This window comes from Embiotoca jacksoni, unplaced genomic scaffold (genome assembly GCF_022577435.1).
Source record: "Embiotoca jacksoni isolate LCO1_2020_lvr unplaced genomic scaffold, fEmbJac1.0.p SCAF_21, whole genome shotgun sequence".
Taxonomy (NCBI): Eukaryota; Metazoa; Chordata; class Actinopteri; family Embiotocidae; genus Embiotoca; species Embiotoca jacksoni.
Window position 1 is genome coordinate 8,157,973 of NW_027185352.1, and position 60,860 is coordinate 8,218,832.

The 60,860-nt window shown below is 41.1% G+C and overlaps 1 long non-coding RNA gene across 1 annotated transcript; it reads right to left on the reverse strand.

Moving 5' to 3' along the window:
• Window positions 1–9,429: 9,429 nt before the first annotated feature.
• Window positions 9,430–59,736, reverse strand: LOC138202586 (uncharacterized). The gene is made up of 4 exons (XR_011178655.1): window positions 59,609–59,736; window positions 50,651–50,724; window positions 13,927–14,015; window positions 9,430–12,227 (listed from the first exon to the last, which is right to left on the reverse strand). It is a non-coding gene; the product is annotated as an uncharacterized lncRNA (long non-coding RNA).
• Window positions 59,737–60,860: the final 1,124 nt, after the last annotated feature.

Sequence of the window (60,860 nt, forward strand, 5' to 3'; positions counted from 1 at the left end):
AGATTAGCAAGGATGGGAAAGGAATCTGTTCTGAATCACAGCTTTTTTAGCTCTTGTCCCTTCCCACAATGCACCAGATCACAGTTCAAGTTGCTGATTGCAGAATTAGCTGCTGCCCTTTTAAAGCAGATACCAATTTCACTACTTCAAATCTGCAGGTTACAAGTTCCACTGGAATAATGCTGATGTCATTTCTGATGTTATCTCTTCTTATCATTTTTTTTGATTTGGATGTGTAGATTAATGCAAAATTAAATCTATTTAGATTTTTACTTTGTTAATGAGCTCAAAGCTCTTATAATCCTGTTGCATGAAATTAGAGCTACACACCAACACCAGCGTCAGATGTGTGGAGTCATCAGTAAAACTTAGTCCTCACCTCTTGGTGCCTTACGGAGCTTTTTGTACTATTGGCCGCTCCTTTGTAGCCTGGTATTAACAGACCCAAACTTACTGTGTGAATATATGGGTCTGGCTGTGCTGCATTGAGGATTCTTTCCAGCCGTTACATCGGGTTAATTTTGAAAGAGGGCTGCGTGATTAATCATATTTCAATCGCAATCTCATTTCAAAATGACAATGATTGTTGCATTTTCATGAGGGATATCAGCTGCATCAAAACAAGCGCTCGTACTTTCTCCCTTAACAAATGACAACGATAATCCACATAATGCAGAGCAGCAGAAACAGACAGTGAGGAAAATAAACTAAAAGAGAGATCAGAGACACCGGTGAAAGGAAAATGTTTAGAAAAATACTTGTTCAAAGGTTAGGAAATGACATCAACTATATACTTGTAAAAATAAGGGATAGAATAAAATCTTTAGGGATGGGGGGAATTATTTATGTTCGCCTTGTGTCAGTTAAACCAGAAAGAATTATAATATGTTTTATAATGATATTTGTATTATTGCTGACAGTTGGCATGTATACATACATGTTGTGCATGTCTGTTTAAATTTGTACAACTTTAAACAAATGATGTGGCCACATGTACAAGGAGGGACATTTCACAGATATGACCATGGGCTGATGTACAATCATGACCCATTCTTCGTTTTATTCAAGGTTATAAAACAAAATAATCTATAGGGTAAAAGAACAAATATAAAGTGCAAATACAGCTACTTTAAAGAGGGTTAGAGAAATTCTCTTTTGTGAAAGAAACATATAAAAGACCTGAGTTCATGAAATCAGACGAGATGACTATGATTTCTAGGTTGCTTCTGGGAAGGATAAAATCCTGTAATTTGAAGAGAGCTGCAATGATTCTTTGGTTAATTGAGTAGTCATTTGCCTGAAAATTTATCTGCAGCAATTTTGATAAATAAAGTATTAATTTGTCTGCTAAACGGTCACTGGTTGCAGCCCCAGAACTATCAATAAAACACAATTTATTTGGTGTTAATTTCCTAGGGGGATAGTTTATGAATACATATCTGTTTAGTTTTAAAGTTTCTGGAGCATAATTATGATTTTAATGATGTGAATACCTTTGCTCTTGGGAAACCGGTCACTAACAAACTAACATGACAAAATATTACATGAATACAACATAAGCCTCTTCGTTACACTGTGAGGTTACATTAATGGAGCCACAATTAACAGTTCATTTTAATATTTTGGTCGATAAGATGTCAGAAAATACTACGAAAAATGCCCGTAGTGATGTTTTAAAGTTGCTGGTTTTGCTGTCCAACTGTCCAACTCTGAAAGCAATTCATTTTTACACTGACTTAAAACAGAAAAGCAGTAAATCTGCACATTTCCAAAATTGGAGCCAGAAAATATCTGGCATCAGTTGTCATAACCGTTGATTTCGGTTGAGTGAAAAGTAGCAGGGACAGAGTCTACTCTTGGCGTTCCTGTTAAATGAGTGCAACCCAGACTGTTTCCCGTTGACAGAAGCAGCTGGTGGACGGCGCCTTCCAGCAAAGCGGATGCACAGAAAGCTCAATGACACAAATGGACAAACATCTGGATCTGAGAAAGGAGCTGTGATAAAGTGATCTACACGGGGCACAGCTGACATCTTCTTCCCATTCAGCAGGAGGACAAAAGACCTCTCGTCAGTGATTTCTACCAAACACACCTGCTGGGAAGATGGCGCATAAAAACCATACAGAGGAGGGTGTCAGGTTTGACTCCATCTTCTACAATCACTACTTTAAATGTGGAGTTTTTCACCACTAGAGGGAGACACATACCCTCCTATATTACAGCTAAACGTGACACACCAGTGAAGGGACTTGTAAACTCACTTGCTGAAACATCCCTAATGGCATCCCTCACAGGAAACAGAACTCAATAATTCATAACAGGCATTCATAAATTTCAATGAGTTTCTAATTAGGAGCAGCCCAGGGTAATTGTCTCTCCGGCGGTTTTTAACAGGAGGAGGAGCATGCTGACAGATTGACAGAGTCCTTGTGGCAGATTGGTGCAAATCATCTAATTATAAGAAGTCAAACTTTTGCCATTTAATGATGATTATTTTGCCTGTACTGGATCATTTCACATTCAACAGAGAAAGGAAGGGTTGCAGAGAGCGTGAGAGATGAAGGTCACAGATCAAAACACATAATTTACTTTTTAATTTAGAAAGTTAAAATCGATGTTTATATTTCTGCCTTGGCGGTTTTGAAACTACATATTTTTGTGTTTAAAGTGAAAAGTTGATCAAATATTTGCAGGAAAACTAACAAATTAGGCCATATTTTTCATTGATGATGGCTTCAATTTTTTTTAACGATCCCAAACTAGTTGTGATGTCAGAAATCCTACACGCAGGTGCACGCTTTCAACTCTTTCCACTTTCAGCAGATGAATTTGGAAACAACCGTTGTAATGTCAAACTCTGAATATACATCACTCTGCACAGTGAAGCTAAAACAACCTATAAAAGTAACAAAACACAGTTGAGAGTGGAAGAGGACTTTAAATATACTCTATCACAGAGGCGGTTTGTGAAATATATGCAAGTCTTTATGTTCTTCTGTTCAGCACACTGTGTAAGTCCAAAATAAATTTCTAACAATGGAGAGACTCCGTTTCTAAATCCGACTGGAGTCTGTTGATGTTAAAATGTAAACAAGATCATATGCAGCTACCACATGTCCTCAGTATTTTTTCTGAGAATTTGGGAGATTTTAGCAAAGATTGGAAAAAAGGCTTTTTTCAAAGGTTGATTAAAGTCTTTAGAGCCTTTATTTTTTTAAACAAAAGAATCCAGTAAAAAAAAGAAAAAAATAAATAAAATATTTTATTTTACACGTCTACATTTTGTCTAATAACTCTTTAAAAAATAACTTATTGTAATTTTGCTGTAGTTGTAGGGAATAACTGCTTCTTCAAACTTTGACTCATGACTTGACTATTAAAATCTTAATTGCAGCCCTGATGGGAAACTGGACTGAAACACTTCAAAGTTGAAGAAGATAATGTTGAACTGCATGTTAAAAGGCAGAGTCAGTAGTGTTGGGAAAATATTTGCTTTATTTATTTTCACGTTACAAAAATATTGATGAAAGGCCGCTGAGTGCATTGCCTTGACTGAATGGCTACTAACACCGCGGGGAGATGTCGAAGTTTGAGGCACAGTGAAGCGGACGGTGCAATAACAGTAATCACTTAGTGGGGTTCAATTATAGCAGTAAAACAAAGGTCACTGACATCGCCGTTCGGGACGTCTCATGGATATTAGGCAGTATTTACTGACGGAAGATAATTTAGTGCGATAACCCTTAAGGACGGGAGCTGGCGGCTGTGGAGGGACTTCCAGGGGTATTTTGTATGTGTGTGAGCACATGAGCTTTGACTTGGCAGGAGACACCGGACAGGTGGACGCTCAGCCAGCCAAAGTCCCATTACTTGCTCAGGGGGCAGAAAGTGTGTACGTGTCCCTGAGAGTGTGTGTGTGCGTGCATGGATGTGGTAATTACTTTTTCTCTCCATGTGTGCATGTTTGTGTGTGTGTGTGTGTGTGTGTGCGTGTGTGTGTGTGTGTGTGTATGTGCAGACGGGGTGATTAGAGATGGGTGGCGGGTGGAGGGCTTGTCAGAAGTTATCTTCCCATCTCATCTCATCATACGCAGTCTGGCGGATTCCCTCGATGGCTCAACAGCCCGACGCCGCGGTGCTGCTGTCAATCGGGCCGTCAACGCCTGCAGAAATCGATGCCAATCTCCCTCGGTTTCTATTTTTAACTGAGGCTCAGCACCCAGGCCTTTGATAAGGATGCTGCCTTCTTTTGGCTCTCCTCTTCGCCTCGGATGAGCAGACCCCCCTCCTTCCAACCTCTTTCTCCTCCCCTGCTGATGAGAGGTGATAAGAGACAGACGAGATGGAGGTAAAAGCACAGACCTGTCTGACCCCCTGAAAGAGGCTTTCACGATGGAGGAAATGATGATTGTTAGCACTACTACAAGTATTAGTAGTCAAAAAGGTTACCATATTATAGTCAAAGACACGACTGCATCTTCGACGCCACTTATATCTGCTAGTACACTGGAACATCCGCTACAAAGACTAAAAATAGACCTTTACTTTAGTTATTCATTGACAAAAACACAGCAATAACACAAAGAAAAAAAAAAAAAAACGGAATAAAATGATAACTTGAACATACATTATTCAACAGACTGCAAGAATTAGTTTTTGTAACAGGAGTCAGATACATTTGGGTAAAAGAGGAAAAAACTCCAGCTGAAATGTCATTTAGATAACAAATGACAGATGACAAAATGCAGGAAAAACCTGATGGAAGTTGTCTCCTCCAGTGTGACAATGACCCCGTCCACCAAATCCAAGGATGGATGACCATTCAGCTAAAACAGGACTCTGAGCAATGGATTTCCAGTTGGCCCCAAAAGCCAGACCCACATATTCACATATTCAGGCAGGTAATTTTGGTCTGCCAGACCACCAGGCTAGCTGCTGTTGCCTCTGTCCAGCAAATCTGACATTTTATTGCTTTAGTGTTAAGATCAAATCAGATCTTCACAAACTAATCAAAATTAATATGAATTAAAAATACTATCGACCATAAATATTCACCTAATCTCCTATACCTATCTCTGGTGCAGCCAGTCGGCCTTTTGACTAGTCATAGCAGGAAAGACAGAGTCAAACAACGTTATAAAAACGATACCAGGGAACACTAAACAACTCTATGAACAGGCACGGTAATGAGACGCTGTGTGAATCACTGCCTTTGTAGTCACCAGATTTCAGACCTAAATGAAGACCTACGAGACATTTTGGATCCACAGCGTTCTCCATCAACACCATAAAACACCCAAGTGTGGGAATATCTTTTGAAAGAATCATGTTTTATTGGTCCAGCAAAGTTTGACAGACTTCTACATCCATACAATGCACCATGCTTAAATTTATATTCATTTTATCACCTACCAATATATACTGGAGGAGAAAATACCCAAGTGTCAGAAACTACAAGACATAATGCACCACCTGTCTGTTGTCTCTCCTCCTACACTGCTGGTGTTTGTGTGTTGTTTTGTCGATGGCGTTGGGATCTCCTCTCCTCTGTGGACTCGAAGGTGCTTTGTCACCGCTGCGTGTACGTTGCAAAAGGAACTCCTGGAAATTGAATCCCCCCCCTCATGAGTTAGACATCAGATGTTCTACATTAATTATCACTATTGCCCTGTGAGTTTCGACGCTGACAGCAATCACGAGTTGACGAGAGTGAAGCTGTGTTGGGAGCTGCTGGAAACGTACCACGGATTAATTGTATCTGACACAATGCAAATGCTGAGGAGTGAAAGGTGTCTCGTTATAAAAAAAACAAATCCAGAGGACTGGTTTCTAGAAATCAAAGGAGGATGTTGTTGCTTTGATATTTTCTTTCAAGTTTCCCTCCAAACTGTGTCTTGCTAATTTGGCTGTAACTTACAATTATTTTAAGAGCCTTCTAGTGGTTTTAACATTTAACACTTCCTTCGCACATGTCGCGCTAGTTGTTTTACCAGCCTCTCTCTCTCTCTCTCTCTGTGACTTTGATGCCGACCCAGCGGCAGCAGTGAGTAGGCAGGGCGGCTTGCTGGTTAGACAGAGCGTTATGTAACCGCGGGGCCGCAGGTTTGACCCGCGTCACACCAAGTGTCCGTGAACAGCTGTGTGTGTTGGTGTTGTGCCCTTGAGTAAAGTAACCCTAACTCTTCTAAAGTCCTTCTGGATTAGATCACCATCCCAACATCTAAAATAGTTTTCAGGGTAAGACATGAATAAGTTGATCTTAAAGCTTCAGTTATCGTCTCTATTTATTGTGTTTTTGTTAAAAAATATCTTTAGGCTTTCTTTTGGTGCGTATCTATTCTGCTCTGATGCTGTTGGAAGTACTTGATTCAAACATTTTCCCTCTAATTGGGTGTTTTTGTGGACGCAGGATTAATCAGCCGCAGGGTATTTAATGTTGTTTGGGCAGCTGAGAGGTAATACAGCCAAGCCATTAACATATCATTAAAGAGTCCTAAGCACTGTAATTGCAGCCAGAACGCTGACGCTACACTCTCATTAAGTGGACTCCGAGTAGAGACGTCTCGTTGTGATGGGTTTTAGTGAGATATTGAGAAAAATCTGTGCAACTCAGCACGCTGTTGTCACAATGGGACGGTCACACTGTGCAGAAATCGTTTCCAAAATGCCATGTGGGCTTGTGAAAGCCACCCAACTTTCATTGTTCAGAGGTTGCAAAACAAGGGCTCAAATTTCTTGGGAACTTCACAAGATTCCAGCCATGCTCGCGGTGCGGCTCCATGGATGTTGGTCAGCTGGTAAGTAGACAACTGGAAATATCTCAATGAACCAAACGGATGAGTTGCCATGACGTTTTTTTTTTTTTTTTACAGACATTTTTCCCCAAAGGACAAAACCTACTCATGGCAACCCATCGTGACATCACCCGTGGGTTTTTCAACTGCCATTTTGAAGCCTCGCGTCTACCATTTTGGCCGTTGCCGTGCCATTGGCATTTCGTCTTGTTTTATGTTTGGAGCCAGAAGTGACGATATTTGTTTGAGCTGGGGAAGAGTGAGGAGTGGATCTGACTGAGAATTGAGGACAATCTACCCGCCTACCTAAACCAGAAACCTGCCTGCACCTCAGAAATGTCAATCAAACCAAAAACACCTAAATCATAGGCCTCATACCCAACTAATTACTGACTTATTTTCAGAAAGACCACCAGAACACTGATCAGAAGGAGGGAATCTAGCGAACGACACCATGATGACTACTAGGAAAAAAATGTACGGACGAAGTGTTTTGTGAGAGGATTTGACGCTTTCTGAAAGGGAGTCTATTGGAGCCAGAAGATTTCGGAGCCCTGCCCTTGTGGTCCTTAGTGGTATTGTACTGTAGGGCACTGCCACATTGGCTTCACGCTTCAGACCCAAAGACGATGTCCATTTTTATATACGGTCTATGATCCTACTGACCTATAATCCACTAACCTACAGGGTAACGTGTGATGACAACTATTGGTCAGACTGCCATGAAACTTAGTACAATACTAACTGGACTTAGTAAAGACATCTATGGCACCCAGAAGATGTACCTGCCTCTGGTGCTTTCCTCCAGTGTCACCATTAGGCTGTTTTCTTGCAGATGCGAGCGAAATATCTAAAGTATCAGAGATTTCTGGAATTTGTGGCACTCATTTCTGCTCTCCTCAAGATTAATTGTAACACTGATCCCTGGTTGAAACAATGCTTAATTTGTTTAACACATTGGCTTATGCCTAAATGCCTTTAATGTTAATGACATCATCCTCAGATCCACTTTGGGTTTAGTGCTAATTAGCAAATCTTCGCATGCTAACATTGTTAAAGCGTGTTAAATTTAATATCGGTTAAACATCAGCTCATTAGCATCGTCAGTGCAGCCTCGTACCACCACGAGTCTGGCTGACAGTCCTGGTTCTTGGAAAATGACTTGTTACTACAGTGATTTGTGTTTTCTCGGAGCAGCTGTCACATTTCACCACTTTGGAAATTTGACTGTGTTTACCTGCAGATGTGTTACACGCTGCAACAGTTGATCTTTTCATGAAACAACTACAGCCGGCTGAAAGCTGCAATCAGCCTCCCTCATGAGCTCACCAGCTAAATCTACCGAGCTCATGACAGGATGTGTCAGAGAACATGACGAGACACGTTAGACGTGGATTTAAAGCTAATTAGACAAAGGGATTATGCATAGGTTTTTTTCATCTTTAAATTAGGATGGATTTGATTTTTCATCTGATTTATTTTAGCAGCAAAACTTTGACAAAATGTCATATTTTGCCCTTGTGCATAAAGCTGCCGAAGTCTAAAAACTTGCCCAATAATGTTGACTCATCTTCTGTATCTGTGCTTTGCAGGACTCATCTGTGTCAATATTTGACAGACTTTCTGGTTTAATTACAGATTCCCTTTTGTGCACTCTCCCAAATTTCAGGGATTATCCAATTACTGCTTGCGTGCCGACAAACAAGGGGGACTCTTTGCCTTTCACTAATTGGAATGAGGAGTGGAGCCAGAGCTCAGAGGAGAGGCCTATCACTGAGAATTATTGAATAGAGAAGGAGTAAAAAAAACAAAACAGGGATGTGTGGTCTGCCTTGGGCTGCTCATGGATTTCCTCTGATTTCATCAGAAAAGAGATGGCTGAGGCGATTCCCCCAGACAGCAGCCAGCTGGTGTGTGTAGGCGAGCTTTGCTGCCCAAAATCTCTGTGAAAGGAAAGTGAAAGAATCACGCTGTGTCTCTGCAATTCATCCTCTGCATCAGTTACCCCTAAACAATGTTTTAGCTCACCTGCTGTTAGATAACCTTGTGGGATAACACCGTGCAGCAAGAATGACATTCTTATTCTTTAATGAATCTCTGTGCAATTGTGGCGTTATGTATGACAATTTCAAGGCTTAAAGCAGCTTTAACATACACCGAGTAACATATGACAGTAATTAAATTGTACTTAGGTGATTTAGTTACATTTATTGGTTCTGTAATTGGTATTTCAGTACCTTGTGTCTATAAACATCTTCCTTATAAGCCAATTATTGAAGCATACACAGTTAAATGTGATGTTATCAATAATTTCATGTCTTTAATGCTGTATTCCTGCTGCTCATTATTTATCTATTTGTTGTGCACATACAGTAAAGCAGTCTGCCCCTTGTGTCAACTTTGCCCCGAGTTTTTTAATCAAATCCAGTTAGAGATCCGACTTCAACTGCATATCTTGAAAGAAAAGACCCCAAAACTGGACAGTGGTGATCTGATGTGCGTTTGTGTGTGGATTTGGAGTGTGCATGTGTGTGACGTTTGAAAAACAACAACCTAATCCCCCCCCCTCCAAAAAAAAAATAAAAAAAAAAGAGAGAAGAGTTTAACAGACAAATGAAACGAGGTATGCAGCAGGTTGAACTGTAAGGATTCATAATTTATTGAGCAGCACTGAAGTTAAAACAGGGAACAAATGAAGCACAGAACACAAAAGAGCATTATTTATTACAGGAAAATCAAAGTGTGGCCTGAGGGGGGGGGGGGGGGTGTACATAAAGTAGCACAGCGCTCATACATTAAACCTACTGTACACAAACACAGTACATTATTGCAGCTGTCAGATGAAAATCCCATTTTACCAATGGTGATGATTTTTGTGTTTTTACCCGAACTTGAGGATTGTGACCTTGTTCATAACTCGAGGACTCATGAAAGACATTGCATAATTAAAAAAAAAAAAAAAAATGCACAGCTGTCAAAATGAAAATGAGGCTGTTTTGTCTTATTTCACTGATCATTCTGACATTTTGGAAATGTGAGGTTTGCAGCGCAGTCAGATCATAACCGAGGAACGCAGCAATAGGCGTACACACCCTCGGGCGAAAGAGCGGATGGCAGCAATCTATTCAAACACAACTTCCCCTTCATATGCCAGGGCTGGTTTAAATAATGCAGGCTCTTTTCCATAGATGCCACGATGGTTGATTCCCACCTTTAGATTCCCATGGACCCCCGCCGGTCGAGGATTGAATCCTCTTTCAGCCTCCTCTAATGGGTCTCCCTTGCTCTACTATTCTTTCAGACCTCCTCATGTCTCGATAAAAAAAAAAAAAAAGGGGGTGAAAACGTACGTAGGAGTGGGAACCTAAAAAATACATTAATCTGATAATGCAAGCAAAAGAAACTTCCCAACCCACCCACTGAATATTAGATCACAACAACTTACAGCCTTAAATGAATCATTAAATCTCAGCAGCCCTCATCTATTACAATTTCATCTTGAATAATTATCCACCTCATATCGGTGCAGAAGTAATGTCACACAATTGCAAGCATGTGTCAAAATTCGTGTAATATCCAGGGATTAATAATGCAGTTTTTGGTTTTCAACAACAAACCATTTAGGCTTTTGTTCAGAGTCAGTTCGGGAGGGAGAAGGAGACACTTATTTTACAGGAAATACAAGCAGGAGAAGGTTGACATTTAAACCCCGAACCCCCACAGGACCCAACGGCAGCATAATTTGAATTTCTTGCTTTAATTGGTTGACACCAAGTTCAGCTCAGGCAGAAAGTTACCGCTGATAAATGTTAGCCATTTGGAACTGGCCAAAAATTTTGACCTAATTTGTGAGCAGACAAAACTTTCAGAGACGAGTTAAAGTTTCCAGGCGGGAGCTTAAGGATTTACGATGACGGAATAACAAGGTAAAAATCAGTTTAATCAGTCCAAAGAAAAAAAAAACCATCTTTACAGAAGAGCATCTGTGATATAAAATGGCCAAAAATGGAACTTATCTGAATGCATTGTGATTTTTTTTTTTCCACAGAAAATGCTGAATGAACAATAAAAACATAATTAATTGATTGTAAGACTTTACCTCCAGGGCAAAGTTAACTTTTATGGTTTTAAGTTAAATATCTCAACAACTAGTGGACAGATTACCTTGAAATTTGGTACCCACATATGTGTCCTCAAGTTGAACAGTAAATATTTTGTTGTTCCTCCAACTTTTCATTGAGCTTCATCGCTTGGTCAAAATTAAAATTTTTCCAGTAGTTTTTGGGAGTAATGACATTCTCATAGCACCTGGATTTACCTTGCTGATTACAGTGAAATGTTTCAGCAAACTAAGATAAACCCACTAAACTAAGACAATGGATTTATTTATTGGTTTGTCCTGTTGGCCACTCAAGTATTGCAACTAAAAATATATTATGTGGGCAAAATGGCATTTCCCCTCATAGAGTTCCATTATAAACTCATATGCAATAACTGTTAAACTTTTAGAAAAGTCATTTTTATATGCATGACGATATTAGCATTTGACTTTAAGCACTACTGTGACTGAGTACAGCTTTGATATTGATAGTTTCACATTTATTTTAAGTCCAAAATGTGACTTTAATGTGTTGCAGGATTTCTATAAAAGGTCTTTTACACACTGATAATTTTAAGTGTTACAGTAGCCTGTGACAGGTTTCTGTGCAAAGTATGTCCTCACCTTCAGCATCATATATATAATAATAATAATAATAATAATAATAATATACAAATGGATTGTGTCTATATTTTCAAACACCACTGATGACCTACCTCTGCAAGTTGTTTCATTTGAATTGTGGTAGCTATCCTTTACTCCTGATCTCTATTTTGAGAACTTTCCAGCTCCAGTTTTGTGCAATGACCCCGAGGCAGAGGAAGGGAGGAAGGAGTTTGAAATTCAGGCCACATGCAGGCAGCATGCAGGTGGGAAAAGTAGGTCTGTTCACAACCAAAGATTTGGTCAGATGGATTTTATCAGCCCAAACTCACTGTGCATTCTGCTCCATTGTCTTATAACCAATTCTTCAATGAAGACTTTTCCCATTACAACTCCGGTCTACAAAGATTATTCTGAACAAAAAAAACCAATCTGAACTATTTGTGTGCTTTCTTGATCAGGGGCCGGATCCTGACATGAACATGGCAGCTGTCACATCCACAGGACGCTCACTGCATGTGTTGGCCAGCGCGCCGAGCACTCACCGCGTGTTTAGTGGCTTCTACTCCTACATGAACCCATCTAACATCACGTAGGAATAAAAAGCCATAAGACACAACAGCAATCTCACAGGAGGAAGGAGAAAAAAGGAAGGAGGGAAGGAATATCAACAGCGGACTCCATGTTGGCAAAAAAAAAAAGAAAAAAGAAAGAGGGGTTTGATCTCTCAGCTGGGAGGTTGAGGAAACGAAGGAAAGTGTAGGAAATCATCCCCAAACGGGCAGCAAACAGGGAGTTTTGTTGTTGAGGAGAAAGTTGGTTTTGATAGAAGGAAAGGAGAGAGAGAGAAAAAAAAAATCAGTGAGAAGGCAGAGGGTAACCCACAGGTGATACAAGTATTCACAAGGCCATGCTCTGTCTTTGTCTTCCCCTCTGTTTGATTATGTGCTTCCTAGTGCAGCAGATGAATATGTATTGCAGGCATTACCAGATTCAGAAATTCCTCTGTGTGTACAAACTATATTCGATATGCTGGAAGCAAAACTGCTCTGATGAACCTAACCAAACTCCATCTGCTCTGTTTCCAAACAAACCCTTTTTTTTTTTTTTACAGGCGAGGCGCGCATGTTTTAATGTGCGGTTCAAATGAAAGCTTGTGTTTCTTCAGATGTTTCGCAAATAAATATCTGCTTCTTAAAGCAAGACATGCTACTGTTAATATCCACTTGCAAGCACCGTGGTCGCGGCTCTTCCTGCAGCAGGAAGCCAGTCAGGCTCATGTGCAACACAAGGGGGTTACAGTATGAGTGCACGCACATCCAGATAAATATGTATGATTCCGCCGTGGTAGGTTTCCTGCTTTGTATGCTGATGAGCTTATTCAAGTTTAATAATGCGATGTAGGTGCGGTGGGGCCGGGTGGGAGGCGGAGGAGGGCTGACGCACCGATGAGCGAGGTTTACCGGTGAGGTAAACCATTACATTTAATCTTACTAATAAGACTGCAGAAAGAGTTTGACTATCCATGGTGACTGATCATAAAGGCCGTAATGTGAGTAGACATGGTTTTAATGGCCATCAGTGGTGCTGCTCAAATTATAGATAAAAAATTCAATGGATTGTCGTGATTTCTGTTTAATCTGCTGCATATTTGCTTGATTTTTAGCAGCAAAATGAACCATCAAATGAAGAATCAGACTGATGATAGTAAAACTGTCATCTAGTTCATTTTTGATGGAAAGCAACCAAGTACCAAACTTAAGTACATTTTTGAGGTACAATTGACTTTACTTTCAATGTACGCTACTTTCACTAAATTTCCCTACATTTTAAAACAGCTTTTTATAAATTCTAAGTACAACTTTTTTCTCTTTTGCCTCTAATATTTCTTCCCTGTTTCATTGTTAGTTGTTACTGTGATGTTGTAGTCCTGGGAATACGATGTAAAGTACTTTGTAATTTTGTTTTGAAAAGTGCTGTATAAATAAAGTTTATTATCATATATTTCACTACATCTCTGATGGAAATATTGTAATTTATGGCATCGCATTATCATTAACAGTTCTTTTTGAGATTAAAACATTATATTACATGTATAACATATACAGAGTAGCTAAAATGTTATTGACCTCAACCCGTTATAGCAACAAAATGTTACTGCATTTTATACTGTAGTATACAGTAGTTCCATACAAGTCGAGCTTGTAGTTTAATAGCATCACCCACAGCAACACTGCCTTTAAACAATATATATTCATACAACAGGTTTATTTAGTAATCTGACCTGCACGATTCAATTTAGAAGTCTTTTATCTTTAAATGAAGTGCAGTCTTGTCACAGATAGTAGTAATGGAAAAGATTTTCATTAGTTTACTGAAAAAGAAGAACGTGATGAGGAAGGGTTTGTGTTAGTGTGTGTGGGATCGTACTGTAGGTCTGTGTTGTGTGAAACACTTTGGTGAACGTCGTCGTTTGGGCTCCTGTTGTCGTTGGTCTCTGCATCAACTCCCGAAGGATCCTGCGAGAAAAACAGAAGAGAAAGAAGAGTTGAGACGTAAACTCAACCTGAAGAGCGTGAATCCTCATTACCGCCGTTTATTCAATAAATCGATCTTATGTCTTTGATACTGAATGAAGGGTCACGGTGTGGAGCTTGAACCACGACGCACACCCTGGAATAAAGTTCCCTGAGTGACGTGTGTAGTTTCGGTCTGTAAAAAGTGCTTCTTCCTGAGAAAGTTGGAAGTCTCAATGGGCTCAAACTGTGATTTCACAGACACACTGACACTTGGAGCTTCAAGCAGCCATTAACCACAAACCAATTACGTTGAGCAGCAGCTACTTGTTGATGACTTGTGCAGTTTACGACGCCTAATGAAAAGTTAATAGCGAGCACACAGGCATTTCTGCACCTGCTGACGTCTCCACTGAGGTGAAAATTGTTGACAGTAGGTGAATTCGGCAATAAAACCATAAGGACACTGTGCCTACACATTTTGAAGGGAGGACTAAATGTCCTCATTAACAAACAGGGAAAAAAAAAAAGTAGAGCTTTTAATTCATCGTTTAAAAGGCTTTGGGAATTGTTTGGGATAACTCACCACACAATGAGCTGTGACATCTTCATTGAAAAATGATTGATTGGTGTGCCAGGCAGAGGGGCTGTTTGAGAGACAGATCACTCAAACAGTCAAGCTGTAAAAGCCCAATAATATGATGAATGGTCTATTTGCCCAACAGATGAGGAGAAACTTGCATAAATATGAAACGTGTGCTTTTTGTACCGGACAAAGAATAGATCGAAATTTGAATAATACGACTGTGTCCTCTGTCACAGGGCAAGTTGGAAATGAATTTAAGTTGCCAGCCAATTTTTTCCGCCTACGAATAACGTGGGTCGACTCATTCATCACCTCGGATTGTCTTACAGCAAGAGAGAAATGGGTTTATTGATTATGAGGCGTGCGCTTTCACACCTGTGTGGATTTCCACCTGCAACAAATCCCACAAACAACAGACCGCCGAGGAGCTGAAAGATCAGGGAAAACAGTACGGATTCATGTGATACATTTCCTCTACTTTTAACGTGACTCGGCGCACAAAGAAAGTTTGAGACACATTATTAGTTGCCCATTATTCTCCTTCACTGGAGGCCCTTGAGTCTACATACTCATGTATCATAAATGGGCCATTTAACACTTAGAGCATGCACAAACTGTATCTAAAGTCAAGCCACTAATCACTTAACTAAACAATGTCTCTGAGGATCGAGCGCGAGTGTTGATAGAGTGACCCAATTTTTTTGCACACAGCATCTATAATTGATGTGCAATAGATGTAGCACGGCTCAGATCTGATAAGGGCTTGGCTCTGATGGATCTCCAGATAGGCTTTTGTGTGTGTGTGTGTGTGTGTGTGTGTGTGTGTGTGTGTGTGTGGGGGGGGGGGGTGTTAGGAGGGGGAGGGGGGTGAGGGGGGGGGGGGTGAACAGATGTAGAGTTGTGCATCAGAGAGGGATGGGGTTGCCTGTGATCGTTTCCACCCTGCAGCGAACAAAATAGCCCTCATATATCCCTGTAATCTGCATTAGCGCCGGAGCACAAGCCAGGAGACAGCGCAGAGGGGGATGAATAATGGGGCTACCGCTGATTTGGCAGGCCTATATTATACCTCAAAAAAAAAAAAAAAAAAAAAAAAAAAAAAACGGAGGCATGCCCAACTGGCGAGAATATGAAATGAGGATGTCAGGAGTGAACATGATCGCCCCTGAACGCGGTATTTATCAGCCGATATTGACACCAAAAGCATGCTTTTAGCAAGCGACGGGCTGTTTTCGCCTTTTTCTGCTCTTGAAGCTAATTTTCCGGCACCGGTGCAATTTTACTGAAATATTAGTCGTAGGAAGCCACCAGGTGCATCTGCACAAGTCCTGTACTTGGTACAAGTACCTGTAACAAGTACAATCTTGCGATGCTTAGTCTGAGTGCCTGTTTTTTTTTTTTGTTATACTTTAACTCCACTGCAATCCAGAGGGAATAATTTGCACTCGACTACATTTATTTTTCAGCCAGGTATGCGTGTTGACTGGCACATTTCAGCTCATGTTCTGCTGCTGCCCAGAACTCACTAGGTTGTGAGATGAGTAATGACCTAACATTGTTTTGGCATCTTCTGTCGGTATTACAACCAACAAACTCGAACCACAAGCAACTCTCTAACTGGCGAGAGTATATGAACATGAGCCCAGAGCCAAAGGAAGAAACAAATGTTTCTGTCCAGCAGCCACGGTGGAGCGTACGTCCTAAAAAAAAAAAAAAAAAAAAAAAAAAATCATCCAAAATAGCATATTACACTCCACACCCAGAGGGGAGGGGAAGGCAATTAGTTACATCTACTTTATGTCTCTAACTTTTTTTCTTTTTTTTTTACAACTAATTCTGAATCCGCCTTGCACTAAAGTTATTTCCAACTGCATACTTTTTTCTTTTTTTTTTTTCATTATTGTGAGTAAATTCTGCAAGCCAAGAAAAGTCTCGCTGTAACCCAAATAGCAGAAATAATTTTCATCGCATTTCAAACAGAGCTGGATTCCTAAGAAGTGAGGACTTTAAATGAGAGCACAGTAAACACGGCGTCTGGCATTAAACCCTTGTAATGGCTTGTAACAGGATATGCTTACTTGCTATCTGAAATTAAAGCGTAGATATTGCATCCCTTGAGGCCAATCAAGTAGTTATGTGTATATTCTGCTGGGACACTAATATACTGTGTGCTCAGTGTGTGTGCGTCTTTGTTGTTTCTTTGAGAACGGATTTGGTTTAATTTCCTCTCATAATTTATGGTTTCCCGCATTAATAAATTGCGCCGCGCACTCTTGTTTCTCGTCACAATTCACAATTAAAAAAAAAAGTCAAACAAAGCACACGGCAGAAGGAGAAGAGGATGCAGTATCTGCTGTTGTGTTTTGCTCCACTTTGAACAGAAATGTGATTATCAGGGGGCGACATGCTGCAAACACAACAAACAGTGTACAAAATGTTACTTCTTCATCAGATAAGAAGCAGAGCATTTTATCAAGACTATAGAGCATGCAAACATCAACATGTGGCGGTATTAAATTTACATCTAGGGAGTGATGTGGCATCATATTTCAAGCCATCAGTTTTCTGCTCGGCCTTTGCAGGATATGCATGCAGGCTTTTCATTATCCGAGCGATAAAACGGTTGAAAAGCTGAGAATGAGCCCAAACAATAGCAGCTACCTCGAATAATAAGCCCATGCAAATGAATAGCTGTAAGATTGCGGCCATGTAAACCCATTCTTTTACTGTGCCTTTGATTTTTCAGTCACAAGGACTTTCATTATAGAACCTACTGTGACAACAGGCATTGAGCTTCATGTGCAACACATACAACCACAAGTCCTGGTGTCATTAAGAGACCAGGTCTTTCATTAGGTCATTGTTAAAGTGTGCATGTGTGAAATTCCCTCGTTAGTGACCTTTACACTATACGGCTAATAGTCTCTTAAGTTTCTGCTGCCGCTGTTGTTCCACTGCAGGCGTATTAGAAGATTGCTTTTTCTATTTCACATGTCTCTACAATAAAAAAGTGCTTGTGGAAGCATTTTGTAAGCGAGTAGAAGATTAACTCCCCAACTCCCTGCAACATCTGACTGACCTGAAAAGTTGAAAGGTGTTGGTAACACCAGCCGATATTTTTGTTCCCTGCTGATATGCTACAGTGCAAGATGCGCTTTAATGAGAAGGTAGAGTAAAAAAATCAAGGGAGTATAGACCCCATAAGTTGAAGGCAAGAATGCAGTATTAAAGTGTTATTAAAATGACTCAGAATTACTGTGAAGATACATTAGAGTCAATCATATTTTGTGCTCAAGCCAGAAATCTGTTACTGTTCTTGTACTTGTGTTTGAGGTCCCTTTTAAAAAGAAAAGTCTTTGGACTGTACAATCAAAAATGTCACAATTACACTGTGTTATGTCGAGGGTTAAATGTGGCAAAATACAATTCTGCAATGCTGAATACGACATCTCAGGAACGCCTCGAGGGAATTTCTTCATATTTGGTACAAGCGTTCAATTCACAGCTGAACTGATAAGAATTTGATTGTCAAAGGTCATTGAGATCTCACAAAACATGACATACTTATGTCCACAGCTGAAAACACACAGGCGCAGAGTCAACTGTCGCCCCTAGCACCAACAGGAAGCATCACGCAGCAAAGCGTGAAGACAACACACAGCACGGGAAAAACTAAACGATGGATAAGCTGCCAATTGTCCTTGTAATAACAACATTTTGGATTGTAAAACTCAGGATATTTCTCGACAACTAGTAATTTTGAGCCAGAAGTGACCGTTTGGACTCAATCTGATTGGAAACCCGAGGATAATGAAGGGATTATTTTCAGATGGACCGCCAGAAAACGAGTAAGGAGTGACTTTAGCGAACGACACAATGATAATTTGGGTAAAAAAAAAAAAGATTGACTTTGTATTTCATGAGAAGTTAAATGGGAGTCAATGGAGACAGAGCTTTTATGGAGCCAACCCCTATTGGCCCTCAGTAGTATTGCAATTCATGACACTTCTGGGTTGGCCTCATTTGTTTGACCCAGAAGCTATGTCCACTTTTACACACAATCTATACATGGATGTAAACTACAACTTGTCTGGTTGGTGAACACATACAATCAGGTGGCAGTAATTCTTTCTTTTGTATTCGCTCTTGTTACAAAGTCAGCAACAGTTGCATTGTTAAAGCACTTTACATAAACAGACAGTATGACAGTTGGTCAAAGCTGAGAGAGGATTCACCTGGTTGCCATCACGGGTATTTTAATGTAATGTATTTGAGCAGCTGCTTTTCAGGGGGTTTAAAAAGGACACTGTATCTGCTGTAACAGATCCATCCAAAAGTTCCTTGAGGAAGAAAGTTGCACCACCATCATCCTCACCTCCACAAACAGCCTTGTGTGTAAAATGATAGTAAAAGAGACTTTGAATTAAAGATTCATGAATGCATCAAGCATGAAGATTTCTTTCTGTTGTATTACATTTAACAAGCTCAGAGCTTGTGGGTCTACCTGTTAACTTTGTCTGATGTTTCAACCAATTTCTTCTGTGATTTTAGGTTTTAACAGGTTGCAGTGACTGTTTACTCAACATTTCTTGCTCTGCTTGTCGCTCATTTGCTCCTTTTAGCTTTTCATTCCCTGTTGAGCTCATGTTTCCCGCTTTTATGGTGATAGATGTTTATTTTATTGTTGTTTTCATGGCCAATTTAACATCTGGTCAAGGGACCATTGGTGCAAATTTTCGTTCTGGCTAACACTGGCACATAAGCCTTTACAGTGGCACACATGCTCACCAATGAGCACTATGGCTGTAAAACCAAATTACAATCTTACTGCAGAGAAAATATCACAAGAGTATAGTAATGATAGTGAACATGAAAAACACGAGACATACTGTGTGTGTTATTAAAACTAATAAAAACTTGAAATTAGCTTCTGTCGTGATGAAAACGTGTCGATGGAGACTATTTTCTTTGCACTCTGAGGAAATTGAATCGTCTCCACATTAGTTTTGAACTCACTTTTAAAGTCTCACTTTTTTTTCTTCTTTCCAGTGTACAGACATTACTGTACAGGATGTTTATGTAGGGCAGCTAAATGAAGAAATTATGAATGGTCTGAAAATCGAAGCCGTCCTCCGAAGTATGCAACAAATCACCCTTATCTGCTCTGTCGCTCCTCTTTCTCTCGCCCGTCTCCCTCCGCGTTTTCATTACTCACTGAAGGTTTTCTCTCCCGTGGACTCCGAAGTGAGAACATTTTCATGAAGGCAATAAAACGCTCATCAACGAAGGCCTGAAATGATTTTTTAATATGACGACATTTTAATGAGGACTGAAGGAGATGGCTGGTTTGGCTGATGGCAGCGCCTCTTTATCAATGAATGGCAGGGAAAAACTAATGGCACTAAAGCAGGGAGGCCGCCTTGTCTCTCTCTCTTTGTGTCTTTATCTCACACACACACACACACACACACACACACACACACACACACACACTTTATTTTCAGGAACTAAATTAAATTTCGCCGGAATTCAAGTATTAAAAAGATATGAAGGCACAGTTAACTTTTACTTTACTAGGAATGCTGTATGCGGTCATATTTGACCTTTTCTTTTTGGTGGGCTCCACACACTCCTCTCTCTCCATCTCACTTTTGGTCCAAGTGTTTACGTGTTATGTCATTGATCGGACTTTAATCGGGAGGACTTGGCAGTTTAGCTGCTTGAGAAAACCTATCAGATATGAGTGCCTGAGATTGATTGCGGTGACAAAAGGTCGTGTTATTGGACTGGAGAGGTTATGATGAAATTACAGATAGAGCCAGACAGGGTTCAGCATGCGAAATAAAGCAAGTCATGAGACATTCATGTGTACTAGCTGAAGAGGGCAAAAAAAAATAAAATAAATAAAAAAAAAAGGTCCGTCCTCTGTATCAAAGCATATTGATATTCAGGGTTTATAATGCTGCTTTTCATGTTCAGTGGAAACTACACGCTCTTTGCTGAGATGACCTAAACCTCAAAAGTGAAATGCAGCAAAGACATGTTGTAAATTAATGTCACGGAAGGTGAAAGTATATATTAATGCCAAGATATGCTAAAACTGTCGGAATGTGTTTCGAATGTGACTTTTGCTTGAAGGCTTGAACCTAATGAGTTGTCAAGCAAAAGTCGGTGCTTTGAAATCGCAGTAAAGTTATGATAAGCAGCAAATTAATGTCAGAATAACGTCACTCACTAAGATGCTCTGCTCATTACATGCCGTTACATAACACAGTGTGATATGTTAAATGCTTACTACCTATATTTCACACTGCGTTGCCTGTTTTTTTTTGTGTTTTTTTTTAATGAGACTCGTACTTTATGATCCAGCGAGTGGTCAGACTTGGCTGACTTTGCTGGCCAAGGTCAGGACGATAGCGGTCCGCGGAGGAGAGGAGCCCCCTCTGCCTACCAGACGCTAAACAATACCACTTCACTGCCTCCTTCCTCTTGCACCATGCAAGGTCGTCTCACGCTGGCTACGCCTCTGCAATTAGCATGCAGCCTGTGGCGTGGCCTGTCTGGCGGCGAACACACGAGCACGGCGCTCTGCTCTCCTAATGAGATGCCAGTCAGTGAGAATGCCTGCGGGACTGTGAAAGTGAAATAAATAAATAAATGAGGAAAAAGAAAAAACCTCCCGGGGTGTTTGTGCACCATCTCATGGGTGGGAGAGGAGACTATTGAAGTGTACACAGCTGGACTGGATCGGGCGGGCGGCTAATTTTACATAACACACACTATTTGGTGGACGCTTTCATTTAAATCGTGGTACTCCTCCATGAAGGCATGGCTTTTTAGCATGGGCAGCCTCAGAGGGGTTTGTTGCCCCAACCTTTACTTTGAAGCTTTATCAACAACGACATTACTGGAGGGGGGAAAACTGTTTTGAGGATGCAGCGGCTGTATTTCACCACACTGAATTCCCATTTGAAATTTTGAACAGAAACACACAGGTCTATTGATTAATGAAAGTATTATATTTGTAATGCTATAGATGTTGCAATTCTTTCATCATGGGTTCTGAGAAATCATGTCATTTTGGCATAGGTGGACGGGTCTAAATACTGCAATACCCATGAGCCTTTTGCTGCTGTTGCAATGGAGAGAAAAAACGAATCAAATTGACACAATCAAAAAGGGAAATTGACCGATTTTTCTATACATCCTTTTAGCTCAGTGATTGAATCCTTTTTTGCCGAATTGAACCTAGGGAGTTTTTCCTCAAAGAAACTAGATGTTCTCGAAGATCGTTTCTTATCCTTCATATTGATACATTTTATTGGTATTGTTATTTGTATGTTTGTGGACAAATTAGCAAACCATCAAAGTCTTAAAGTCCAGATATCCGAGTATTGTTTCTGTCACTACTGGTACCAATAAGAGTCCTTTATTAGAAAGATTGTGCCCACATTTTGTATAGTGCCCGATTTATCACTACTTTGGAAAACTCTACAGCCTGTAACGTGACCACGGAGTTAAAAATGCTGTTGCTGTTCCTTTGTTTGTCTAAGTGTCAACGCAGAGTTAAAAATTATAACAACTAGGTGGTATTTCAACAACAAAAAAATTCCCCCACAATACAAAGAAACATTAGCAGTGATAAAATATCTACCCTACCACTGGTTAAGTTTGAACTGCATATTAATAGACCTTCGGTGCAGATCTTACATACAGCATTGCACCGTTCCTCAACACTGCATGAGGCATATGAATCACAAAGCACATTTTCCTACAGTGAGGAAGTCATTGTTATGCTGCTGTAGTCTCTGGTGCTGCCTACAGCCGAGAGAAGCTTTTAGGATGCGTGTATCCGTTTAAATATTTTTATCTGGGGGTCAAAATATGCACAAAATAGCTGCCATCAGGTGATATTAAACCGTAATAGGAAAGAGAGCAGTCAAAAGTTCTCTTTTTACAAAAAGCAAACAGAGAGGTTTTGTTTCTCAGGCAGATCTGGGTCTGATCCTCTGAGGCGTTGTGTATACACCGAGCCGTGTTTTGACCCAAATTGCTGCACATTGCAAAAGGGACTGGTGTAACGAGGCCTTCGGAGGGATCTGCGCAAGGTGTTTCAGCTCGCGACATGGAATTTTATTTAAGAGGTGGATTTTGTCTGTTGGATGAAAACAGGTGTTTCCTAAGTGACAACACTCCTTGAATTCGCTGATGAGAACAGTTTGATCCGCCATCTACCTGTCTGAATATCCATGTATCCAAAAGGTAAAGAAGACCTGAGATGAGCAGCACACAGTTGATCGTACATCTTAAAACAGCCGGGGGGAGGAGAGGGGCGGGGTGTTAAAGGCATGGAGCAGCGACATGCCTCACAAAGCCTTGGTGCCTGCTAATGGCCCCCTGTTTGTAATGGCATCCGTATAGCACCGCTTGACGAGCTGCCAAAGGGGGTGTTCTGTTATTGCGGAGCCAATCACCCACTAAGTATTTGCTGGCTCCTATTTCCTCTCTGCTAATGTGCGAGCCTCCCCAATGCCGCAGCTAAATCGACTCTTTACGCCTGACTTGTCACCCTGCAGCGACGCGCGGAGAATCCCAAAGATGCATCGACGGAGGGCAGCGCAATGTCTCTGTTGCCATGGATACGTTTATGGGCAGGGATGCGGTTGGGCGGGTTATGATGCTTTTACTGCAACCCTAAATCATGGAAAGTGATGGCTTTCAATGATTAGGATGATGAAGCTGACGTGACCTTTGCAAGGGTGTTGTTAGGCGGTGATTGCTCACTTTAATGTGTCCTTGGATCTGCTGTGTCAGATGGTGTGTGGGTGAAGGGTGTGTGTTCGTAAACAGTTGAGATTCAGTGGATCGTTAACGAAACCGCTGTGGAAAGATGGACAAAATTGAATCGGCAATTGTTATGATAACTGTTCAATCTTTTAAAACATATTTCATGCAAAAATGCCAAATGTTTCCCGGTTTAAGCTACTCTGGTCTGACAATTTGCCGCTTTTATTCGTCTTAAACTGTAATAAACCGAATATTTTTAGAGTTTGGACTTGTGGTTGGTTTGGGCTCTGGGAAAATTGTGATGCTGATTTTCACTATTTTCTCATAGATCAAATGATTAATCCATGAACTCAGAACCTAATTGACACAGTAATTAATGATGGAAACGATAATTTGCAGGTTGCCCTCCCATTGTGAGTGATTTAATAAAGCAATGTGCAGAGAGGTTTCATTAAAATTACATATCTACATACGTTATATATTTCGCGTGTTTATGTAAACAAAATTCTCCACAAACGTACTAATAAACATTTTCAGCAGATGACATTTGGGAGTTTTGAACATACGGCTACTTCTGCCAGATAGCAAAACTAGCACAACAGAAACAGCCTTCAAACATATTACTGGCTCAAAGCACAATTACCCACACACAAATTCATTTAGTTTCAAGTTGTTTACCTCATCTTTTTCACAAGTGTTGGCATGTGTACTCTTTCCTGACTGAAGCAGCTGCTAACTTGATCCTCATTTTCCATGATATGTTGGCTGCTGATTTGTGCAGTTTGTCGTGGGTTTTTGATTTTACTCGATGCTTAATGTCAATAGCTGTGATGTGACAAAGCACTTTACCCAGAATTCAAGTTAAAAGCACATTACTGATTTTTAAAAGTACCCACATAAAATAGCTGGAACCCAAGTAACTGTAATTAGTTACAAAGACATTAGTTGTTTATTTAGCTTGGCCGCCATGAGTTTGCTCATGTAGTGGTGATGAAATTCTTTCTACGACATGCAAAAGGAATGACAGACAGTAATGAAAGGTTATATTCCTTCACAAAATGCCATTATGTTCAAGAGTTATTGGGCTGTTCAGTGTGATTCAAAGACTAAAGTCTTCAAAATGGCTACAGCCAACATAATTCAGTGATGATTAACTATCCTACCAGCCGTCATTTTCCAAATGTGGCGCGTCTCACATTGCAAAGAAAGTTTGAATAGATTTTTCCAGCTGGGTAACAATGTCAAACTTGAACGTCCACCTGCACAGTAAACAGAAAGGTGTCCTGCTGATAAGAGCTGTAAAAAGCAAAGCAATGAAAGTGAGAGGCAAATAAACTCAAAGATTTGAGCCCTCGAGAGGTCTGTGTGGGAATGAGTAATATGTGAAAGCGTGTCAACGGCGAAAGAGCCCAGACATACTTTGCCCCCCGTTATCGGCCCGCGCAGATGTGCCTCAGCCCTCTCTGCAGCGCTCCCATTCGCCACATCCATCACAGAAGTGCACCTTGGGAGATTGAGAGGATGGCGCGGGCGCCAAACCCACCATCTGCCGTCGTTTAGAAATAAATGACAGGCCCAAACCTAGTGGGAGCCCGTCTCATTCCACTGCCAGCGCCGGTGCGGTGACGGGTCCGCCCAACCTTCCCTTCTCCCTGAAATCGATGTGTGAGACCCCTGCCAGTCATGCCGGAGCGTGCCTCGGAGAGAGACTTGGAGTGGATTTGGTCGGTGAAGCACAGCCCTTTACTCAGGGGAGCGGGCAGGTGGAACAGCGTGGTGAAGCCAGCTGTCTCCCCACTGATTACAGCAGCCAACATGGAGAGCTGGAGAACTCAGACTCGAGGTGGATCCGACTGGAAAGCGGCAGCTCAAAGCTACACTTTACTCGATTAGAGGCTTATCGATGATCTACAGATAAAGAAGCTATCGGTTTTAACAAGCGGGGAGTTTTATGGGCTGTCGACAGGCAGTGCTTGTATCCCACCACATTCCTACTAATTGATGTTTCACACACCATGTTTTTACAGTCCAATCCAGTTGGAAACAAAGCTGTGCAATTTAGCGGTTCTCCCAAGGTGGAGATTAAAGAAAATTAAGTAGTCAACGAAACCAAATGGACAATCCGACCACTGTGCGAATGATAAATGAAGCCACGGGGATCATAAAACTAACACACGGACATAACCCTCATCAGGGTGAAAAACTACAGCCCAGATATCGTCTGCCTAAAACAAAACAAAAAACGCTCTCCCCTTGTCATCTTTAATCTCCTTGAGGATGACTTCCTGTAGCTTTTCTCTGCCGACTGTGTGAATTGGAGAAGTACTACTTCACCGAGTTCTCGTATGTGACAGCTAATATAAGTTTGGCCCCAGAACTGAGACGGGGAGGTAGACTTTATTAATTTCATGGATTTGGAAATGAGCCGTGGTGATAAGGCTATCACTCTCTTATCTGGGGATGGTGGGGGCGTAATTAAGGCGATAGCCAGCGATGATGAGGAAGTGGTGTGAAAAAAAAAAAGCCTTGGGGATATGAGGGCGGAATCTTCAGGGCTCGTTTACCAGAGGGATGATTAGATTGGCACTTAATTGCTACCTTTTCTATTTTTAGGGCGGGAGGTTTTCTTATGAGCCTCCCTTGCCCCCCCTCCCCCTACCACCACCACCACACACACACACACACACACACACACACACTCCCCTCCCACCCTCCATTTTTTTTCCTTTTCTGCGTGGTCAAGGTCAGATTAAAGCATGTTGAATTGTCAGGCGGGCTGAGGTTAAATCACTGTGTTATGTGGCGGGTTAGATTGAGAAGGGGGGAACGTAACCCACCCCCTCCCCTCTTCCTGCCTGTGTGGATATGTGGGAGATTGAGGTCAAGAGTAGGTGGATGGCGGTGTAATAGCAGAAGACTGAACGTTTGCTAGTTTCATCTATTGAACTTTACCAAGAGCCTCAAACTCTGGTAATTGTTTTGCTGCAACAAAGCAGGCTTACCAATCAGTTTTTATTGATTCTTTTTGTCATTGTCTCGCTGCAACGAAAATCCAAACTCAAAAAGCTGGGACATGTTGTGAATCTTCAGATTGACTGGACCAGAGCCGTCGCCTCCAGCAAAGACGTTCTCTCAGCAGTGTCCAGGGTCTAAAACGTAAAATATACTTCATTCAAGTCAGAATCAGGGCTCGAGGTATTTATTCAGCAGAGAGGCAGACAGGATGACCAGAGGCCAGTGAAGGTGGTTGGACTGCCCAGATTTCAGGCAGGGAAATGTTTAAGAATTATAAAGTGTGAAATCAGAACGTAAAAGTTAAAGTCATAACTAGACTGGGAGCCCACAACGCCAGTAAAAGGTTACAAAAATTAAATAATTAATAAAAAATATTAAACTTGTGCTTCAACTCAAAACTCCAGAGAAGTGCAGTCGTTGCACCATTTTCATGTTTCTAACTGGAATCCAGATTTGACTGGTCCTTAACTTCATTATATACCATTTAAGATTTTAAATCCATCTCAAAATCCCATGGAAGTCAGATGCCTACTTTAGACATGCAAGGCTGATGCTGTATATCACTGTAACTATATATATACAACAGTTGCTCAACAATCCTAAACGATGACAGCACTTCAACAAAAAAATAATTTAGACTTAGAATCTCTAGAAATGACCTGCAGACTGGATCAATCCACACTTCACTATTTACATCTAATGCAAACATTCAAATGGAGGAAGTAGTGTGGTATATAATGTCTGTGGCGAGGCGGAAAATGAAGGTGTGGGGGTTCGGTTGGTTGACGGACATGTCAATAAAAGTTCACCTTTTTATCACCTGTAATTCTGATCTTTCCAATTGTATACCATCTATTTTGGTTTACTCCAAACGATACAGTACCTCAGCCACATCATTTATTTTCTATGACCACAGTCCTTCCCTAACATCAACATCTTTGCCATGTGCAGATAACGTATTGTAGAAGGGAAGAATTTGTATGTTGTTTGATGAAAAACTTTAAGCAAAATTGAATTTCTTGTGGGTTATAAGATTCAGTTTCCTTCCATGTGTGCTCAGTCTGAGTTCAAATTGTAAAAAGCTGTTTAAAGATTATGTTGGCTGGCATTCGATATTTGTTTTGTCAACAAGTAAATATATTCTCTTAGCTAAAAATCTTCAGCTGGGCACTGCAGTTTGCAACAAACAGGAGTGAACTGTGAATTTGTTGAGGACTATTTTCTGCTGCGGATTAATACACATTTGCTGCTCTATCAGTATTTACAGCAGCATTATAGTGAATAAACTAAATAAACTACAGTGTCCGTGTTCATCATAATGAAGTAACATATGCAGTGCAACAATGTGCCTTGCTGATGTGTTTTTAGGTAACAGTGGAGCTCTATGGCAGAGAAGATGAAACTATATCAGGCTGTGGCTGCTCATAATTAGATCCATTTAATGTTGGTCCTTCCATGGGATTTGGTGACATCAAGGAAAATATGGAAAATCGGAAGACTTTAAATGTCACCGCACCAACGTCACTGAAGCAAACTGCAGCAGCGGTGCAGCGTTTACAGACTGTAGTGTTTCTAACTTTGACTGTGATGTGACACGTCAGACGAACCGGACAAAACGAACTCTGACTGCATCCTTGAGTACGATGGCATTTCTCCAGGAATTATAATATCCTCGGAGTGTAGTCAAACTTTGATAGGGCGACTTTAAATTACCTGTCCACTAAGATATGATGGCACAATGTGAAGCAAAAGCTCAGAACTAATGAAGACCTTTATGCGAGACAGATGTGAGACTATTCCTCCGGTGCTCCGTGACACCCGTGATACCTTCCAGTGTAAACATCCCAGCCTGCAGAAAAGGGGGCTGCAAATCAGCAAAGCCTGCCTGTAAAACCCTAATCCCTGCTCCTCCGACAGACACGCGGGAGAATAGAGTGTTATCGCCCCGGCTGACACACTCCTGTGTTTTCTCCCAGCATCCTCGGGGGTTTATCACTCCTGCATTTCATTCCATTATCCCGAGCACACCGGGGCTGTCCTCCGGAGCGCCGGGGAACGAGACAACTTGTCAGGGTCGCAGAACAAAGAAGGAGCATGTCGAGCAGCGGATTAGACTGGGAGAAGGAGTGCTTGGCTTCGGGGGAAGGAAATCAAGGAAAAAGGGGGATGCGAAAGGAGGGAAAACCGTCAGGGATGGAAAAGATGAACAAGGGAGTGAGGTGAGAGAAAGGAAGCAGACAGAAAGGTGTAACTCTTTTTTCCACAGCTTTAACGTCAAGTCCCCCCTCTGATATCCTTTGTCTATATTTACCTGATGTAATTCCTGCTTTAAATAAACAAAATCCCATTTGTTCATATCAAAATATTTGCATTTTATATATTTATTTTAATTCTGTTGTCTGGATTTGTGCCAACTGAGGATGAATATCTTTACTGGAGCTGTAGCCGGGGAATTTTTGGCATTCAGCTCAAAACAGACGTGAACAGCTAATCATCATATAGAGGTTGCCAATTCTCAATAAGTTTGTTGATTAATCGACTAATTGTTTCAGCCCTCACGACATTTACTGCCAGTACTTTTACAAATTCATAAACCTGAGATAATTCAGCTCTTGCACTGACTATAAGTGCCTGAAGCTGACGCAACACCAGACAGATAATGACTGCATGTTCAGGAATTCTTTTTAACGTCCACCCTGACTTTGAAATGAGCGATTTTCTTTTTCTTTTTGCAAAATGGAGTTTTCAATCTGAATTCAACAGAGGCCATTTTGTTTTTTTGGGGTTTCTTTGTCGTGTTCGTCAATCAAATTTAATTGAAACAGCTTTGAAGTTTGAAGTATTATGAAAATCTTCGAATTAAAGGCAAACAAGTGTATCTGCCTAAGCCTTATCATTTCATATAATCGAGACGTTTGTCACAATCAAACAATGGCTTGTTCAGACAGTCGTATCTCAAACAAGGACATAATGTTGTGTTTAACCACAGCAGATTGGAGCTCGCCATCTGCATGTAACACACACAGGTGACACGTCAGCCCACGACACATCCAAAAAGCTATAAGGCGCAGACGAGCGCACGCCGCCACCCCTAGATCCCACACTTCATTACACGTCCAGCCATCCCTGACGGGAGTAAATCGATGCAGGATAATAGCCAGCGCCCCCGCCCCTCCATCAATTCAACCTCTCCCCCACTCCCCCTCCATCCAACGATGCCTCCATCCTTCCTCTCTCTTTACCAACATCCATCCACAGGTCTTTTCGTTTCAATTCTCTTTCTTCGGCCAACCTTTCTACTAACCCCGTCCGACCTAATAACATCCCCATCCTCTCACTAACTACCAGTACCTTCTTTTCCCTCCATCCATCCCCCTCCTCCCCCTCCCCCTCCTCCTCTTCCCTCTCCATCTAACCTGTCTGTTTTTATCACTGCTGCGGATCATTCCTCTTATCAGGCGCGGCGGCTGTAATACCGCCGTCGTATATAACATGTCTGTTGTGATCACTGACAGCTTGGCCGTGCTGCATTGACAGTAACAGGGATAATAAGCTCATTTTGCATGCTGTTCTGTGTCACTTTCTGTCTGTCTGGGCCGTTTCCTATAATTTAGGTCTGCTGCATCTCTGGGGAAGGAGGCGTTATTAGTCAGCCGAGGATTGTCTGGGGTGTTTAAAAATTCCATTTGGTTAAGGGTGTCGCCGGTTTACATGCGAGCCGAGAAGTTGCCGCTGTTACACTTTTACACGTAATGGCTGCGTTACCTTTACTTAAAGCAAATTGATGAATGCCGCTGGAGGAGGGGGAATGAAACTGCTGGATTGGTCAAAGTTTTTGCAATTCTTCAAACTAGCTTTAGAAATTATTTATTGTGGTTAATGACCCACTGCAGGCTTGCAGCATACAATTAAAGCTGAGAGCCATTATTGCTATAAAAACAACAAAATAGCCTTTTCATGGTTGCTTTATTCACATTCATGAGAGCGAGACAAGTTCGAGCTGAGCCTTGTGGTCTTCATTGATGGAGTACAATGTGTGAACTGTAAATAGGAGGGAAGAAATAAATTTTACTTTTTTTTTAAACACACTTAGCAACTTTATAACACGTTTCAATGGCTCAAATACAATGATGTTGCCTTAAACAGCAAGTAAACTAAAATTTTGAACTTCAAACCACAAGGAAGTGTAATTTTAACATGACAGCGGTATTATAGATGCATTATAAACTAATACAAACTATGAAAGTGCTCACTTGTGTATCATTTTCAGCAGGAAACTTCACTTTTCTCTAGGTCGTACCACATGCTGAAAAATATGCTATAATTCATAATTAAGCTTTAAACAAGGACACAAGTTGTGATTTACAACATATTCGGATGACTAAACAATGACAGCGGTTTGAGAAGGAGGGGAAAAAAAAGTGCATGAAATATTCAAGAGAGCTGTGATAAAGTGAGGAGGATGACAGCTCTCTGTGAAAATCAAAAGATCAAAGACCTTGAACCTCCCCTGCATCATCTCTCACAGTCAGGGTACAAAACATTCCTGTGGCCTGAATCAAAAATCTTTGCTCACCAAACATAATGCGTTTGCAGAAGTTGTTGTACTGTTCAGCACAAAATAGAGAAGAGATGAATAAGATATGAGGTGACACGTTAGCAAATGTCTGGGACCGTTAAAGTAAATGTCATTCTCACATTAATAATTGTAATAATTATGTGGCTGGAATCTAGATGACTGAATCCCCGATACGTGTTTTTTTTATTTTTTTTACTCGGTGTTTAAAATGAACAGATTTAACCTCATTTTGTGGCACTAGGAAGATAAAATATTTTTTCTGTAAATTTGACCAAGTGTCCCAGTAAGTCATGACAGCGAGACGGTGTCCCCGCCACGACAACAGTCCTTTTTCACAGAAGACACTGAAGCACTTCATAGCAGGAAGAGGTGTAATCGATTACATTAAAAACTCAGTCACGATTTACTGAGACTGTTACTGCATTCAAACGGGGTTGTATTTATCATATACATGAGAAGAGTCCATGAACACCGTGTCGTATTCGCGACATTGGAACTCGAAATTTTCTATGAAGCCTCGAGTTCATGACTTGTGACATGTTTGCTGACGTTTACAGAAATGGCAGAGGCCATGGAAGTTCATTTTTTTGTTGGATGTTAAGCTAATTTCTTGTCATTTTAGTCATGCACAGTTTGTCCTCAAAACTTAGATAATGGCCTACGACTGAGGAAAATGTTGATGGCGTCCACGTTGCTGTTGCCTAGCAACTGTATTTTTTTTTTTACGACTGATCCACTTGAACGCCAAACATACGCGACTTCCCATTTTGTAACCACGAGCTCATGACTTTCATTTGAACACAGCATGAAACTCTTAATTGGGACTCAGCTGGGAGATACTGAAGCTTTCCCATATCTCATGCTGTGACATAAAACTAAAAGGCTCATGTAAATGTTTTCCCCAACTCTTCTGCTTATAATTATAGTCTGAACAATATCATGTGAGCATGCTGTAAACACCAACATGTTAAGATTGTATTATCATTGCGAGCCTAGTAGCAGCTTGAAACCAAATGGAGCCCGATAGAGCTGCTCCCACATCTGTAGTTCTCTTGGAAAAATGGGACTCCCTGTGAAACGTATGCTAATTGCTGATTGGATAATTATGCTGGAAACTACACCACACTTAGTTAACCAATATTATATCCACATATGAATTTGCCAGTGCAAAGTGAATAAGTTGAAATTTTAATTTTGAGCACCGACAGTCAAATATTTACTCACTTCGTCCCTCAGGGTTCAACTTAAACCATCTGTTCACTCTGCAAGCCGTTCAGAACGTCGCTCACTGGATCTCTGTGTGCTTCAGCCAATTTTAGGTGACACAATCCGCGAGCCAACACGCACCCATGTGTCAGATCGGCGATATGGTTTTCTGGCAGGCTGAAATATCCATTAATTCTTCTCCCATCGACATCGTGGATCTTTTTTTTTTTCTATACTTATCAAGTGCAGACATCATCTTTTGGGAGAGAAAAAGTTGTCGGCAGCTGAGCTATTGAGCAACATTTCCCCATCAGCCCATCAAGTGATGAGCAGCACACACGTATTACCTCATTTATTGCCCGAAGTCTGCAGCAACAATGACTGCTACAGCTGGACGTTATCAGCCAGCACGCTGTATAACAATGTGCGCACTATTAGGTGTCTGGAGAAGTGTTCGAGCTTACTGTGGAGGTCTGTGCAGACTTCAGCGTAAAGTTTCAGAACATTTCTGTAAATAAATAACGGAAGATATGGAAATGTGTTTCAACCAAACAATAACCGGCAATCTCTTGTCAATTCTAAAAAAAAAAAAAAGCCCAAAAGAAGTCCGCTTTTTCAAAAGCTTTCCGTCTCAGTTGTTACCAAAAAGATTTCAAAGCAAATGCCTTCTAGTCAACTCTGAATCGACTTCACCTCTGGAGTTTATCTGACCAGCTGATGTGATGAAAACAGCCGGAGGGGCCGCAGAGATAATACAGCCACCTCTTTAACCACAAATGTCAATAACAATCCCAAAACAGAAACTCATCCCAGAACTTTAAATGAACTTCCAACTTTTCCCAGAGTCGACCTGCAGCGCGCCGAGAATCAAGTATTCATTATCTCCCTGTAACAGCGACCTATGGATCAATCACGCTGATGCTAACAAGGGGGATATGAAGTGGATGTAGCAGACGGAAGGTGAGGCGCAGCAAACACTGCGGCAGCAGCTGCTCTCTGCAGTACGAGCATTAAGACGGGAGGAGGCGCGTAATGAATGTGCATTGGTGGCGCGCCTCAGCATCTGCGCACCCCAGAAGACCCGCCGTGCCTCCACCGTCTCGGCGATACACCCGTCTGTGACTACACTTTCTTTGTTGGAACCACACCCGACTCCTTTATTCTGTTTGCTTTCAACTGCATTTTCTCGTGTGAAAGTGGCAGCGGCAGGGAAAAGGTAGAAAGTTAAAGAGACAGACAGAGAGACGGGGGATGGAGAGGGTGGGAGGAGGAGGGGGTGCATCCCCCCCTCCCCCTTCCTCCACCCCCTTACAACTTTTCTTTGGGGGCTTCTTATAAACCAACCATCTATCTCCATTATGCCTCCGAAATTGCTATTTGTCGCTTTGCGGGGAAGAAATAATCAATATGTCTTGTGGGGGCAGCGAGCGCATTAGAGGAAGCAAATTGATGTCTCTCGCCCCAGCGCTCCTCACCCAGCACACTGCACCACAGCTAATGGGAAGCCTCGCTGGCTGGCAGACAGGGAGCCAGTGTGTGTGTGTGTGTGTGTGTGTGTGTGTGTGTGTGTGTGTGTGTGTGTGTGTGTGTGTGTGTGTGTGTCAGTGCACATGGGTGAATGAATGAGCGAGTGGTCAGGCAATGGGGAATTTGTTCATGCAAAGTGAATGCCAGTGTTGTGGCTGTGTATTTGTGCACTAGCGTGTTTGTGTGTGTGTGTGCGCCTGCATCCTGCTTGTGTGTGTGTGTGTGTGTGCGCCTGTTTTGTCTGTTTGTGTGTGTCCAGTGCCCGACAGAGCCTTATCTCTCCCAGCCATCCGGTTTTAGGTCTTTGGGCTGTCAGAGGCAGATAGCCCTGTCACTACCGCAGCATCCCCTTTCCCCGAGAGCCTTGAAGGCTTCCTATACCGGCTGACACTTCCAGAAAATCCCCACCTGATAAGTGCATTGCAGACGGACGTGACTCGCCCAGCAGTCTATCTGCTCTGCCTGGCTTTTATTTCATTACACTTCTCTATCGTTCTCAATCACATGCCCAACATCCTTTTTCTTGATTTCAAAACGGACACTTTTCTTTTGTTGCAAATACCCGTTTTTGATTCAGCAAGCCCAAACTGTTAAATCTGTCAAAGATCTAACTGAAGAGTCTTGTGCAATTTATCGGCTGGAAAAATGGATACAGCTTAAAAAGTGAATACTACATCTAACAACTCTGTGATGTATTAATGATAAGTTATTTAAAAAAAAATTTTTTTATTGCATATTTGGCTGCATTTTTCCTGAAAATCTACACTGGATTACAGATAAAGCTCCTTCTTTGAGTCAATGGCTGCTCTGCTATATCAAGTACTCTTCCACTTGAAGCTCTGTATTCAGCTCTGAAGGACAAACATTTGTTATTTTACGACATGGATCCTGAGGAGATCTAAATGGCTGATTATCAGCTAGACTGAGGGATGTTTGGATCTGTAGAAACAGCCACATCTGGTTTGATGTTAAAACTCTGGGACCAAACTACAGCTACTGTTTTAGATGTTTAAGAACAAGCTCACTCTCAGCCTTAAGAGTTCAATATCTGTGCTGCATAGTATTTATACATGAATGCTTTTATCTTCTTTATGTGTTCTTATTTATTCTTCCCAATCACCTCTATTATATCCAAACACTTTGAATGAAGTACAATACAGACTGTGGATACTCAAACAGCTCAGATTAGTTGAACTCTGTTTTTACAAGTTCAAAACTGAACAATTAGTCTATTGAACCACTGACTAATATTATTTTAGATCTAAACATTTCAGCCTCTTTTTCTGCCTGTAAATTGAATATTTTGGGATTGTTGGACAAAAACAAGCACTTTGAAGATGCCACGTGTTACATTTTTCACTATTTTGGGCATTTTTTTGAATTAATTGTTATTCTGTATGTCACCATGACGTCTATTCAGTAGCTGCTCTGAACCTTTTGATCATATTGCGCAATCTTCTTCAGCAGATGTGCTCAGATTGGAACTGCTAATGCTGAGATGTCCATTTTTCTGAGGCCTCGAGGAGAGCATTAGCAGCTAATAATCATTAGTTTTGAGGTCTATTCACGTCTGTCCTTCTCATCATGTCAGTTTATTTCTGAGTGGTTAGCAGATAACAGCTTGAAGAGTTTAAGATGGATTCAAATCTCCTGACGTGCGTCCCCGCCTGTCCCTCAGAGGTCCACGGTAAATGCAAAAGCACAAATGCAAAACTGACACCATGGAGGGAGCAACAGAATAACATCACTGTCACTGCATTATAATATGAAAAATGAATATGTAAATAGTGTGACTGATGCTATGAAACTCGGAGAATAAATTCATCTTACCGTCATTCCGTCACAAACACACACACACACACACACACACACACACACACACACACACACACACACACAAAATCAATCTCTGCCTGTGTCACTGGAGTGCTCAGATGGCTGTGTGTCTCATCTCAGACACAGGACAGGGGGCGTCACAACAGGATTCTCGATTATCCATTTATTCGCTGCAGAGGGCATTAGGGGCCTGTCAGTCCTCATTTACTCAGGCTACACTCGCACGACACGAGAGCCACGACCACAAACACATTTGGCGTTGCTACTTTTAGCTCCGAACCACACGCGTAAACCACATCTAGACGTGTCGGCTCGTGTGATTTCTTCAAACAGAACAATTTGGACTTTTCCCGTCCTTTTCCACAAGGTGTTCTTCTTCATTGATTGAAAGGATAGAGCCGGTGCTATTTAAAAAAAAAAAATTCTTATCGTCATTCAAAATTTACAAATGTCCACCCCAACAAAGAATTGACTTAAAATAAACTGAGTGCCCATATTCATTATAATACAGGAACAGGTCACCAAGTGTCACAACTGATAGGATTTACTTTGGTTTGTGGACAACACTGGAAGTTTATGGACCAAACTGATGTCAAGAAATGGTAGTTAGTAGGATTAATTCACTACGGCTTTGGTTTGTTTGGTTTATTTATTGCCAAAAAGACAAATATAGAATAGAGTAAGAAATACCCTTTATCACACAAATATAGACTACAGTTGCTGACATTAGTTAAAAAAGACTGACGAGGATATTTTTGAGACCATTAGCTTAGCAACATTCAGCGTTTTACCTTTTGTTCTAACAAAGTGCTTCCTGTGTTGTTTTTTTACTGCACCTCCCAGAGATCACCTGTCAGTCAAACCGTGCCTTCACTACAGCGTTGTTTCTTTGGGTTTTGCTTTGATGAACTTTCTGTGTGGAGTTTGTTCCAGCACTGGTTTCCTCCGGGTGTTCCCATCGGCATGCAGGCTGGGTTAATTGGATACTTTTAAGCCTGCCAGTGTGAATGTGAGTTTTTTGTCACAGGAAGATGAGCACAGGTGTTTTTTTCTAATAATATTAAGGGTTTCATTATTTTTAATTGTCACAGTAAACCATGACAGAGAGCCAACATGCACAAAAAGAAGATTTTCAAACTGAACTCAGCCATCATTCATTATTTACATCTGTACTTTTACAACTGTGACCAGTCTAAAACTGCCTACTGATGCTCATCAGTCCTGCGACAGACTGGGGAGTCATCCAAGTTATGGTAAACTTTTCGCTTGATGTGAACTCTGTATTCCTGTTCAGCAGTACAAAGCGTAGATAATCCATACAGTAGAAACGTCGATGATTTTATGTGGGCTGGAACTGTTGGAGTTTGTGTTTCAGACAGAAAGGGCTTGATTGTAAGTTCTTCTTCATCCCTGCCCCCCTTTATTTCCTTTAATAATAATAATAAGTTTATGTAACACTTTTCTTTATTATCCCTGCTGATTGCTATTTAAAAATACCTCCATGACAAAAACAAATCACTCAGTAGTCTTTACTTAGTTCATCTCTCTGTACTGTAAAAATCCTACAACCTAGTTCATTGAATTAAGGGATTTTTAGGGCACCATGTGTTGGACAAATATTCCCTTGTACAAAATGTCAGGGGGGTAAATATAGTGCAGGGATTTTTTTTTTTTTATTCAAATATATTGGAAAATTGCCGCCATGGATAATGTGTCAGGTCCAATAGAAATAGTTGTGAAAAATGTGGTTATAAGTTGAATCAGCATTGTGTTGCAAGTCACAAAGACGGTAGTTAGAGTCTGTGAGGCAGTAGTCTACAAACTCACTGTGAGCTAAATGCTAACACATCTTGGTCAAGTATATTAGTGTGCTAACATTTTGGTCTGCGTGGGCCAAAGTGGAGGACTAACTGATGTCACTACCTCTAGAGCAACGGCACTACTGGCGACCTCGAATCCGGAGAACAATTCGATAAGAAGAAGAAATCTTTTTTCTGAATGAATTGAACTGAATGACTTCCTGAAACAATCCCTTCATTTCTCAGTGAGCTCTCGGTCAAGTTGCGAGCGAACCCGCCGGGCTTCATGTCCCTCGTTCGCAGGAATACACTCAACACTCTCTCCGCGTTAACGGCTACTGTAGCTGAGAATTGGCGCAACATAATCAATGGCCGAATCAATAGCACAAGTCTCCACGAGGTTACACTTACAAAGCCGCAAGAGCACACACCCTCAAATGTCTAGTTGTTTTAATTCCCTTATAGGTACGCTTCAAATGTGCACATGCCCATATAAGAGGAGGATGTAGAGTTACTGATGCTGCTGCAGCTCAGACACTTTCACTGCGAGAACTCTGCATGTTCAGAGGTTTGTTTACTGAACGTAGCACAAAGACAGCGTCGAGCCTCGAGCGGCTGTTAGCAGCTCGAACTGCCGGAATCAGGCCCACGAGTTCAAGAGCCGAACTGTAGATCATTTCAAAAGACCAGCCTTCATCCCCGATACTCTGCAAGGAAACCTGAAATATTAGAAAATTGAAACAGAGTTTGGTGTATTGGTCAACGCGAGGAGAAATTTAGGTTCCGTAAACCAAAGATCTTGAATAACATCGTGTTTCAGTTCACAGAATCATTCGGCGTTTAACCGGAGCTCCGACTACATAGTCCAACTGACTGAACAAACATTTTTAATGAACTGATTCTGATGATTCAGAAAACTAAAATCAACCACTATCATAGTTAGCACCCCCTTTTTTTTAAATAGCTCATTACACTGACCGCTTTTCAAGGATAATTACAAAAGAAATGCAGGGTGAGTAGTTCACACTTCCCAGAATGGAGATGTCTAATGCAGTTAAGCAAATTGGTTGTCCAAGGTTTCTGTATTGACTTTTTACCCGATATACTCTGTTTTGTGTGACTCAGTGTATCCCAGAATTTCTACATCAGACGTGGAGAATGCAAACCTAGCCGGAGCCACAACAGCCATATATGACAGGTTGAAATAAGCCAGGATTATCCTTTGAATGTGTTGTTAGAAATAAATCATTAATGGGAATTTGATCAGTTCAGAACCTTTTAGCTCATCTGTACGTTTTGATTTTTATGTTAAGTCGACCTGCTCCTTGTTCAGAAATTCTCCATCCCTCTGTAAAACTCACTGCAGTGTCTGTATCCCACAATGTGACAGTGTTCGAGAAATAATTCCACTTCCAGCTACATGTGACAAACAGAACAATTGTGCGGCGCCGCAGGTTAATTCACGGCTTTGATGGATGCTGAATCAAGGCTGTCGCTGCGAGCGCAGAAGAAACCATGGCAATTAGAAAAAGCCCTGTGTGTGTGAGAGTTGGCTGCTGCATGCACCGCTGGGCATAAATGAGTCTCGCAGCCCGGGCAACGTAGGCTGGGCTTTAACACACCACCACAGACACGCCTAAGACTCCCATTGTGCCGCTCGCTAATCCATTTCCATCCTAACAAGCTGCTGCCTTCGAACCCAGCCATCCAACCGCAAGCCTGTCCACCGTCTGCTGGGCTTGGTTCAGCTCCAGTATCCTGACTTTCAGCAGCCATTTTAAGCTCTCTCTCTGGCAACACTCGCCCTCCTCTGTGATGAGACAACGCTTTAATGTTTGTGCCTTTAAGTGTTGCTACTGTACTTGTCAGAATTCATGTGCTCAAAGTGGCTGGCTGTTGTTTTTAGTTAACGTGGGTCTCTTTATCTGAGCGTTCAAAGTCAGGCATCTGAGAGGAAAGCAGTGTCACGTTTACAAAAGATTTTTGGCTCATTGAAACGTACATGTTAGCTGATGTAAGAGAGAGATGGGATCAGAAAAGGCAGACAACAGTATTATACTCTATTATCCAACCAAAAGAGAAAGCTGTCCTCTGCATCACCATAAAGTTTTATTATTTGGACTGCATGTTGATTACTTTTGAAACCTCTAGATGTTCACAGTTTGTACAGAGCTCAGGAGGCTGTTTTCTTCACCGGCAGATGAATAAACAGAAGGAAACGCACACGCCTTTAGTTCTGCGGTAATAAAGCAGCTGAGACACCGCTGAGAAATTAACAGTGCCTTTCCTCTATTGAGCTGAAAATTGTCAAGGCACTTGAACAGCACTATTTATTGTCCTCGCAGCCGAGAAACAAACAAAATTAATAAGAGCATCGGAGCCCTTTCTGTGTGTGCCGTTTTAAATAACATTTTTTATTGGAATTTCAGACGAAATGAAAGAGTTCCTTTTTAAATCTGGTTTCGAAGCACCTACAACAAAAATGTGTTTTGTCTTTTCGCCTGGCTACACCTCTAATTCAACTCGTTATCAAACGGAAAAAACGTCCCCGTGAACTTGAGTAGCAACCCACACAGAGACGCTGATGAAATAAAATGATACAGGAGAGATGATGCAGCAGGATTTCTGAGGCGTGCAGGGCTGGACGAGGTGTGTTCATGCAAAGTCTTACGAGCGAAAAGGTTTGCCGTTACTTTGGCTTTTTCTCTCGCAAGGCCGTTTCCTAGAAAGGTTGTGTGCCCTTAAACTTCCTCCAGAGCAACTAATAAAGTACATTTTCAATAATATAAGGAAAATACTTTTACATATCAAGACAAGGGCTAAAAGGAAATACAACAACAAAGTGAATTACCTGAATAAAACTGCATTTGCGTTGAATTTGTGAAATGACAGCAGAGGGCTGCACGCGCGTCACAAACACAAATATTTGTGGAAATAAAATTCCTGCAGCCGTCACGTGTACACTATGCAAAAGACTACATACCCTAAAAGATCTGGGAACTGTAGTTTTTAGCAACTGTTACTCAAACAGGTAAATTATGGATTTGTTTGGAACTATTTTCATGCGCGGATATGGTGCTTCGGTGAATATTAGAAGCAGGAGGACAAACTATACAATAACAATTAAGCCTGATATTTAGTGTAAGTCAATGAAATAAAACAAAAAAACTCACATGCAAGGGGCCTCTATCACAATAAAATGTGTGTCTGAGATAAGACCAGCTGGTAGGTTTAAGGCTGTGAACAACCACTCAAAACAACCTGCTTTTATTTACGGCTGCACACATCAAATCAGCTTAAAGACAGTTTGCTGTGTAATGCAATGCAATCTTACTTCGGTAGACAGGGTTGCAGAAGCGTTACATTTACAATATTTGCATTCACACAAAATAATCTAATTTCTTTTAATTGAAAACATCCACACCGTTTGCTTGTGCACCGCTGTGTTGGCCAATTGTTTTTGTTGGGAGAAATTAGAAATGAAGCCGTGCGTGGAGGCTGAAGATAAATAAATAGAGAGGCGTCTGAGAATCACAATGAATGACATTCTGGTTTGCAACTTGAAAAATGCGACTCATATTCAGACAAAAAGTCAAATACAGCCTATGATTTAGAAATTAGATGATAAAACAGAAGCAGGCAGCTTTAAATTGGATTTTCTTCGCTGGTAGTCATTTCTCTGTGATTTGGTATCTCTTTTTAGCCGAATAGGCTCCAAATATTTCTCTAGCTGATTTATGTAAGATGTAGAGAATATACTAAGTGTGTGTTAGAGTTAGTTACATATGGGTGCAGCCATATATATACATCCTATAAACTGGTTTCAAGTTACTTTTAGCTTCAAACACCGGTCAGTAACTCGCTCTAATGTTCCTTTAGAGTGTGAAATGCCCGTGTATCTAACTTCATAATAAAAATTCATGTCCAAACTTGTAAAACAAAAGAAGGATTTTGGAGAATACTTTTCCCAAACAGACTTCAGAGCATTAATGTGATTTCTGCAACATATTTTTTGCCTGAAATTCCACAGCTGCTTGTGTGTCTCTGAGCCGCTCACTGTCAGTCTGTTGGAAGTAGCTGCTTGGTGGCACAAAGGCAGACAGTGAATATGAACAGAATAAATTCCACACAATAAAAAGGCAGCACATCAATAAGTGCTAGGCTGGGCTTAGCAGGGGGGCTTATTGGTTTAATTCTCAAAATACACCAAGACGGGAGTCTGCATAAGAACAAACAGCTGAAGGGGGTGTTTATGTGCGGGAGGGTGTGCTCGAAATCCAATCTACCATATTTTCCAACACGTACAGCAGGCCTAGTGCAAATATTAGTGCTGCATCTATTGGGAAGCAATCTGGCTGTCACCATATTGTTGTGCAGAGGAGTCAGTAAACAGGGCTGAGCAGACACTGGATGTTGCCTCTGTTGTTTTGCTGCTCCAGGAGAGGTTGTATTGGTAATGAGCAGTAAGTTCAACAGCTTCCATCCTTGCTGCCGCTGTGCCTCAGCTGGCTTGTGCAGCGTCCTGGAACAATAGCATTGTTTGTGCGTTGTTTCAGTTGAATGTCATTTTGTTTAGAGTGTTACCACAGGAGCAGAAGAGTGTGAGTGTGTGTGTGAGTGTGTGTGTGTGTGTGTGTGTGTGTGTGTGTGTGTGGAGGGGGGGGCGGGGGGGGCATGTCAGAGTAATCCCATTACTTCTGGGTGGCAGTAAGTCAGCTCCTATGTTTGCTTTCTATTTTCAGTAATCTCTTCATAGCAATATCTTTAAATTGCACTCTTATTGCTTCTACATTGCTTCCATTTATTATGTCGAGGAAACAAATAGCATTATTCAGAGACTTTGTTCAGTATTAAAGAGGGCATCCAAAGACTGGTGGCAGAAATTAAATATATTTTAATTTCGATCGACTCAGACAACTCATCTTTAGTTATTGTTCACCACACTAAATTAAAACATTACATTGTGACTTTTTTAGGTGCAAAGTCAATTCAATTAAACCAAAAATGTAAGATTAGCTACCAGAGTTTACATTACCAACAGCAGACTACAACGTAAAGATAACGTACGTGAACAATTAAAACACAATTAAAATATAACTTTCTCATTGAGTTTGGCTGGTGGTTACATTTCTTATATGGATTCTTGTCGGCATATTTGGGGCAACAATTTTAAAATTGTGGTGATGGTCCTACATACTGGGCAGCACATATAACAACACCTTGTTAATTTATTGAATTTTAATTTGTTGCTGCTGGTGAAGGCTCTGGACTTACAACTGCAGAATATTTATATTTTTTTTGGCTGAACAACCTGAAAACACGACTTTTGCCATACTGTGCATGTTAGCACATTTTCTAGCTATCAGCTTTCTAATTAAACATTGAGCAGAGACAAATAAACTTTTTTTTTGAAATTCCTCACAATGGTGAACCAGAAAAACAAAACAAAACGCTACAAAATACTAAAACACTGAAACGAGGGAAGCAAAGTTGGGTAAAAATGATCTGTGGGTTCATTTCAGTGAACCCTTTCACACATAATCATGCGTTTTATTGTAAATATAAAAACATGAATTAGTGTAGCTTTAAAGATAATGGGGATGAGACTGGTACTTTCCTTGGAAGCTGCGTATCCACCGCATGGTACAGCTCAACTTGACTCAAAACACCTTTTTGGGGTTTTCCATCGAGCAAAATGTGTGTATAGTAACTCGTACCAGGTCGTTTTTTTGTGTTGAGGTGCAGGAGAGCGTCACCGAAACTGACGTAAAACCACTGCAGACAACTGACTGGTCAGAGATATTGCTGCGTCATTGTGCGCAACATCCTGCACAAACCCTGGTGCCAAGTCAGTATTTATTCAGTGGACTAAACAATTAATAGAAAACCACAAAATGCCGCCGTGGTCGATTCAGGAGCAGATGTTCCTCTTTTGAGCTGCTGACGGAAGAATTCAGCGAGTTTATGTGTCACACTTACGATGGCATCACAGTAGTTTCAAGTGGTGTCACTATGACGACCAGCTACACCTTACTATCTAAGGAAAACTAAATCCAGAAAAATACCCCAAGAACACCAAAAGCGAGTAAAATCGAATCGAGCCGTACCATGCAGTGGAAAAGCAGCATAATTGACCTTTGTGTTAATTTACTTTAAAATACCTTTTACTGATACTGAAACAAAATATTGCAATAAATCTGAATAAAGTATCTCTAGTGCCAACACACGCACACACTGATGTCTCCATGGCATGCCCAGGAGCATTAACATGCCACATACACACACATGCCCGGAGACATCTTGGTAGAGTCGTCTCGGTATTCTTGCCCTGTTGAATGGATGACTTTCCGTGATAATGTGAAGCCTCTATCTTAGGCGGGAGCGCTGACGTCTATTAGATCTATAAATCATGTTAGCTCAGGGGTGGGGTGGGGTGGGGCGGGGCAGGGGAGGAGGGTGTGTGTGTGTGTGTGTGTGTGTGTGTTGGGGAGGTGGGAGGGTGGCAGTGAGAGCTCAGGGTCGTAAATCTCATTACCTGAGACTGCTGCCGACCCCCCCCTGCCGCCTCACCCTGTCCTCAATCTCTCCCATTATCAGCTGACCTTGACCGCCAACACAGACACTTACACTCAATCAGGGCTGCTGCAGAGGGTGTGTGTGTGTGTGTGTGTGTGTGTGTGTGTGTGTGTGTGTTGTTTACCTGCCATATTTCTGGCGTGATATTTGGAGCCCCACCCGACTCAAATGAGGCACTGGTCTTTTCTTGAATGAAATGATCAGTTTATTCTTTCTCCTGTCATCTTGCCATCGGCTTGTTTTGATCGAGCTTGTCTGTCACTGCCTCTTAAAGGTGAACACACACATTCACCTTTGAAATATGTACATGTTATCTTTTCATCTTCTGTGAAGTCAGTACTCAATTTAAACTGGAAAATATGTCTCCTTCACTTAATAGAGGACTAGCAGAAAACCTTTAAAGTCCAGTAGTCCTTGAAATCTAAATGGGGAACTAATAAAATGAGTTTTCTCTTTTGTCCAATAGATATGATTTCTCTAAAAGAGCGAAGACTCAAACCGGTGATGCCTGAAGTTATAAATCATACCATCGGTTCTGCTATGGCGACTGAACAAAATGCTTTTATCCTCAGTTGTGGTTAGCGGAGTCATTTTTGAAGCTGCTGTAAAATGTATAATGAACACACACCTGTAATCACATCATGGTTCAGTTCAAATCTAACAAGAAACACAGACTTGTGACGCTTTAAACCACGACCCATCTGTCAGAGAGGTGGAGCAGAATATGAGAGGATTACGAGGAGGAAAAACTGCATTTAGCAACAAATAAAACACCTCGGGTAAAAACTTTTCTGATGTCTTTCTGACTCCCTTTAAGGAATAAAAACATTAATTGCAGTAACATGTTAGCCCTATTAGCACGCCAATGTTAGCCGTAGCCTCTTAGCCATTTTGAAATGTATTCATGACACTGAGGTTTATTTATCAAAATTAAAATTTGAAATGGACAGTTCTGTCACAAGGTTGCAAATATTATAATATACAATACAGTATTGTGTATATATAGCAGACAGCATGAGTGTTTTCAGCTCCCTCTATAGCACCTACACGTCCTCATACAATGCACTGTATATAACCATTGGACAATACTAGAAACAAGCACAAAGGCCCTTTTTTGTCATGATAATAGTAATAAACATGTGACATGGTCGCAGTTTGGTTCGGTTATTAAATAAAGTCACGATCTCAGTTAAAAAAAAGTACGTTAGTTACAGAAATCACTTTAAATACGTGATGTCAGTTAAATACGTCACACAAGTTAACTTGCATACGATAGTTAAGTCAACGGGACATGAAGAGCAGTGTGAAAGTCCTGCGATTACTTCACCCAACCAACCCGAACCTCCTCCCTCCTACCTGGACTTTGTAATTCTTTATACTCCTTCAACTGACTTCCTCTTTGCTGCCGTCAGAATTACCCCGACAGGTTACAACAAATGTAAATATGTTTTATTACAGGATGATCTGTAACGATTAAGGCCAACAAAACAAATTTAGATTTAAGTGGAGCAATGGAATAAGAGAAGAAGCCACATGCTAACCTCAATAATGTGATTACTTCACTGCTATGCCGACTGCATGCTGCTGTTCTGCCTGACATAAAGTGGCATACTGGTGTTTGTAAAAGCAAGTAGTTGAACTTGCTGTGATTTTCTGTTTCGCACAACGCCAACCAACATCTCTTGGTTGGCTCATCTTCAGTAAAGTCTAAACTTTACACATGTTGGCATTAGTTTGATCTGCAATCAGCGCTGATGCAGCAAGCCGGACAGATAGAGGGGGCACAGCGGCCAACATTCACAACTCATGCAATGGGAATATTTCTGTTTGGCAGCTGCAAGTACATAAACTTGGCAAAATTTGGAGAAACAACAAAAACAAAAGTCCCATCCTGGTCACATAGGGTGAAATGTCTTTTTGCTGTGTAAATCAAGCCTCTGGCAGTGCCCTTGGTTCCTCTGCTGGCTGGCTGCAATCTCCTACTGAGCTCTGAATATACCAGCACTAGTAAAACAGACATAATGAATGTTAGACTTCCCAACAGAGTCTGGCATTGCACGCAGTCTCCATAACTCATGCCTTCTGTGTTTTTAAAATGTGTTGTCCAATTCTCCCTCTCACATTTAAAAAAAACAAAACTGAACAAGAAAATGTTATGCTATTAAATAATTCAAAAACATTTGTCACCTAAGGAACATGTCCTCGTGTAATCAACTGTGGTCTTTTGGAGAAACAAATTATTTAATTAGTGACACACAAATCTTTTAATTAGAATCTCTGAAATTAAAGGCAGCCTTGTATAGAAGTGCGGATAATTCTTTCTGCAGCCTCCTCTTCCTCCTTACATCATGTCTTCAACTCTTTCTCTGCTTCCTGCAATGCATCTTAATGGGTTTTCATGCCTGGAGCATATTCAAGGCCGGAGCGGGAATCTGCTGCATTGTGGTATATCTGGCTGGTTCAATAATAACTCGTATGACAACACTCTCAGCTATCACACAACCCCCGAACTGTCATTGCGCCGTTGGGTAGAAAAGTTCACCCTGAATAATTTCACCACAGTGGCAGTGAGCAAGTTCGCCCAGAGGAAGCTCCTGAAAAGTACATCATGTCTGCCCTGAGGCCCGATTCATGGGCCGGTGACAGCTTCAGTCATGTTTGATAGGTGGGGACGTGCACAGCACTAATCACTAGTAAATCTAGATATGTCACGCTGTAATAGAGGACATGACCTGGAGCGTGAGAGTTTCTGTGCATTCACCAACACTAATAAGAAAGTGGACTCTGAAATCATCACTCTCCCCGGACAGGACTGTCAAAGTACAGCTGATGGATACATGTTGTATATGGTCTCATATTAGGGGGGAATTCTCCAAAGATATACACAAACATCTCTGTGGGTCTACGCAGAGGAGACTTTTATGGGTCACTGAAAGTTGCAGCAGTTTGCAGGGGACTCGCACTTTAATTTTAACAACACACCCTGCAGACCTGAACATGGAGCAGCTAATTAGAAGATCCCGCTCTCAGGATGCACGTTTGAAACAAAAAAAGAAACAAAAAAACGAGATGCAGCTTTGCGTTACCGTGAAAAGAAACCGCTGCTGTTTGCGATTTAATCCGAAATGACTTTAAAAGTTTTTCTACTTTTTCGCTTTCACTGTAAAGCCACTGTATGTGGAATTAAAGTGGTTTTAGTGAGCTCCTGTCTACATGGTGGCAGCCAGTGATTGAATCCATACGAATAAATCGAAAGATGCCACAACAACATTTCATGAGTTCAAGCTCGATGTAATAACTTGGCACAACAGCACCACCCTGAACAGACAGTCTGACTTTGCTTCAACCTGCTAAACTTTTGATGGGTTTACATAATAAACAGGTGATCAGTCCACGTACAAACAAATCTTTATCAACCATTTTTTTTTAAGTGAACTGAAAATACTGATCAAATTAGTAGATGAGTGGAGATCCCCCGCTGTTGTACATACTAAAAAAAACTATAAAGTTTCTCTGAGTACTTCGGGCTTTAATCAGTGCCAGCATAGTTGGTCATCAAAATTACTTATTTGTAAGTTTACTCTTATGTTCGTTTTCTGTTTTTTGACCCAACTACTTACTTTGTTATTTCCTATTTTGTGCTGCAACCTACTGACAGAGTTGATAGCATTGGCTGTTTTAGTTGTTTAAACCTTCATCCTTGTAACTATTTCATTTCTATATTTCACATAAAGCCCGTTAGCAGGAGGAGATGGCATTTCTTCTCCTTTACATGAAAGACGACAGGGTGAGTGACGTGGTATGCGAAGGTGAGTCTGCACAGGGTGTTTTATTGTAAAAAGTCTTTCTTCACCGACCCCTCCATCGCTTTCCTGACACTCAAGCCTGCAGCTTGATGACATGATAAGAACCACCATGCGAGTTGATGGGATTGCCTCCTTAGTTGTGTAACGTAAGAAACCCTAGCTGGCTGAACATGTGTATTTGTTGAGACTGTCGGCTCCAAAACAGAAATACTCTGCCGTGGTGTGGATTGTTAGATTTCCCTCATGTCTTCTCAAGCGTATAAAAAACAAAACACCACTTGGACATGTTAACAATGTTAAAAACCTTGAGGTCTTAATATGGTGATGTGTTCCCTGACTGTTATACATTTGAACGATGACCCAACTACCCACTTTAGAAAAAAGTAAATGAACCAAGTAGTCAGCGGCAACGACAAGTCGGGGGTAAAAAGTCAGTCAGTCGCTCTAGGAATAAAAATAATACGAGTTATTGTGTTTTCTATTGTGTCTCCTATCCGTTACTCTCTGTAACACACACACACACACACACACACACACACACACACACACACACACACACCAGAAGTGTCTTGTTCCGCTCTGACGGACTCTCTTGACCACCTGAGGGTACCACATCGCAGGTTTGTTTTTCCTGTATCTGCTCCATCAGAGAGTAGCAGGGCTCATTAGCGTGTGGCCCCTGTAGGTTACCGGGGCCCGACCAGCCAACCTCCGGTGGCCCCTCGGGCCCCGAGCCACAAACACAACAAATCACTGAAACAAAAACGCGTGCTAGCATCCCTAATGCCCGAATCTTTACACTTCAAAAACACAATTATGCTAATGCCAGGAATCATTTGCCATTCCAACTCTGATTTAATGCGGCCTTTTAGTGGGGAAAGCTAATTAGAGGCTTTAATTAACATGTGCGACACAAACTGGAGAGAAGTGTGAAGGAGCCTGTCGATCATGGAGGAGCACGGCGCGAGCGACGGAACAGGGAGAGCGAGAGAGGGAAGTCTGAAAGCTATGCAAATGAGGCGAGGGTGCGCCACAGGGAGGCCTGGATCTCTGCCGCTACAACGGTCTCCGTAAATATCACCGTGACCCGCAGACGGAGTGGAGTCATCTCATTAACACAGATTGGAAGGTGTCACCAGAGCTCAGCCCACGAGGGTCAGCGCTGATACGATGCAAACCTGAGCTTAGTGAGGGGACCATCATTAAAACCGTAACAACTTGTGCTCTATAGAGCAGATATTTTACCCCACTCACATCATCCGTTCCTGTATAACTACCTCAGGGAGGATGTGCACAGCTGGACACGAACTACAGCTCTATGTGTGCAGGTATTTCATATCCTACCTGAATCGACACAATGATTTCATTAGTAGTCTTCATATAGCCCGTGTGCAGCTTTCCATAAATGAAACGGCAACATGCGGACACAGGAGTCGCCTCATTAACACACACACTGGAGGGCCAACTCTGCATTATTCCTGCGCAACTAAAGCTCAGCGTATCGTCACCATTATTGGTAGCTACAAACAGATACTGAAAATAATCACCTTGGGTGTTTTGCAGTGGTGCAGTTTTCCCCCTGAAAATAAATGGAGCCACGGAAAATGGAAAACTGATACGGAGGATGAGAGCCCAAGTCGAGGAAATGTAGCTTTGATTCTGTTTTTCACTTGGATTCACATTCTCACCAAAGTTCTGCAGCGCAAGCGGCACACTTTAATAACCAATATAAAGATATTGCAGGGCTGTATTCATTTCTCATTTCACTGGTTAAAGAACCTTTTAAAGTTTAAAGTGGTTCTTTTTGGAGTTTCATTAAAACACATTAAGCAGGCAGCTGGGAAGGATGTAATTTTCATACTTGATCTATGTGACAATAGTTCCGCTTATGCTGTTACCTCCTGATTAGTAGGTTATAAATTGCTTTGCTTTGGCTTCAGCGCTTTTAACCATTATATTTTTCAGTATTTCCTGAAAATAGTTTTTCTTATTAGGTAGTCATGGAGGGGTTTAATTTACTTTAATATGGTTTTGCACATTTGATTAAGCAACTTTTAATTTCTATCGATTAATTTTTTCAGTTTAAGTCTCAGTGTTGTTTGAGTGAGTCTGAGCAGGGAAGCTCATTTTTTATGTATTCAATGGAAGTGTGCGCTTTGTTTGTAAAAGCTTTATAGTGTAGGCAATGGTCATTATTCCTGGGAATGTGTGTGTGTGTGTCTCTGCAGGCTGAAGCCACATTGCTGAAGCTCTCAGTGTCGTAGTCTGTATGGGCACAACAGGTTTTTCCTCTTGGGAATGAATGTTTTTTTTCTCCCTTAAAGAGAAGTTTTTCCCTCCTAGCTTATGTGGGAATTGTTGAATTGTTGGGTTTCTCTGTATAACGTTGTAAAGTTCTGCTGTAAGGACTTTAAAGTGTTAAGTGCCATGAAATAACCTGCATTGTGATTTGGGGCTATATGAATAAAATTGAATTGAATTGAATTCATTGGCAGCAGGAGAGGTTGAGATGCAGGTGAAATGTGCAGCTTCTCTGATGGTGCCATGTGTACCACTTTAAAAATCATAGAAACGAGAGTCGAGGATTACAGTATTGATCTGAGATTCTTCTTTTTTTACAAGCTTGATGTACTTTGGAGTCTGTACATAAATCAGCAAATGGAAAATGCATCATTCATATTGATATTTCATTGTTTTTTGTTGCAGTAGATTATATACAAATTAAACCATTCTGTAATTAATAGATGACTCCTATTATAAAACACTACAGATACATTGAGGGATCACTTGACTCAACATCCTGACACATCATGCACTGCTCACACTTCATAATGTCTGATCTTAACTCTGAGCTGCCATCCATCATTTCAAGGATTTTAGTCATTACTCTTTGCGAGGAGACGGTAAGAGTAGAGACTCACCTGTGTGTTCAGGACAGTCAGTCTCTTCAGGTTCACTCACAGCCAACATTTTCAGTACATCATGTTCTCTTGACCTGCAAGATGTGTAAAAAAAAAATAAAAAAAAATAAATCGGTACAATTGGAGATGCTCGTCTCATTCTTGTCACACTAAATGATTTTCGGCACATTTTTTAAGCCTGGAGGTAGAAATCTTTGCAAGGCTGACATTTCAGTTCAATAATTTTTTAGAGTTTGAACAAACATTTGTGCCACATGATGATAGGGCAGACTATGAGTTAGACTTGTGTTGCATTTCATCTGTGCCCATATACATCTAGTACGTCCACAGAGTCGACCAAAACTTATCAAGGAATTACATCTGCTTTCAAACATCCAAACATAAAGGATACCAAATTGTGTACAAACACTAAAACTGTATATATTATGTGCAACATCTTAAAGAGAAGAAACATAATGAAGGTTTTTACGACATGAAAAGATCAAATGACTGTAACGTGCAGGGTGTTGCGCGTAGTGAATTTTCAGCATGTGCATCCTAGCCTGATAACAGCCAAGCTGCACCAACAGCGACGTCACCCTTTGGTTTGTGAACTGCCGTTCTGAAGCCTCGATTTTGACATTTTGGCCGTTGCCATCTTGGTATTTTGGATGCCAAAAGTGACCATATCTCTGAAGACACTACACCACGCCCACCTATAGTGGAAACCTGACTGCACCACAGGCTTGTCAATCAAACAGACACGCACCCAAACATTCTGCTTTTTTTTTTTTTTAGGTCTAATATCGAATTAATGATGAAATTATGTTCAGATGATATGGAGAGAAGTTGAATGGAGCCAGGGCCTTTTTGGAGCCAGCCTCTTGTGAACCTCAGTGGCATCGTAGTTTAAGGCACTTTCGCATCGGCATCACTCAGGCCTGAAATTTACGTCCACTTTTATATAGTCTATGGTTGCAGTACGTAGCTGTCTCTATGAAACAGCTCCCACTGCAAATTATCTGGCAGAAGGAAACAGCAAACAGACTCGGTTAGCAGAGTAATGGTTTTAGAAATATTTTTTCAGAAGTTGGACGAGACCAAAACTAGAGCTAAAAAGAGAGAATCACCAGATGCGCAGGAACACTACTCTAAATGAAAAATAATTTTGCTCTGTACCTGCTGGATGTGTAAATAGGTGTTGTTTTTTTTTTTAACACGTTAGTCATGAAGATTAACAGAAATATTGTGTTTACAGCTTGTTTTAGCTTCCCCCATGTGAGCAAAAAATTCACTGCAGCTTTAAGAGGCAAATTGTGTCAGTGGGTCAGTCTAAAAGTCATCAACATTCAGGTCAGAACATTTTAAACGCTTTGTCAGACGGCTGTTTGTCATAATAATTACCGTCACATTTTGGCAGTTTGTTCATTAGGGTAGAGAAAATCATTCCTTTTTGACTGATGAGAGTGTAAATTAAGGGACAACTTCAAACTTGGAGGAAGGAAGCTTAGATTTTTCATCACAACAGGCCATAAATCTGGCAAATGATGCCTTTGCTGTACTAAAAGGTGCATAAATCCTTCTTTAGAAGTCTATTTTCTTGTTTGCTGTTCTGTCACTTATCACTAGAGGCCTTTCTGAAGCTGCGAGATAAAGTACACGACTGCAGTCTTAATGTGTCAAAGAAGGTGCTCTTGTCTAAACACTCACCTGAATTAACAATGCAGCAGGGCAACACTCACTTTACTCTCAAGGTCAGTGACTATTAAGTGGTTGTAAGATGTGCTCTCCACTTATATGATACAGCAAACTTCTCTCCCTGAGGACATCAGGAGGGATGGAAGAAGTGGAGGAGCACGAGATGAGCTCATACTGAGCCAACAAAACCACGTATTACCATACTTTAATATTTCAATGTACAATTCAGAGGGAAACATTGTACCTTTTAATTCACTGCATTTATCTAGCAGCTATATATACTTGTTATATTACAGATTAAGATCTTGAATGATTAAAATTTTTGGTTGGGGGACATTTCAAGCATCTGTGAGTTGTTATTTTTACAGTTTCACCAAAGAGTGATTTCCGCTGTCACATCTCAGATGGTTTAATTTAAATTTTCCAGGCCTATATCACTCAATATTTAGTTGAGATTTATCCAAAGCCTGGTTTGGGATCGATTTAACAGTAGCTCCACCTCGGCCACCTGTAAAATGAATACAACTGCACTGATTAATCGAGCAGTTGACCAAATAGAAAAGAAATTGGCAACTATTCTGATGATAGATTCAATATTTCAGTCACTTTTTTAAGCTTGTGTCAAACATTTGCTGCTATTCTTCCTCAAACACCAAATAATTTTTTTTGAAAGTTATCGATCACACTAAATATCTGACATTGATTCAATGCGTGTCCCTATACTGCCAGCTTATATTGTATCCAACTAATAAAGTATGAAATGAACAAACACAATTAAGTCACACTGCCCATTTCATTACAGGCTTCATTCCGTGGACAGTTTGTTTTCTAATTTGGGTGCACACATTTTAATTAACGTGCTGCTTTATGTGTCTTTAATTTGCAGCTAATACTTACATTTTTTCTTCTTGCCGCGCTCCTCTTACAAACAAAAAGCCTAATTGAAGGGAAAGATGGCCTCTTACACCAGCAGACAGGAAATGGAAGAGTCCAATATTTAAACGAGAGAAGGGGGGGGGCACCGGTGGAACATCTTAAAGAAGATGTTTATTCTGTCCTCTGTAATTAAATTAAGAATTATTCCTGGTTTGTAATGATAGTTGTTTTGATAGTTTTTATTTTGGGGATAGCTTTAGGTTTGTGTGTTTACCCCCCTGCTGTGTCATTTGCCAGGTTAGGTCTGTTGAGTTATCCTCAAGTCTTTGCAACTTTTTGTTCAGTGGAGATTCTTTTGGTGTATTTCAATTTTTTTAGACTTTGCCATTTGTTAACAATTTTGTCTTTAAATAAAAATCAGAAATTTAACCTTTTTACACTTTTATCATTGCACCTTTATGCTTTGTCCCTTACAAACAAACAACAGCATTGTTTTCCTTTTTCTAGTGTTTGTTAGTTAATTTAGAGTTTTGGACTGATGATCAGGCAAATCAAAGCGAATTGTTTTTATTGGGCCCTATATTTTTCTATCTTTCAGACATTTCAATACCTACATCAGATTACTTAATGATGGAAATAATTGTTAGGTGTAGCCCTATGTAAATATTTGAAATAATTCACTTACGAGTGCACCGGTATTTGTATGTGTCCTGAAAGACCAATAAACCCAGGGAATTCTCACTCCGTCAGTAAACAGTATTTCATGCCGCTCATAAAGAAATCAATATAATGCAGAAAGATGGAGGTGAAAAAAACAAAATGGTAGTGTTGCCGAGGTTGGCATCATAGGGGCCTTTATAGTGAACTTGATTAAAAGAAAATTGCTTTCAAGTGCTCTCAGCAGGCTGGGAGGTTGAGTGGGTGTGTGCAGCGCCGGTGGAGTTTCACAAACTCGGCTTTCAGGCTGAGGAAACAAGATGAAGAAATGCTTTGAAACTGCCTGAGGACAAAGAACGTTGAGGCACTGGTGACATGGTGGCGCAATATTACTGCTATTATCACTTTCAATACATTTGCATGCCACTTCTGAGACCAGTTAAATGAAATTAATTTTCTGTTTCAGAAATTACTCTTTTTTTTCCCTTTTTTTTTAGTGCCTCTCTGCGATGAAAGGAGTTTAGGCGCCGATGTCAAAGACGTTTTTGCTTGGACATTTAAACCTTTCTTTAAAATGGACTTCCGTGAATAAACGACACCTTTATTGTCTCATAAATCAGAAAATCTTTCAAAATATGCGTTGCTAAATGAAACAGAAGATCGGTGCATGCATGTATCAAACAAGCCAAAGTGGTGGAAAATAAAATAAAATCCCATAATTTAGCTTGTTAAGTATTCACCTGACAGAAGTGTCAGAGGGATGGGCTCTTTAATTTTGGAACTGTCAAATTTGTGTAATTTATTCCCCCTTGAATTCAAAATGACATCAAGAGATCAAATACTTTCCCTGATTTCCATGAAACTTTCACCTAATTGGCTTTTAAAGAGTGGAGCGAGCAATAGTGAATAATTCACCCACTTAGTTTTAAAGTAGGCTGATTTTGGTGAGCATGCCATTGGAAATCCATTACTGCACAGGGTTAATTTTTTTTTTTAAGGAGCACTATTCTGAAATTAAAGTTGCATTGGCTTTGATTTAATTTCAGTTTTTCACCAAGTACTCATTAAAACATATTGTCAGTCTGGTCATGTATGAACCAAGCAGGAGCGACTGAGTGGATGATAAAGTGTACGGATGTAGCCTCCACAACACTGTGGCGTCGCCGAGGGTACATTGAATGCTTTGTCTTAAAGGAAAAATTCGGCACTTTTTATGTGGCTGTCCACTCAGTGTTGATGGTAAATGTAGTCAGCTGAAGCAATAAATTCGTCAGTGTGTGCTATATTCACCATATTGCCCCAGAGGCGTGTCAGCAGTGCCCACATGTACCAGAATGCATTGCACGTGAGCTTCTGACGCCTCCAAATTCTTTGGTTCCCTTTGCAAAGTTTCTCCTGAACTCAACCAAAAACTATAAACTGCCAGACATTATCGTTTGCAGACACAATTCTAGCCGTAACATTAGCAGCTATTATAAACACCAACAACACAAGTTCAGAAAACCGTGTATCACGCCCCCAAGCTGCTTTTTATAGGTCTAAATGTAGTATTACGTGACACTTGAAGGGCATCTGCCCGCTCAGCCCTGCTGGTTTTAATTGTCTTTCCCGGTTTATCTGCATTTTAAAGGTCTCCAGTACACCTTTGTCGAGGTAAGGCATCACACTTTCCTGCATAACTCGCATACGTCTCTCTTTTGGCAACGGTGTCCAACAAAAACTGCCCACGCTAAAAATTCCAAAAACCAAAAACTGCCACCAGCTTCCACTGCGCCTGGCCAAGACATAGTTCAGCATGTAACTCTCCATTAAACCACAACTTGATGTTTTTTACACTTTGGTTTACCTCGGATTAACAAACAAGATCAAATTTCTTCATTTGTGAGCTTTAAAGGGGCTGAAGGAAACACGCAGGTTTGCTGTTTCACAAAGTTTCTACTCTATATGCTAAGTTAAGCTAACTGGCTGAGGCTTCATACCGAGCAAACATGAAAGCGGTTATGAATCCACTCAGCTCCCATTTTCATTAAATGTCAAATTGTCCTTTAAATGTTCAACATTTCTACACCAGATTATTTCTCTTTTTGGGGCCATTTTGGTTTGGAAGCAGTCCCAGCATGCACTAAATGAAAGGAAAACAGACTGTGTTGCCAGTCTACTAAAGTATAAAATATTACAAACTTACCATCTAAACAGACTACAGTCCTTCTTCTTAGTTTATTCTGACTCACAGAGACCTTTTCTTTGGACTGAAACTGTGTGAGCTACAGCTGACAGTCGCTCGTGGCGGCTTGGCATTCAGCAGACTATGTAGCCCACAGACAAGACGGGACACTTCAGTGGCCACGCTCAGATGGGTGAAATCCCCCGGTCCGACAAACTCATCCCACACGATCGATAGCTGCTGTGACAACAGCCCTTCTCGTCACAGGCTGGAGAACAAGCTGTTGTGAAGGTCTGAGCATGGAAGATAGGGCCCGCAGGGGAGGCTTGATTTACGACCCAGAGTCAAGATAGAAGCACGGTCGCCCACATGCTGTAGACGGCCTTCCTGCAACATCAGTCTTCCTCTCCCTGCCTGCCTGCCTCTCCACTTGTCCTCCTTCCAGTGTCTATTTGCCTGCCTGCTGACAGCAGGAATGGGCTGAGAAACATTTCATTGTGTTCTTTACCTTCAGCCGGGTAGTGGATGGTGAAATCCTAAATGTCACCTTGTTTTACTCATTTGTTTTACAAACTTAGCCAAAGGGGGGAAGATGCTTGCCGATGTTTAGAGAAGGAGATAATTCTAACACGTCATGTAGCTGTCGATCACTGGCAGAAAGAAAGGGCCGACACTCAGGAGGCGCTGCAAGATAAAACAGCCACCCTGCAGTAAGAAGCATTGTTTTATTGGGAGAATTTCACCTTCAGGCGATCATTTGTTGCACAACGCAGTGTTGTAGCAAAAGTTAGGTTATGGTCTTCATTCTGATGGTTGCAGAATCAACACGCCTTAGTGTCCCATTGCAGTCGTCTTTTTAGATGCGGATTTAGTCCTCATATCACAACTAATTTCAAATATGGATAAATATTTTACAGCAAAGATAGAAAGAAGATAAATTGCATTGTCCTTCAGACACTTCCTTCACAACACAATAAAATACTGTCTTATTTGATGAAAGGTCTGAAACTAATAATTTATTTAATATTATTGATTAATCTGGCTATATATTTATCAGTTTGTTGTTTGTAGTGTAGGAGTTGCTGTAGGAGTTTGGACGTATTTCAGTACTGCACTCACTGTACTTTAAGTTGATGCAAGTAATAGTGGCAGCTGCAGTACTCCCAGCAGCTCCGACGTGGACTATAGATGAAGTAAAATCGACATTTTCAGCACCTTTAACCAGTTTAAATGAGATCTTCCACGAGCACGTTCAGCTCTTGACCACATACAGTATTTCAGCACGTTTTAAACCCCAAAGTCCTTCCGACATCCAGCTTCGCCCCCTCCCCCTCTTTAATTTATCCGGCTGCTGTTGAGCGAGTGAAGACACCCTGCCTCCATCTCTCTCCTGAGCCGAATCAATATTCATGGGTCTGCCGGGTGCATTTGTGCGATGGCTGTCTCATTAGCCTTTGATCCCCTCGCGCAAGGCCTGTCGGAGCGTTGCCGCGCCAACAACAGAGCGCCGTTTGAAGTATAGAGAGAACAGCTGCTTGCATTGATCTCCATATACTTTCTTTGCCATCCGCACACACGTCCACACATCCACAGATGCTGCCCACAGGCACATGAATACATGCATCTACTGTAGGACTACAGTTAGTACAGTCTGGCCACAACACTACCAGCATATCAGTCTCACAACCACTTCACAGTGTAGAAAATATAGTTAGTAGATTCATCGATAAGTCAAGACACAGAATAGTTTTCTGTTTCAGCACTAATTCTGATAAATGATTAACTGTTTAAGTTCAGCTGATAAACTGAATATCTTTTAGGTCTAAATTGTTGGACTGAAGCACTGTGAAGATTTCATATTGGGATCTGGAAACCTATGATGCATATTTTTCACTATTTTCTTACATTTTATAGACAAAACAAATAATTGATTAAAGAGGAAAGTCATCCCCAGGTTAATAAAAAATAAAAAAAAATGTATTTATTTAGTGGGATAACCTTGTCCTTTATGTTCTCACCAACAGGTATTATGCAAAACAAACGGTCCCTTCATTTTTCATAGAAGACATAAGTAAATAAACAGCGGTTGAGCTGAGATTACACAGAGAACATTAGGATGCTCACTGAAAATTAATAATGAGGTATTTTCTATAACAAGATAGGAATGCTAAGCCACTAAATTATACAGCAAACTGGAACAAAGCAGCAAAAAGCTCTGTAAAAAGCTCTTATTTGCTTCTGTGAGGCCGTGGAAATTATGGTAATTACAGAATTATTTGCTGAAACGAGGAACATTTTCCACAAATAATCAACAGTCTAATGTATTCTGTTTCTGACATGTATTTCAAAGGATAATCCACCTTCTAGCTGTGAGACAGTAATTTGCTTTAAGATGAGTTGAAGCAGCCAAAATGACATCATACTACTACATGAGGCTGTCGCACAATTCCTGCAACATCACAATGTCAAAAAACACAGGATCATATCATGCTCTGTCTGCTCCACAAACCTTTAATAAAAAGAAAACACTGGCATCATCTCACTTAACCATGACATTAACACCACATCTTCATCACAGGATAAATTACTTCCCCTCTATCATGTAAAAAAAAAAAATCTGCTGTGCAGCCATGAGGGTCCAGTTAGTATGACATCATGACATCTGCACAAAGACAAACCCTGCGCTATTGCACTCAATAATCCTCCACTCCCCTCTGGAACGGTATCCGCTGCACGAGAAGCATAGTTTAAAAAAAATTAAGACTACAGGAGCTCGTCTGGGCTATAGCTCCCCCGGGAACGGCCAAGGAGAGATCAATATCACCAACGTGTCTGATAACATTAGACTGACCTTAATGGCACTAATGAAGAGAGTGGTTGACAGATACTGAGGGAGACTTAGGTCAGAGGAGCAGTCTGTTAGCTGCAAATACACTTCATCAGATGAAATGTGGCTGAGAACTGAGGTTCCAGTGACTATTGTGTGCTATTACTGAGCAGAAATCTATCAGGGAATCATTTAAAATAAGTGCAACATTATCAGTATGACTACTTTAAACCAAGAATGTACAAAAACAAAAATATGAGAGCTTTATTTGAGCACATGCAAGTAAGAAAGAGACCAAACAAGCTCCTTTTTGTAGTTCTCGGTCAGTTATTTGTCAAAAAAAGGATGAGAAGATGAGAGAACAGCAACACCCTGGGAATCAAGTTTGTGAACTGACTGACTGTCCTTTGTAACATCAGGTCACACTGCGCTGAGGACGACTCTGATTGCAGGAAATGTTTTTAGTCTTCAAATGTCAAAGAAACTACATCTCAGCAGAATCGCTCCTGACATTTTGATAAATCCAACCCCATTTTGCTCCATCTAGTCACACACACACACACACACACACACACACACACACACACACACACACACACACACACACACACACACACACACACACACACACACAAACAGAGCAACCTGCTGCTGAAAAAAAAAGCCTTGTACTTGGCAGGATCTTTGTACACACTACTTGACACCCCTGACGAGGAGAGATGAAAAGGTGGAGAGGAGACAGTGAGAGGTAACGTACCTCTGTAAAGGACGTCTTGGTTTTGAACTTCAGGAGCTGCAGGGGATGCACCGGCGAGGCGGGACTGTCGACTTCTCTCTGTCTTCTCCCTCTCTGTCTTCTCTGGGATGGGGACTCGGGAGGAGAACTGCTCCTTCTGCGCCTCCCTCCTGCCTCTGGTTCGCTCTGCCACTGTCTCAGCCCCTCTCACTAACATACCTCCCTCCCTCCCTCCCATGCTGCCTCTCCTCCTCTTTTCCCCTCCTCTTTCTACTCCTCCCCTTCTCTAACCTGCTCCCTCCTGTCTTTTCCTTTTCTCCTACACCAGCCTGCTCCTCAAACTCAGGGGTGACAAAGGAAATCGGAGCTTTTATCGTGACTTTTTCTACAAAGTAGGGCTGATGTGTTGCTAAAAATTAAATCAAAAACTCATCCCATTAAAGGTGAGTTTTCTGCACTCTGTGGTTCAGAACAATACAAACTCTGGAAGATGACAGTACACATTGCAATATGACATGTGGCTCAGGCTTCTAGTAACAATTATTTTCATAATCTGGTTGTTTTTCAGAAGATTGACGAATTGTTTTGTCTCTATAATATCCCAAAAATGGTTAAAAATGGCTGTGATAAGATTCTCCTTTATCCAACTTGAGGTATTTCTACATTTGGTCAACAGACCGAAACCCCAAAGATATTTAGTTTGCTTTCATATAAGATGTATTTAAAGACCTGCAACTGGAAGACACTAACCAGGAGATGATGAAGGACTTTAAGGTTTCTGGTCATTCAGAATACAGTGTGTTGAGAGCGGGCTGACAGATGCTGGGATAAAAGAGATTCACTTAAGGCACAGTCAGGTTTTTTTGATAAGAATATATCACCCAGCTGTGCGTTTCCACTTTCCTCTCACCGGTGAATAAAATTAATTTGTTTCCTGCCCGTTTTTTTTTTTAATAAGATCTGCGTAAGATGACCCCTCGTTGATTCCTTAGCGCTGGCCTGTTCTCAGCCTTTTTCTTCCTTTTCATCACCACCCCCAAACCGCCACCCCCCCTTCCCCTCCCCACACACACACACACACCCCCCTCTCCCATAGACAGCCCTCCACTGCCTCTGCCCCTGTTTCCATAGTGACACTTTCCCTGACTCTGGCTCGACATAATCAAGTGAACGGGATGGGGGTGGGGGCTGGGGGTGAGAGAGTGAAAAGAGGGGAGGGAGGGAGGGCAGTTGAAGGAATGGCCAAGACGAGAACGATTTTTTTTTTTTTGTT